Source organism: Aegilops tauschii, chromosome 5, assembly GCF_002575655.3.
Source record: "Aegilops tauschii subsp. strangulata cultivar AL8/78 chromosome 5, Aet v6.0, whole genome shotgun sequence".
Taxonomy (NCBI): Eukaryota; Viridiplantae; Streptophyta; class Magnoliopsida; order Poales; family Poaceae; genus Aegilops; species Aegilops tauschii.
Window position 1 is genome coordinate 507,026,888 of NC_053039.3, and position 72,089 is coordinate 507,098,976.

Sequence of the window (72,089 nt, forward strand, 5' to 3'; positions counted from 1 at the left end):
CATGCTATCATGGAGCGGCATCAACATGCCGTGGTAAAAAATTTGTCCCATTTGGGGCAGGTTTGGGTATATGCTTCTCACAAACCAGAGCTTCTCACAACAAGCATGATGGTTTCGTTAGGGAACGTCCCACCTTTGGGGACGAAACGATATCCATTGCCTCTTATTGCTTTTAAAAAATTTGTCGTGTCAACATAGAACAACAAGAGTGTTGTCTCAATTTTTGTGATTTTTCGGGGTTCATTTGGACATTTTTATGCATTAACTGAGTTTTCAATGCATTTATGTGCATAATTCAAATTTGAACTACATGCACATGCTCCAGTGCATATAAATTGGTTGAAAAATTAAATCTGTGTCCTTGGGTGCATGCTTAGGTCCCATTCAAGAAATGGGAATTAATTTCAAACACCAGGGCACCGTTGATTGCCGGAAAAACATTGAGATACTTAGTTTTTAAATTCTAGTAAATCCAAAACTCTTCTGAAATTCATGAAACTTGGCATGCTATCATGGAGCGGCATCAACATGTTGTGGTAAAATTTTGTCCCATTTGGGGCAGGTTTGGGTATATGCTTCTGACAAACCAGAGCTTCTCACAACAAGCATGATGGTTTCGGTAGGGAACGTCCCACCTTTGGGGACAAAACGATATCCATTGCCTCTTATTGCTTTCAAAAAAATCCCGTGTCAATATAGAACAACAGGAGTGTTGTGTCAATTTTTGTGATTTTTCGGGGTTCATTTGGACATTTTATGCATTAACTGAGTTTTCAATGCATTTATGTGCATAATTCAAATTTGAACTACATGCACATGCTCCAGTGCATATAAATTGGTTCAAAAATCAAATCTGTGTCCTTGGGTGCATGCTTAGGTCCCATGCAAGAAATGGGAATGAATTTCAAACACCAGAGCACCGTTGATTGCCGGCAAAATGTTGAGATACTTTATTTTTAAATTCTAGTAAATCCAACTCGTCTGAAATTCATGAAACTTGGCATGCTATCATGGAAGGGCACCCGACATGCTGTGGTATTTTTCGTGTCCATTTTGAGAGAAGGCGCACTCGAACAATGACAGCCAACAAAGGCATTTTGAAAAAATAGCTGCCACTTTAATATCTCAAAAGTTTGTATAATTCAAACCATGTGTGTTCTGTTAACCATTCACGTGACGCCACGTGTCTTGGTTTTAATGGCTGTAGGAGGTGCCGTGCGGACAGCTGCTTGACCTTGACTGAACGAGAGGCGTGCGAGCACAGTCCGGTGCGCAGGCTGACCGAGAGGTGTGCAAGTTGTCCTCGAATGCGTAGGCTCACCGGGAAGCGTGCGAGCTGTACACTGCGCAGGCTCACTGGGAAGCGACCTTTGGCTTCCATGGCCGCCCACCTTCCTCTCCGTGCCCCCCCAGCGGCATGGGACGCCGCCGTTGAACGCTACCTCTCAGCGCCGCCAGCTGCCATCCTCCCGCGCCCTGCCCGTCAATCCCGAGACGACATGATGTTGATTTACAAGTGAAGAACATTTTGTGCTGCATTGAAGACTTCAACAATGGCGTCCCGGAGGACGACAACGACGACGCGGCACGCCGCCTCCGCCGCCGCTGGAAATAGTTTTTTTTTCTTTAGTTTAATACTGTATCTCGATCATATGAATATAAATTCGCAGTATGACCGAATGAAAGATATTTTTTGAGCAAACTTGCAGTTTTCTCTCTTAATGTACAGACTTATCAAACGATTTTCTTTTGAAAAAAATGTCAATGGTTTTTAAATATAAAACAATCATCGCAACGTTTTAGTTAGAACACCCGTATGCAAACCGGGAGCTTCCCCGGGAAGCCAAGGGAAAATGTGCCGAGCAGGATTTTGCGGCTCTTGATCGCAAACGCTTTAGATAGAACACCGTATGCAAAATGAGAGCATGATTTGTGCATCTCTTCAACGCGAACGGTTCTTTTGGATGACCCGTGTGCAACCACTTACAAACAATTTGGTAAGATTTGCATCTGTCATATTGGGTATGTTGCCATTTTTCAAACTCGAAAGATTGACATTTGTTGATCTAGTAACATTGCCATTTGTCAACCTTGTAACACTGCGATTTGTCAAAATATGAAGCAAAAAATCACTAGCAGTATCTAATTTTTTGCAACTAAAATTTAGTAACTAAGCATAGATTTCATTCATAGATTAAGCAGTCGTTCTTAATTTATACAAACAGTTCAACTCGACAGCTGAACCGACCAAAATCTTCCCCAATTATTGCCAACCATGTACTGAAATAGCTAGTTCAACTATATATATATACTAGCTAATTTTAAGTATGTTGTACAGTTCCACCACATCTATAGTCCCTAAATACTACTACTACTGCGGAGGGGCTTTGTACTACTTCCGGCTGCCTCTCCTCTGTCGAGCGCGTTCAGTAAGAGGCGGGGAGGAGGAGCCTACAGACGAGCTGGGCAACCGCAATACGGTGCCTGCCGCTGTTGCAACTTCAACGACGCTCACCTCGAATGCCCTCTGCCGCTCCAGACGACCCCTCTCGCAGCGGTGGTTCTCCTCGTAGATCTCCTGATTCCTCGCCTCTAAGGCGGCGTGTGCCGCGGCCACGGCGGCGGTAAGGCTCTTTGCCTGCTCGACGAGGCGCTCCTCCTCCTCCCACAGGAACTCGGTGTAGCACGCAAGGTCGCTGACGCACGTGCGGGCATCCACCTCCGCCTTCCACCTTCAGGCGGCGGTGGCGGAGCGGGTGATGACCCCGGTGGTCGACGGTGGGCTGGCGGCCACGACCACCACCTCCCACCTTAGGGCCGCGGTGGCGGAGCGGGTGATGGCCACGGTGGCCGGCAGTGGGGTGACGGCCACGACGGCCTCCTCCCGCCTTCGGGCTACAGCGGCGGAGTGGGCGATGGCCCTGGCTTTCGATAGTGGTGTGGAGGCAACGGCGGCCAGCAACAGCTGCCGACGGGCAGCGGCGGCGGAGCGTGTGGTGGGTGTTCCGCGCACACCCAACAGGGACGCCACCCGCAATACACTACGCCGGGGACTCCGCCGCTGCCGTAGTGTAGCCTCTCAGCGGGAGCTGTCCTCTGATGATGGCGGAGTGGCTGAGCGACGACAATGGACCGGTGCCATTGGCGATTGTGGGAGAAGCAGACGAGATAAGCTACAGGGAGGGAGGGGAAAATGCGACGCGGGACTCGCCGGCCGTGAGGGTTTTTATAGCAGGCCGGTAAGCATTGGGATTTTGGGGGATTTCACCGAGTCGGGCGGGAAGCTTGCGCGGGAACCTGCGAGTTTGCGCGGGAACGGGCTCACCGACGATTCATTGGCGCCACTGTTTGGCCAAAAGAATGCCCCCGCGCGCTGCCCAAGCTTGCGTTGTAAGCCGTATGCGGCAGCGGGGTGACAAGACGTGCGAGAGGAGGAAGAAAGGCCACGTACACATACGGTTAATAAAAAAACGTTTGGGATTTAATTACCTACTATACCCCCATCCTGGTTTATAACTATGATTTAACTAATAAAATACGAATGCATGTCGCCAAAGATTATATAGTTGGATTCGTATTTGAACATAGTTTCCAGTTATATAATTTTTATAACATGCATTAAGATTTTGTTGGTTAAATTTGAGGGAAAAGTATGGCACAGAATATAAAGGGGACTATAGACTAGACAGAGGTGGTAACACATGGCCGCTCTCTACGCAACAACGCAACTGTCGGCCGGCTTGTAGGCGACCATTTCCTGCGTGTTCAACTGCTCTATGCGTGTGGTTGCTTGCGGTTCAGGCGACCACGGTGCGCTCTGCTCTCGCGTCCCTCCGGGTGCTCTGCCCTCGTCCCTTCACGCATGCTGCCAGCATTTGGGGCTGATGCACGATCACACACATTCGTGTGCATGTGGTTGCGCCTGGCGCGGCGCGACGATGCAGTTACCCGCTGCAAAAACTGCCATGCGGACGCGCAGAGAATCCAGGCCGCCCGGCCCCATTTATTGCTGCGGACATTTACCTTATATCTCTCGCGTCACATGACACAATAAGCACACCCACGACGACACATACAGAGAGGACATCCAGCGGTTCCAATGGCGCTCCCAGCGGCCGACGACGACAACAGCGGGCAGTTCACCACGCATCACGTAGGGGACACCCACGTGAGGGGGAAGGCCCTCTCGGTGGTGTACACGAACGATCCGGTCTCGGTGGAGAGCTCCATCCAAACTATGGAGCAGTTCCTTGCCGAGGACAAGTACCGAGTGGTCGGCTTCGACCTCGAGTACACCATCGGTCGTGTCGGGCACGATCAGAAGGTTGGCGTCACCCAGTTGTGCGTGCGACATGACGTCCTCGTCTACCACTACCACCTTGCCACAAAGCCTTGCGAGCATTTCTCCAGGTTTATCAATAGCTCCGACTACAGTTTCGCTACGGTGGACACCACCAACGATTTAAAAGCGCTCAAGGTTTCGGACTTGAAATGCTCGAATCTTGTCAACATCCAGCACCACTACAAGGTCTGGGGCAGCGAAAAAAACAAACTGAACTCCCTGGTTGATGTCGCCTCGGCCATCATCGACCTCTACTACATGAAGATGAAGAATGGGAGCAATAAGGACAAGAACGCCTGGCACAGTGTGTGGCATGAGAGACTGGATGAACAACATGTCAAGTACGTGGCCATGGACGCGTACACAAGCTACGAGATGTACAGGCAGATCGTTGACATGAGGAAGTGTCTTCTTCCTGCCCTAGACGAGGGATCAAGCCACAGAGCAGTGGCGGGAGCGTCACAAGAAGTAGATGACTAGACGATCATTTCTCCTACTTTAGAATGCATGCAATTGTTTATTGAGGTGTGTGCGAATGATCTGTATAGTCACTTATGTAATTGGATGTTTATTTCAGTTATATATATATATACACATGTTATTCTACTGTAGACAGAGCAAATAACACGGCTTATTAGCAGCAATCGTCTCTGTTATTATTGGTCTTCACACAAATTTCTGATTACGGACCTGTTTGTTGTGTATCACACACATCTTGTTCAGTTGAACCATTTCCATTCTGTTGCCTAATCACACACAGTTCATCCTAGTGAACCGTATGTTGTATATCGCACATGCCTTCATCTGGATGCCCGTTTCTTTTGTTCCTCCTCATCCCAAACAGTTAATTGAACTGAACCGTATGCCCTGCATCACACACGCAACTAAAATCTGAACCGTGTTTGATGCATTCGTCATCGCAAACGTTTTGCACCTTTTTTGATGGTTTTTTTACACCACCATTTGCGATTATGGCATCGCACATAGTTTCGTCGAAGGGTCTCTGATCATAGTGTCGCGTTTGGACCATCCTGCAGTAGTGCATCCTCAGTCTAGTGCTCAAGTTGAACTCAGCAATAGAGAAATAAAATTAATTTTTCCAAAGACTGTCAATAGGTCCCGGAAGAATTGGTCTAAGAATTAGATGATGCACTTTGGGCTTATAGAACAGCATATAAAAATCCTATGGGTATGTCTCCTTATAAAATGGTTTATGGAAAAGCTTGTCATTTGCCTCTTGAGTTAGAACATAAAGCTTATTGGGCAATTAAAGAACTCAACTATGATTTCAAACTTGCTGGTGAGAAGAGGTTATTTGATATTAGCTCATTATATGAATGGAGAACCCAAGCTTATGAAAATGCCAAGTTATTTAAAGAAAAGGTTAAAAGATGGCATGATAAAAGAATCCAAAAGCGTGAGTTCAAGGCTGGAGAATATTTTCTTTTGTACAACTCTCATTTCAGATTCTTTGCAGGAAAACTCCTCTCCAAATGGGAAGGACCCTATGTTATCGAGGAGGTTTATCGATCTGGAGCTATCAAAATAAATAATTCCGAAGGTACTAACCCGAAGGTTGTTAATGGGCAACAAAAAAAACATTATATCTTAGGTACGCCCATTAATGTTGAAAGCAATATTATCCAAACTAAGACACCGGAAGAACACATAAAATAAACCTTCTGGAACACTCCAGAATCGTGAAAAAGAGGAGGTACGTGATAGGTTAAGTAAACGGACTCTGAAAAATCTGCAAAAATATTTTTTGCCCGTTTTGGAATATAACAAAAATTAGGAAAATAAGAAACTACCAGGAAGGTGACCCTAGTGGGCACAAGACACCAGGCGCGCCCAGGTGGGTTGTGCCCACCTCGGGTACCTTCCGTACTCCATTTTTCTTCCGTTTGCTTGTTTCACAAGGTAAAAAAATCTTTATATACCCCCCCCCCCCCGAACCTATCGACCACCATATCGAGTTGTAATTTTAGAGTTGTAAGTAAATAAAAGTGTGATGATCTTCATTATTAGAGCATTGTCCCATGTGAGGGAATAAAAAAGAGAAGGCCCAAAAAATGAGAAGAAAAAAGAAAGCAAAAAATGAGAGAAAAAGAGAGAAGGAGCAATGTTACTATCCTTTTACCACACTCTTCAAAGTAGCACCATGATCTTCATGATAGAGAGTCTCATATATTGTAACTTTCATATACTAGTGGGAAATTTTCATTATAGAACTTGGCTTGTATATTCCAATGATGGGCTTCCTCAAATTGCCCTATGTCTTCATGAGCAAGCAAGTTGGATGCGCACCCACTTAGTTTTCTTTTGAGCATTCATAAACTTATAGCTCTAGTGCATTCCTTGCATGGCAATCCCTACTCACTCACATTGCTATCTATTGATGGGCATCTCTATAGCCCGTTGATACGCCTAGTTGATGTGAGACTATCTCATTCTTTTTGTCTTCTCCACAACCACCTTCTATCCCACCTATAGTGCTATGTCCATGGCTCACGCTCATGTGTTGCGTGAAAGTTGAAAAGGTTTGAGAACATCAAAAGTATGACACAATTGCTTGGCTTGTCATCGGGGTTGTGCATGATTTGAATTTTGTGTGATGAAGATGGAGCATAGCCAGACTATATGATTCTGTAGGGATAAGCTTTCTTTGGCCATGTTATTTTGAGAAGACATAATTGCCTTGTTAGTATGCTTGAAGTATTATTGTTTTTATGTCAATATTAAACTTTTGTTTTGAATCTTACGGATCTGAACATTCATACCACAATAAAGAAATTACATGGATATATATGTTAGGTAGCATTCCACATCAAAAATTATGTTTTTATCATTTACCTACTCGAGGACGAGCGGGAATTAAGCTTGGGGATGCTTGATAAGTCTCCAACGTATCTATAACTTTTTGATTGTTCCATGCTATTATATTATCTGTTTTGGATGTTTTATATGCACTAATATGCTATTTTATATTATTTTTGGGACTAACCTATTAACCTATAGCCCAGTGCAAGTTCCTGTTTTTTCCCCTTTTTTGAGTTTCGTAGAAAAGGAATACCAAACGGAGTCCAAACGGAATAAAACCTTCGCGATGATTTTTCTTGGACCAGAAGACAACCAGGAGACTTGGAGATGAAGTCGGAGGAGCCACGAGGCGGCCACAAGGACGGAGGGCGCGCCCCTCACCCTTGTGGGCCCCCCGTGCACCTCCTGGCCTAATTCTTTCGCCTATATATTCCCATATGTCCCCAAACCACCAGAGGCATCCAAGAAAACACTTTTCCACCGCTGCAACCTTCTGTACCCATGAGATCCCATCTAGGGACCTTTTCCGGCACCCTGCCGGAGGGGGATTCGATCACGGAGGGCTTCTACATCAACTCTATTGCCCTTCCGATGAAGCGTGAGTAGTTTACAACAGACCTGCGGGTCCATAGCTAGTAGCTAGATGGATTCTTCTCTCTCTCTTTGATTCTCAATAGCATGTTCTCCTCGATGTTCTTGGAGATCTATTCGATGTAATACTTTTTGGCGGTGTGTTTGCCGAGATCCGATGAATTGTGGATTTATGATCAGCTTATCTATGAATATTATTTGAATCTTCTCTGAATTCTTTTATGCATGATTTGATATCTTTGTAATTCTCTTCGAACTATCGGGGTTCAATCTTGCGGTGTCCTTTCCCAGTGACACTAGGGGCAGCAAGGCACGTATTGTATTGTTTCCATCGAGGATAAAAAGATGGGGTTTTCATCATATTGCTTGAGTTAATTCCTCTACATCATGTCATCTTACTTAATGCATTACTCCATTCTTTATGAACTTAATACTATAGATGCATGCTGGATAGCGGTCAATGTGTGGAGTAATAGTAGTAGATGCGGAATCATTTCGGTCTACTTGACACGGACGTGATGCCTATATTCAAGATCATTGCCTTAGATATCGTCATAACTTTGCGCTTTTCTATCAATTGCTCGGCAGTAATTTGTTCACCCACCATATTATTTGCTATCTTGAGAGAAGCCTCTAGTGAAACATATGGCCCCCGGGTCTATTTTCCATCATATAAGTTTCCGACCTACAATATTAGTTTCCGATCTACTCTTTTTGCAATCTTTTACTTTCTGATCTATAAACCAAAAATACCAAAAATATTTACCTTATCATTTATCTATCTCTATTAGATCTCACTTTTGCAAGTAACCGTCAAGGGATTGACAACCCCTTTATCGCGTTGGGTGCAAGTTGTTTGATTGTTTGTGCAGGTATTCGGTGATTTGTGCGTTGTCTCCTACTGGATTGATACCTTGGTTCTAAAACTGAGGGAAATACTTATCTCTACTTTGCTGCATCACCCTTTCCTCTTCAAGGGAAAAACCAACGCAAGCTCAAGAAGTAGCATGCAATATCATTCATAATTTCTTGGAATAAAGTAAAAGGAATTGCACTCACACTAGCACCCACATCACATAAGCCATGATAACAATGATCTCCTATTTTAACGGAAACAACAGGCATGCCGACAATAGGTCTATGTTTAACTTTAGTATCGGGTCTAGAAATTCTAGCAGCTTCATCACAGAAATAAATAACATGCCCATCAATATTATCAACCAAGAGATCTTTAACCATAGCAATACTACGTTCAACTTTAATTTGTTCAGGGGGTGTAGGTGTTCTAGTATAACTCTTACGAAGCACAGCTGAAGCTTTAACATGATCCTTTATCCTAACAGGAAAAGGTGGTTTCTCAATATAAGCAACAAGAACAATAGGATCAACATTATAAGTAACAGTTTCTTCTTCAAATCTATTAGGTTCTACTACTTTTAATTCAATGGGAGGATGATATTTAAACCACTTCTCCTTCGGGAGATCAACATGAGTAGCAAATGATTCACAGAAAGAAGCTACTATCTCAGAGTCAAGTCCATATTTAGTGCTAAATTCACGAAAAGCATCGGTATCCATGAAAGATTTAACACAATCAAACTTAAGGTTTATACTTGACTCATTACCTTCGCCGAGTTCCCAATCTTCAGAGTTTCGTTTAATTCTTTCCAATAAATCCCATTTGAATTCAATAGTCTTCTTCATAAAAGAACCAGTACAAGAAGTATCGAGCATGGATTGATCATTACGAGAAAGCCGAGCATAAAAAATCTGAATAATAATTTCTCTTGAGAGCTCATGATTGGGGCATGAATATAGCATTGACTTAAGCCTCCCCCAAGCTTGAGCGATACTTTCTCCTTCACAAAGCCAAAAATTATATATATAATTCCGATCACGATGAACCAGATGCATAGGATAAAACTTCTGATGAAATTCCAATTTCAGTCGGTTGTAGTTCCAAGATCCAATATCATCACATAGCCTATACCATGTCAATGCCTTTCCCTTAAAAGATAAAGGGAAGACCTTCTTATTTACATCATCCTCGGGTGAACCTGCAATATTAAATAATCCACAAACTTCATCTACATAGATTAGATGCATATCAGGATGTAATGTTCCATCTCCTACATAAGGATTTGCCAGCGGTTTCTCTATCATACCCGAAGGAATTTCATAATAAAATAGGTAGGTTCAGTAGGTTAAGGATCATCCCTTTGTTCTACCGGTCGAGGTGAAGATACTCCGAACAAGCCCCTCAAAGGATTATTTTCCATAGTGACAAGTGACAGTAAATTTCAGCACGTAATATAAATGTTTCCTTACCAAATTCCACTCACCAAAGGCACTTCACTCCCCGGCAACGGCGCCAGAAAAGAGTCTTGATGACCCACAAGTATAGGGGATCTATCGTAGTCCTTTAGATAAGCAAGAGTGTCGAACCCAACGAGGAGCAGAAGGAAATGACAAGCGGTTTTCAGCAAGGTATTCTCTGCAAGCACTGAAATTATCGGTAACGGATAGTTTTGTGATAAGATAATTCATAACGGGTAACAAGTAACAAGTGTAACAAAGGTGCAGAAAGGTGGCCCAATCCTTTTTGTAGCAAAGGACAAGCCTGGACGAACTCTTATATAATGCAAAGTGCTCCCGAGGACACATGGGAATTATTGTCAAGTTAGTTTTCATCATGCTTATATGATTCACGTTCGTTACTTTGATAATTTGATACGTTGGTGGACTGGTGCTTGGGTGCTGTCCTTACTTGGACAAGCCACCCACTTATGATTAACCCCTCTCGCAAGCATCCGCAACTACGAAAGAAGAATTAAGATAAATCTAACCATAGCATGAAACATATGGATCCAGATCAGCCCCTTACGAAGCAACGCATAAACAAGGGGTTAAGCTTCTGTCACTCTAGCAACCCATCATCTACTTATTACTTCCCAATGCCTTCCCCTGGGCCCAAATCATGGTGAAGTGTCATGTAGTTAACGTTCACATAACACCACTAGAGGAGAGACAACATACATCTCATCAAAATATCAAACGAATACCAAATTCACATGATTACTTATAACAAGACATCTCCCATGTCCTCAGAAACAAACGTAACTACTCACAAAGCATATTCATGTTCATAATCAGAGGGGTATTGAATAGCATTAAGGATCTGAACATATGATCTTCCACCGAATAAACCAACTAGCATCACCTACAAGGAGTAATCAACACTACTAGCAACCCACATGTACCAATCTGAGGTTTCGAGACAAAGATCGGATACAAGAGATGAACTAGGGTTTGGAGGAGATGGTGCTGGTGAAGATGTTGATGGAGATTGACCCCCTCTCGATGAGAGGATCGTTGGTGATGACGATGGCTTAGATTTCCCCCTCCGGGAGGGAAGTTTCCCCGGCAGAACAGCTCCGCCGGAGCCCTAGATTGCTTCTGCCCAGGTTCCGCCTCGAGACGGCATCGCATCGTCCCGAAAGCTTCCTCTTGATTTTTTCTAGGTCAAAAGACATCATATAGCAGAAGATGGGCACTAGAGGCCTGCCATGTGGCCTGATATGTCTCCAACGTATCTATAATTTTTTATTGTTCCATGTTGTTATATTATCATTCTTGGATATTTTATAATCATTTAATAGCAACTTTATATCATTTTTTGGGACTAACCTATTGACATAGTGCCTAGTGCCAGTTGCTGTTTTTTTTGCTTGTTTTTTACTTCGAAGAAAATTAATACCAAACGGAGTCCAAATGCAGCGAAATTTTTGGAGAATTTTTTTGAGCTAGAAGACACCTGGGCACGCCTGGAGGCCTAGATGCGCCCTGGTGGGTTGTGCCCACCTCGTTGGCCTCCCGCACCGCCTCTTTGCTCTACAAATACCCCAATATTCCAGAAACCCTACGGGAGTCGACAAAAAATAATTCCGGCCGCCGCAAGTTCCAGAAACCATAGATCCAATCTAGACACCATCACGGAGGGGTTCATCATCCTCATTGGTGCCTCTCCGATGATGCGTGAGTAGTTCATTGTAGACCTACGGGTCCGTAGTTAGTAGCTAGATGGCTTCCTCTCTCTCTTTTGATTCTCAATACAATGGTCTCTTGGAGATCTATTTGATGTAACTCTTTTTGCGGTGTGTTTGTTGGGATCCGATGAACTTTGAGTTTATGATCAGATCTATGTTTTTATCCATGAAATTTATTTGAGTTCTTGGATCTCTTATATGCATGATTGCTTATAGCGTCGTATTTCTTCTTCAAATCTTTGGTTTAGTTAGGCCGACTAGATCGATTTTTCTTTCCATGGGAAGAGGTGCTTTGTGATGGGTTCGATCTTACGGTGCTCAATCCCAGTGACAGAAGGGGAAATGACACGTATGTATCGTTGCTATTAAGGATAACATGATGGGGTCTATTCCTACATGAGTAGATCTTGTCTGCATCATGTCATCATTCCTATTGCATTACTCCGTTTCTCCATGAACTTAGTACACTAGATGCATGCTGGATAGTGGTCGATGTGTGGAGTAATAGTAGTAGATGCACGTAGGAGTCGGTCTACTAATCTTGGACGTGATGCCTATATAATGATCATTGCCTAGATATCGTCATGATTATTTGAAGTTCTATCAAATGCCCAACAGTAATTTGTTTACCCGTCGTATGCTATTTTTCTCGAGAGAAGCCACTAGTGCAATCTACGCCCCCCAGGTCTCCTCTTTATTATATTTTCCCTCGAGATCTATTTTTATTCGCTTTTATTTTTAGATCTATTAATCCAAAAACCCAAAAATACATTGCTGCAATTTTTCGTTATTTATTTTATCTTGCGTTCCTGCGAGATGTGTTTATCCAATCTACTACAATTTTACGTCGGGTTGCAAGTATTTGTTCTTTGTGTGCAGGTACCGTTTACATAGTGTTGTGTGGTTCTCCTACTGGTTCGATAAACTTGGTCTCATCACTGAGGGAAATACCTACCGTAGCTGTGTTGGATCATCCCTTCCTCTTTGGGGAAATATCGACGTAGTTCAAGCCGCATCAAAAGGAATTTCTGGCACCGTTGTCGGGGAGGATCAAGTCAAGATAGTCTCCCGACAACTTGCCAATTTCTGGCGCCGTTGCCGGGGAGACATCATCAACATCTACCAGGTTCCTAATCACAAATCTTATCTCCTTGCAAGTTACATTATTTGCCATTTGCCTCTCATTTTCATCTCCCCCACTTCACAAAAATTTGCCTTTTTATTCGCTCTCTTTTTAGTTTGCCTTTTTCTCGTTCGATCTTTTGTTTGCTTGTGTTGCCATATGTGTCCTCTATTTGCTTGCATCTTCGCTTGCTAAAGATCTATTGGTATGGATCCTCATCCACTTGCTAATCTTTTTAAAAGATCCAATTATGATGAACCAATTGCTAGTGATTTCAGTGCACTAGATTATCTTTATGAAGTTTTGCTTGAAATTCGTGAATCTAAAAATTGTGATGAAGTGTTAAAAGAAGAAATTTATAATGTGATTCATGATAGCTCCTTGAATGAAAAGCATGATTGCAATGTCAATTGTGTTAATAATATGCAAAACCCGAAGCTTGGGGATGCTAATTTTTCTATGTCCACTACTTATTGCAATGATCATCATTGGGGTGATAATGATTCTTATGATCTTGAAAATTTATTTAAGGCTCATAATTATAATGTTCGCAGTAATATTCAAACTAGGTTTGGAAGAGTGTCAACATTAGGTATTAATGATCCCACTACTTTGGAGAATTATCAATCTTGTGAATTTTTTGATAAAAGTGGGTTTGGAGAGGTCATGACTTTAGTTGATATTAATCCCACTATCTTGGAAGATTACAAAACTTTTATGCATGAGGATCATGAAGAGAAAATTTTATGTGATAGCTATATTGTTGAATTTGAATATGATCCTATATGTAATTATTATGAGAGAGGAAAATATGGTTGTAGAAATTTTCATGTTACTAAATTACCTCCCTTCATGTTGAGATTGCTATTGTTTCTTTCTCCTTCCTTACATATGCTAGGTTTTTCTTGTCTTGATAATTTGTTCTCCTATAAAATGCCTATGCATAGGAAGTATGTTAGACTTAAATGTGTTCTTCACATGCTACATGATGCTCTCTCCATGTTTCAATTACTATCTTTCATGTGAGCATCATTGAAATCTTATGCCTAGCTAAGGGCATAAAACGATAGCGCTTGTTGCGAGGCAACCCAATGAATAAAATTTATTTTTGCTTTTTTCTGTTCTTGAGTGTTTGCACAATTATGCTACTCTTATGATTGTTTTTTAATATTTTAATTAGTGTTTGTGCCAAGTAAAACCTTTGGGATCATGTTGGGTGATAGTTGATTTGATCTTGTTGAAAAACAGAAACTTTTGCGTCCAGAAACATAATTGTTTAGATTTATAGAAGCGCGATAAAATTTTGAATTTTTTACACAAGATTGATATACAAATTGCCCACGTTGTCCTAATTTTTCAAAAAAATTGGAGTTACAGAAGTATTCAAAGTTTTTAGATTGCTACAGACTATTCTGTTTTTTGACAAATTCTATTTTCTTTGCGTTGTGTGCTTATTTTGATGAATTTATGGTTTGTATCGGGGGGTATGAGCCATAGCAAAGTTGGACTACAGTAGATATAATGCAAAAGTAAAATATGAATGGGTTTGCAATAGTACTTATATAGTGATTTGCTTTGTTATACTAACAGATCTCACGATGGTTTTGTTGAGTTTTGTGTGATTGAAGTTTTCAAGTTTTGGGTGATAATGGATGAAGGAATAAGGAGTAAGAAGAGCCTAAGCTTTGGGATGCCCATGGCATCCCAAGCCATTATCTAAAAGAGAAGCAAGCAACTAAGCTTGGGGATGCCCGAGTGGCATCCCCTCTTCTTCTAACGACCATCGGTATTTTACTTGGAGCTATATTTTTATTCGTCACATATCATGAGTTTTGCTTGGAGCGTCTTGTATGATATGAGTCTTTTCTTGTTTTGCTTTTATTTTAAGTCAAGTATCCTTGCTGGACACACCTATTTGATAGAGCCAAAATTATGCTATGATTTGTTAGAATTGCTCTCTATGCTTCACTTAAATCTTTTTTAGCTATGGAATTGCTCTAGTGCTTCACTTATATCTTTTTGAGCACGGTGTGCTTTTTTTTGAAGAAATGCTCTCATGCTTCACTTAGATTATTTGAGAGTTAGTAAAAAATTTTAAGAAATTATCTCCGGCTTCACTTATATTATTTTGAGAAAAGAAAATTTTTATGCTCATGTTCTTCACTTAGATTTGTTTGAGCTATCAAAAGCAACATATGAAATTAGTCCCAAAGTGATAGATATTCAAGAGGGGTATAATAAAAACTTTCATGAAGATCATTGGACAAAATAAACTTGATTCCTTGTAATAGTTTTGCGATATGATGATATAATATGTGAGTCATGTTGATGAGTAATTATGCTTTAGTAAGAATATTGGTGTTAAGGTTTGTGATTCCCTATGCAAGCACGAAAGTTAATAGTTATGCAATGAAATTATATCCTACTTATGATGCATTACTTGGTGTTAGTTATGCTTAATGCTTTCTTATGAGATTTTTTGTTTCTTGGTTGGATGCTTCTCAATCTTTTGCTAGCCTTCATTTGCACTAAGTATCATCACTACTTGTGCATCCAAAATCCTTAAACCAGTTTTGCTATATGAGTCCACTATACCTACCTATATGCGGTATTCTTTTGCCGTTCTAAGCAAATTTGTATGTGCCATCTCTAATTTTCAAAATAAATTTCTCTTTTGTGTGCTCGTACCGTTCATGAAACGGTAGGGGTTGGCTGATATTTTTCCATGCTAGATGTGTTATTCTCAAGATGAGTGTTTATTCACTTGTCATTGCACGAGAGTACGGCAAAGGTATTAGGGATGCCAGTCCCGAAATGAAAAATTAATTTACTTTATGTTGTCAAATAATAAATTCCTTGGAAAGTGTTGGTATGGACGGCACCCGTGGATTCGGTTAGCCGTGGAATGTGAAAGTGTGGTGGAAAAAGGAATAAACTTTATTTTGTGTTTGGGAACCGCCTATGATATATCTAGCATGGAAAGTATTGGGAAATACTCGATCGTTTTCGTTGACAGGAAAAGCATGCCACCCAAAATGTTTTTATCTCTATCTTTTGTGCTTTGAGCTCTGGCACCACTACAAATCCCTACTTCCCTCTGCGAAGGGCCTTTCTATTTACTTTATGCAATTTTTATTTTTATTTGAGTCTCTATTTTCTCTTATAAAGCACCAACTAAGGGGCACTATGATCGTACTTGAGCATTGGGTGTAGCTAATATGTGAGTGTATTTCATGAATGGATCAATGATTGAGCATAATGGGCTAGGGATAACTTGCTTTAGTGTATTTTGAAAGACATGGTTGCTTGTTGATATGCTTGAGTATTGAAATCTTCATGTCAAAACTAGACTATTGCTCTGAACCATATAAAAGTCCAAATGTCCATGCTACAAAGAAAATAATATGTGATGAGCATGTTAGGCAGCATTCCACATCAAAAATTCTGTTTTTATCATTTACCTACTCGAGGACGGGCAGGAATTAAGATTGGGGATGCTGATACGTCTCCAACGTATCTATAATTTTTTATTGCTCCATGTTGTTATATTATCATTCTTGGATGTTTTACAATCATTTTATAGCAACTTTATATCATTTTTTGGGACTAACCTATTGACATAGTGCCCAGTGCTAGTTGTTGTTTTTTGCTTCTTTTTCAGAAAATCAATACTAAACGGAGTCCAAACGCAGCGAAACTTTTGGGAGAATTTCTTTGGGCCAGAAGACACAGGATGGGCCAAAGAAGTACCAGAGGGGTGCCCCGAGGGGGGCACAACCCACCTGGGCGCGCCTGGAGGCCCAGGCGCGCCCTGGTGGGTTGTGCCCACCTCGGTGGCCTCCCGCACCGCCTCTTTTCTTTATAAATACCCCAATATTCCAGAAACCCTAGGGGAGTCGATGAAAAACAATTCCAGCCACCGCAAGTTCCAGAAACCATAGATCCAATCTAGACACCATCGCGGAGGGGTTCATCATCCTCATTGGTGCCTCTCCGATGATGCGTGAGTAGTTCATTGTAGACCTACGGGTCCGTAGTTAGTAGCTAGAGGGCTTCCTCTCTCTCTCTCTCTTGATTCTCAATACAATGGTCTCTTGGAGATCTATTTGATGTAACTCTTTTTGCGGTGTGTTTGTTTGGATCCGATGAACTTTGAGTTTATGATCAGATCTATGTTTTTATCCATGAAAGTTATTTTAGTTCTTTGATCTCTTATATGCATGATTGCTTACAGCCTCGTATTTCTTCTTCAAATCTTTGGTTTAGTTAGGCCGACTAGATCAATTTTTCTTGCCATGGGAAGAGGTGCTTTGTGATGGATTCGATCTTACGGTGCTCAATCCCAGTGATAGAAGGGGAAATGACACGTATGTATCGTTGCTATTAAGGATAACAAGATGGGGTCTATTCCTACATGAATGGATCTTGTCAACATCATGTCATCGTTCTTATTGCATTACTCTGTTTCTCCATGAACTTATACACTAGATGCATGCTGGATAGCGGTCGATGTGTGGAGTAATAGTAGTAAATGCAGGAAGGAGTCAGTCCACTAATCTTGGGCGTGATGCCTATATAATGATCATTGCCTAGATATCATCATGATTATTTGAAGTTCTATCAATTGCCCAACAGTAATTTGTTTACCCGCCGTATGCTATTTTTCTCGAGAGAAGCCACTAGTGAAATCTACGACCCCCAGGTCTCTTCTTTATTATATTTGCCTTCGAGATCTATTTTTATTCGCTTTTATTTTCAAACCTATTAATCCAAAAATCCAAAAATACCTTGCTGCAAGTTTTCGTTATTTATTTTATCTCGCGTTCCGCGAGATCTATTTATCCAATCTACTATATTTTTACCCGGGAGGGATTGACAACCCCTCTTTACGTTGGGTTGCAAGTATTTGTTCTTTGTGTGCAGGTACCGTTTACGTAGTGTTGCGTGGTTCTCCTACTGGTTCGATAACCTTGGTCTCATCACTGAGGGAAATACCTACCGTAGCTGTGCTGCATCATCCCTTCCTCTTTGGGAAAATATCGACGTAGTTCAAGCCGCATCATGGCCCACAAGCCAGGGGGCGCGCCCCCACCCTTCTGGCTAGCTTGTGGGTCCCCTCTGGTACTTTCTTTGCCCAATATTTTTTATATGTTCCAGAATAATTCTCCATAAATTTTCGGGACTTTTGGAGTTGTGCAGAATAGGTCTCTCAGATTTGCTCCTTTCCGGTCCAGAATTCCAGCTGCCGGCATTCTCCCTCTTTGTGTAAACCTTGTAAAATAAGAGAGAAAAGGCATAAATAATCTTCCATAATGTGTAATAACAGCCCATAATGCAATAAATATTAATATAAAAGCATGATGCAAAATGGACGTATTAGGAAGCACTCTATCGGCCGCCGGTGCGGCACCCATCAAGCCTGGGTGAAAGGGTGGTGGCCCTTTGCAGAGGCAGAGACAAATCATTGTTGCCCATGTTTGGTCCTTCGGTGACTGACAGCGAACACAATACTCGCACGGTGGTGCCCTCCTCCTGTGGTATAGTGCCGGTCGTTGGCAACAGCGTGGTTTGTTCTTGCCCGCTTTGAAGTTGCCTTGAGTTGTTCTACTTAGCACCTTGTACCCCTTCTTTTCAATGTTCCCCTTTGTGTATGTTGCTGCCGTGTAATCCTGCCCGGCTGATGGCTTTGTTAATTCAAAGTCGGGCTAGGTTCGAGCTCTTCTTGGGCTCGGCCGACGCCTTTTTTATAAAATAAGAACAGACGTTGAGTGATCTTGCGACGAAGATATTGGAGAACATGGAGGAGGTGACTATAGTGAACTGAAGTGGGAGCAGAGACAAACTGGCTCAAAATATGGACATGATAGGAGATATCCGTACGAGTGACGGCTCGATGGACAAGACTCCCAACAAGATGATGGTAACATGTCGACTCAAACAAGGGGTCACCATCAGTAACACAAAGGTGAACATTGAGCTCCATGGTAGTCTCAACAGTGCGCTGATCAGTAAGAGCAACACGAGCAAGAAGATCATGGATGTTATTTTTTAGAAAATAGAAAAGCCATTATAGATAGAAGAAACATCAATCTCAAGAAAATAACGAATGGCCAAGATCATATATAAGAAACTTCTCACTAAAATGTGCCTTCACAAAGGCAATATACTCAGGGTCGTCGCCAGTCGAAGAAGAAGAGCCTGACCACGAGCAGAAAGGTGGACCAATAACACATGATTATGGCCACTCACTGAAAAACCAGCGGCAGTCACCACAGAGGCAAAATGATCGCCCCAGGCATGATGGGCTTGCTTAAGGCCATAGAGAGAGCGACGAAGATGACATACCGTGCCATCAGGAACAGGATACCCAGGTGGTGGCTACATGTAGGCCTCCTCATGCAACTAACCATGCTAACGACATTCTTAACATCAAGATGAGACATAGACCAGTGGCGAACAAAGGTCACGCACCACAGGAGCAAATCATAATCAAGACCATGCTCCCGTTGAAAAACACGAGTCACAAGACGAGCTTTCTCATGCTCAAGAGAACCATCAGAGTGAGTCTTAACCTTGTAGACCCACTTACAAGTGATGGAATGAACACGGGGAGGAAGAGAAACAAGAACCCATGCACCGGTGGACTTAAGAGCCGCAATCTCATCTGACATTGCAAGCTGTCATTCGGGATGAACAATAGAATCACGATAAGGAGTCGGCTCAAGAACAGTTGCACTAGCTCTTGGAAAACCAGGGCGGTCAACAATCAAAAGCGAACAAGGAATCGAGGAGGCAAGCCATAAGTAGGCAGAGACGAGGAAGATGGCACATCAGTAGATGCATCCACACCATGAGAAAGATGAATATAAAAGTGTGTAAAAGATGGAAGAATACGAGGAGGTATCACCGGGATAAACTCAGTTGATGGAGATGGAAGCCACCAGGGATGAAGGTGTAGAATCCTGTAATAAGCGAGGCGAGGGAACCATGGGAGACGGCGGCGTCAACTCTGTAAGAGTTGAAGAAGCAGGAGCAATAGTACAGATGGACAAGGGCTCAACAAGAGTGATAGGAGCATCGGTAAAAGTGAGGAAAGTGATATCATGCACTGGAAATTTGAGGAAAGTGGACGTGGGTAGAAGGGACGAGACTCATAAAAATTCACATCCCAATAAATAAGCATCTGACGACCAACATAATAAAAAATGATACCCCTTTTGCTTATCACTATATCCTAAGAAGGCACACTCAACAGACTGAAAGATCAGTTTGGTGCATTCACGGGGGACAAGAAGGATACAGCAAACACAAAAAACAAATGAAGCGCCTAATAATCAGGAGAACGATGAAATGAATGCTCGAAAGGAACACCACCCTGCAGAGCAGTGGATGGCTGAAGGTTGATGACATAGGTGGTAGTCGAGACAACCTCTGCCCAAAAGTGAGGCGGAAGGGAGGCGGCGATCATCAAGTCATGAGCCATCTCAAGAAGGTGACGATGCTTGAGCTCAGCCATACCATTCTGAGCATGAGCACCCGGACAAGAGAACTGAGAAAGAGTAACCTGCTCAACAAAGACTCCAGGCAACATCTTGGATACTCTTTAGGAGAGTCAAGCGCTTCCTCCTGATCGTCCATCACGAGTTTTACACTTTCCCAGTCAGATCCGTTCCCTCCATCATCTTCTCCATCCCTTCTCTCTCCTTACCAGTGTTCGTTGACGAACTAGCCATGGCCGCAGATCCCCCTTGACTTCTCCCTCAACCGTCCCGTGTGTACCAAGGGTGGGCGGGGTCGCCAGGACCCCCGTGATCACCCCGAACACACTAACCAAGAGCGGCGAAGAGGGCTAGAGCCTAGGACAAGAGACGCGGCCGGAATCTCACGATCGCGCCTTGGGTGATAGTCGCCGAGCGCCACCGGTCCACTCGAAACCCTAGAAAACGTTTCGGGGATTAGATTTGCTTTTATTTATAACAGGAATTGAAGATATTCATTTATGTAGTAAAAATATACTCCCTCCGTTCCTAAATATAAATCTTTGTAAAGATTCTACTAGATGGACTATATACGGAGCAAAATGGATAAATCTACACTTAAAATGCATCTATATACATCTGTATATGGTTCATAGTAAAATCTCTACAAAGACTTATATTTAGAAACGGAGGGAGTACATTATAAGCAGAATCGCAGCACGTGCATGCCTGCCGTTAGATGAAAACCCAACGCTTATGATAGATCCACGTCGATAGCTGTTTTATCTCCTCTCTTCTATACACAGCAGCACACAGGCAAACCGGACATTGTTCAGCGTCCCGCACCTTCATCGTGTCATTACAGCAGTACATATGCCCACGTTTCGACACAACTTACATGCAAATACGATCACGCCTTCACTGCGGCGCTGGCGGCGGCGGAAGTGAGGCTCTGAAGGTGCCTCTCGACGACGTCGAGGCCGCACAGCTCCTTGACGTCGGCCATGGTTGCCGGCACGTCCATCTGGAACGTCAGCGGCGAGTTGGCCTTGAATTCCTTCCTGGCCGCCCTGATGGCCTCCCGCATGGCGCAGTGCACCGACGCCGCCAGCAGCAGCGGCGGCTCGCCGGACGCCTTGGAGGAGAGCACGCGCTTCTGGTCGCGCGCGCTGTTGATGAACTCCACGTTGAACTGCTTAGGGATGGTGTCAACCGTAGGGATCTTGTACGTCCATGTCCCGTCGTTCACCACCAGCCCGTCGGCGTTCGTCGCGTAGTCCTCGTTCGTGAAGAACCCAACCCCTTGCACGAACGCGCCCTCCACCTGATCCATCCAGCAAAAATAAATTCAGATTACAACGATCTTCAGCAATAGCAAGTGGATGTGCTGATCGGCTGCGACCTCACCTGGCCAAGGTCCACCGCCGGGTTCAGGCTCTGCCCACAGTCGTACACAAGGTCGCTCCTCAGGATCGTCGTGCCCCCAGTCAGCACGTCGATTTCCACCTCGCTGACGGCGGCTCCATAGTTGATGTATTTTACAAAGGCTGGGTCTGGCGTCCAGAAGGCGTGCGCCGACAGGTTCACGCTCGCCATATTCGCTTGGGCGATCAGGGTGCTCCATGGCACCGGCGCACCGGATTTCGCCTCGAGGCCCTCTTTGATGGGCTTGAGGCGCTTGACGAGCACGGTGCACGCCTGCCTGACCGCCTCGCAGCTGCTCTCCGAGGTGGTGCTCCCGCCGGTGAAGCCGCCCTGGATGATGCTCAGCGAGTCGGCCTGGATGACACGCACTTTGTCAAGGAGTTTGTCGGCGTCGGGGCAGAGCTCCCCTAGCCCGAATGCCGTCATCTGCTTCACCTTGGTATACAGCCCTTGCCCGATCTCCACGCCGCCGACCTCCACGGCGATCGAGCCGTCGTTCAGGATGGACACCTTCCCCGGCGTTGGCCGGAGGGTCACCTCGTAGGTGATCGGCACACACGAGATGCCACGCTTCTTCCACCTGCTCCCGCCATTGAACCGCTCAACAGCCTCTGCCCTGCTCTGGTACTCCGGCGACGAGGCCAGCTTGTCAAAGATGTCCACGAGGCTGTATGTCGGGGCATCTCCCGCGGAGTCGCTGTAGAACTTCGTGAGGCTCTCGATGCTGTGGAGGTTCTTTCTCCGGACGACATTGGTGTCGGACCCGAGCACGGACGCGACGTGCTCGATGATGGCCTCGGCGATGAAGGAACCCTGCACGTCGCCGGGCGCCCGCACCACCGACTTGGAAGACATGTTCGTCTTGCACAACTTGATGTCGAAGGCCAGGGCGCCCCAGTTGTACTTCTTCAGAGAAGCGATGGTGTAAGCCGGGATCAACGGGCTTAAGTCCGGTGCTATCCCCGCATTGATGCCGAGATCGACATGCAGCGCCGTGAGCGTGCCGTCCGACTTGAACCCGACGGAGTACTTCGCCTTCATCGGGTGACGCCCTCCCGCCATGATCATATCCGTCTTCCGGTCGAGGTACATCCGGACAGGGCGCCTAAGCTTGAATGCAGCAAGCGCACACGCACATGCAGCCTGAAGAACACAACAATTTCTCCATGATCAGTTTCATAAATATGTGAATCTCCTGGGTTACACAGTGGGGCACTTACATGGGTTCCTTTCATTCCCTTTCCACCAAAGCCACCTCCAACTCTCCTGCTGATGATGCGAACATTGTGGTAGGGAATGCCAAGGAGGTCCGCGACGACATTCTGCGTGATCTCGGGTAGCTGCGTCGAGACGTAGACGGTGATGCAGTTGTCTTCGTCAGGGATGGCCAATGCGGTCTGCGTCTCCATGTAGAAGTAGTACTGCGATTCAAGCTTCACCTGTCGGAAATTAACAAAAGATACTAGGTGTCAATATTTGGGCCTTGTCTGAAACTAAGAATGCAGCCTCCTAAATATCAAGTGTGTACCTCTCCTGATAGGATCTTGTGATCTGCTTCAGACATCCCTTGGTCGAAGTCCCCAATTGGCTGAGGAGCAAAAACTGGGAGAACAGGGATGTAGCTGTCATGTTGGATGGCGTCCTCTATTGTCAGAATTGGCGGCTCAAGATTCTCGGTGCTATACTCAATGATAGCTTGCTTCGCTGCCATATAGGCATACTTCTGTGTTTCAGCGATCTGAGTGATGGCAAAGGAACATGATGATGCGATAAGTTCAAATGACCTCTTAAAATTCAGGGTAAAAATATACTACTGGTTATGCATTTTCCTGAAATTGAGTTCAAGCGGTTCAGAAGTAGGTACCACGATGCCAATATTTTGACCAGCAAATTCTGAAACCGGATCGCCGAAAAGAGCTTCGTGTCCTAGCATCGCCCAGCCGGAACCAACATTTTTTCCACCAGCAGGAATGTCCTTTGCGGAGATAACTGTGATGACCCTTTCTGAAGCCAAAGATGATCTGAAGTTGACACTTTTTATATGGGCGTGAGGGTGTGTGCTGTAGATAAATGCTCCATAGAGGCAATCCTTGGGAGCAGGGATGTCATCAACATACACAGCCTCCCCTGAAAATCAAGCAGGAATATTGTCAAGCCCATGTTTTAGGACAGAAGTTAGATGTGCCAACAATATTTATTTATTTTTGAAGAAATGCATTCAGGGATGAAGCATTTCAAATGGTTCAGCATGATTGAAGCAGTGTACCAAAGATGAATAAAAAGAAATCCCAAACAATTTTGTTCAAGCTACAGAAATCTAAGAAGTTAAGTGCCAGGACATAAATTATAACTACCACTTGTAATTCAAGAGTACAAACTAATATAACTAAACACTTGTAAGCTAAATAAAAAATGGAATCAGAGTGTAGGAGTATACCAGAAGCTTGCAGCTCGGCCCCCGATTTCGTGATCGGCTTGCCGACAGGTTTGTATTCGTCATTGAAAACCAGTTCTTGCCTTGAGCGAATCGGCAAGTCATCGTTGGCAACCTTAATATGCTTCTCGGGGCCATTAGCACATGATCCATTGGGAGAATTCAGGTTGTTACCAAGTGCAGAAAGGAAACTGAATAAGAAACTGACAGCCAAGCTGACTCTGTATTCAGGGTGTGTGGTGCCTTCTGACGGCGAGACAACATCTTTCAGCAACTGAACTGCTTCAAGTATAACCGGTGCACTCACTGATTTCCCCTTCAGGAATTCCTCAACCTTCCGAGCCCGGGTGGCGTGATCGACGCCGTAAGCGCCAAATGCGAGGCATATATCTTCAATTATGAGCCCCTCTGAGGCTGCAACCCCTGAAGTCCTTGCCAGGAATGCAGAATTCACATAGGAGACAGCATTGCCGAATGGTCTGGGAGCTGCACGAGAGGTCTCGAAGATGATATTGTCTGAACCCCAATCAGGGACAAATATGGTGAGCAGTATGGTCTTGGCATCGCAGGGAGGCTGCTCCAAGAACTCCTCCAGTGTTAGGCACAGCATCTTGGAAGCAGTCTGGATTGTGACCGTCGAACCCGCGGCGAGAAGAACAGTGACGATGTCTGAAGCGAATGGCAGCCGCTGCGCCATGATTACGTTCCCGCCGATGGTCCCCATGTTGCGGATGAACGGCGAGGCCACCTTGCTCAGATGACTGGCGATCTTTCTGAACACCGGTGTGCCATCGGAGAAGATCTCGATGGCTTTGGAGATGGACACGGCTGCCCCGATCTCCACCCCCTTGTTGCTCCTGTCGATGACCGAAAGTTCTGGTATCCCTTTGATGTTGATGTATTTTTTATATAGGTCGGGATCCTTGTACACACCGGCACCAGTGTTTGATGCCACGATCTTGACAGAGTTTTCATCGAACCAGTCGGAGTCAAAGAGGGTATGGAGCTCCTCAATGCTCTTGGGATGGTACCAGCCATCTTCGCCGGCGTTCACCACTGGAGCATCTTTCATTTGACCCTTGATCTCGGACTTGAGAAACTCAGGGAAGGTGCAGACGGCGCCGCTGGAGTATTCTGGCAGCTTGTCGATGTCGGCAGGGTCGGTGCCTTTCTTCCAGAATGAGTTGAGGCCGAGATCCTCGAGGTCGACGTCGGCGGCAAAGCTCTTGCACGTGTCGAGGATGGGCCGGTAGCCGGTGCAGCGGCACAGGTTGCCGGAGATGGCATGCTCGGCCTCGGAGCAGGTGAGCTTGGAGAATCCCGGTGTTGGGGCGGGGTCGCCGGTCTTGTCGGCCTTGACGAGGGCAGAGAAGATGGACATGCACATGCCAGGAGTGCAGTAACCGCACTGGGAGGCATGGAAGCCGGCGAGGCGCTGCTGGACGGGGTGGTAGCCATCGCGGGTGTTGCCGATGCCCTCGCTGGTGGTGACCGAGCAGTGGTTGAGGCTGCCGAGGAGCGTCAGGCAGGAGCTCGCCGAGAACTCAGTCACCACGTCGGTGGCCGGATCATACTTGGAAATGAGGACCACGCATGCGCCGCATCCACCTGCACGCAGCAACATGACATCGTAAATCAGAAACGCTGCCGGCTACAGAAATGGTTGGGCAGGCCAAGCTACAGAAGAGCACAATTTTCCTTTCTTCAAGTTCCGACCGCACTATTTCAATAGGCATTAACACAGTTATTTCGAGAACCATCTTCAATTCCAAACAATATGAATGCCTTTTGAAAACCAGATCTACTTCAATTGCAATTTATAAACTTTGTAACAAAACAATTGACTGACAATTCATGCTACCAAATCGCTAACATTTTTTTTGTACACTTACCAAATCGCTAACTACGAATTTCAGATTTCTATAGCCTATAGGGAAACTGGTGTTGAGAATCTGAGATGATGCCGTGAAGTGCGATTAGGGCAAAGAGAGGAATTACTAGTGCGCGGTGCCTGTGCGACCGGTTGTGCTCGTTGGCTGGGTCGCCCGTCGCCGGCTCGCCGCAGCTAGGTCCCTGGAGTATGGCCGCGCCGCCGCAGAATGGGGGATGGGTCGCCCTCGGCGCTGCAACCGGCTGTCTGGCTGCTGGACCTCAACGCCGCCTCCCCGTCTCCGCCGTGCGACCTCCGTACCCTAGCGTGGCTGAATCGGGTGCGCAATGGGAATTGGATTTTTTTTTTTTTTTTTGTCGAGGGGAAGAATCGGGAACGAAGGTCTGGTCTACTCGTCGACTGGGCTGCAGTGGGCTGGGCACTCGTGCATGTTAACGATAGGCCAAAAGTATCTCGTGCCTTAAGTCAGGCCCCTCAATGACTGGTGTTTTTTTTTCCTAAATCATCAATCCACCCAGATGTTAGGCCATGTATTATTGTTGGTTATATTTTTTTTCGATCTGTGTTTCGATTTTCAGTTGATGGAAATTCCAAATATTATTATTTCAATAAATTTTTACACAATAAAAAAACACAAACTTCAAAAATCAAATAATTTTCACAATAGTCTAAAAAAGTTCAAAAGGAGTCCCATATATTTTCTTGCTATTTTCAATTATTCAGTAAGTTCAATGCAATTTTTTAAAAATACTTATTTTAATTTCAATTATTCAAAAAGAATTTAAATATATAATTTATAGATATTCACATTTAAAAAATCACTTATATTTTAATCAACTTTGGAAACATTTTGCACAATTTTTTATCATTCCTGTCATATTTCCGAAAATATTTCACACAGGTACCAAAATTTTCATTATCTCAGAGTTTAGAAATCAAAACATGAGTTGTGTGAAAATGTAATCAATTGTTCATGTGTACTCATGATGACGCAAACCTTTTTACTAAAGTTGGCAACTTGCACATTTAGTTAGCGAAGCATATTCTGTTTTTGTGGTACAATGATTTCATAATACTATTTTCTTTTCTTTCCTTTTTCTTGTCAGCTATGTGAAAAAACAAGTGGAAGACTATATAATGTCTGAACTAAAAAAAGGCAATCGTGAAGCACATGGTCCCATTAAATTGCCTCGTTTATTGGCTTTTTTTTCTGTAAAGTGATGCGAATCTATATAAACATCAATGTAACTACAAAAGCATCTGTCAAATTGATAAACTTTGCTACTGATTAGAAATCTCGCTATGTAGCAAACGTGCCAAAAGTTGAAATATCGTCGGTTGCACATGGGACCTGACCACCAAACGGAAAAATTAACAATCACAAATCAGGGGGAGGGAGCCAAGGTCCAATGATTTGGGATCGTTGTATGATTGCAGTGCATGCCTGCTCCACTACGAGAAAAGAAAAGTACAACGGCCGGGTATGATTTTGTTTTGTCTCCATCATGCCTGGGTGACCGTAAAGAACCAATTGTCCAGCTTACCGATTTTTTTAATCAATACTATAAGTTATCCCAGATAAAATTTAAAAAGCTATTATATCTCCAGACGATCGCTGGGCCTGAGTGTAGTGAAAGTAACGTGCAGCGTCATTGCTGAGCAAGGTTTTTTTTTTTTTGCCCCGTTTCTACTCCCTCCGATTCATATTATTTCTCTCTCAAACAAATGTATCTAGTTGTCGATGATGGATTGGTAAGTAAAGCCCAATTGGCATTTACCATTTGGCACGAGGGGTAAGCCATATCAAGAAAAAAAAAACCATACTGAACGTTCGGAAGAATACTACCATGTGATTCGCAAAAAAGAAGAAGGATCCTGTATCTTCTACACAAAAATTGAGTTATATACTTGAGAGCAGGTTGAATTATTTACTTATGGATCACTTATGAAACTAAAGCAGCAGCGACTAGTGCGATTGTCTGTGCTGTCGAAGTGTTAATAGTAGGTTGGAAAGTCAGTGCCTATAGATCCTCTCCGTCCAGCAAGCAATATAAGTATAGTACGTGCCTTTCTATATCCGTATGTGCTTTTCTATGTCTCCGTTTGTGTACACATGCTTCGTTCTTGTCGGAAAAAAATATATGCAAGAGATGGTTAGATTTTTTGTGGTGCAACCAGTCTAATAGGATTCAAGTTCTTGACTTGGTATCGATGCTTACTTTTTTTTTCACTTCAGTCTTTTCGGCGATATGCGTTCAGTGAGAAGACGTTCCCGTCAGCTAGGTGTCTTCAACAATATCAAAATGATATGACAGCCCAATCTCTCAAAGGTGCTCGCAGGATAGGGTGTGTGCATGTATTCATAGTGATGGGTATATATGTGTACGTACGAGCGTCTGCGTCTATGCCGTGTTAAAGAATTTTTGCAAGAACGTCATGTATAGTATGTGCCTTTCTAGTTCCCCGTTTGTGTTTCTTGCGATCTCCATGATCAGATAGATCGTCGCATGCCACGCTACGCACACCGACGCCGGAGAAGGCAAGATGGTTCCCAGAAGAAGAAACATAAATGAAGCTATATCTGTGATGGTTGATGAATGAAAGATGGCGCCAAAAGAAGAGAAGAAGCAGAGAAACAAAAGCAGATACGAAGTACTCCTTCCGTAAACTAATATAAGAGCATTTAGATTACTAGTGATCTAAACACTTTTATATTAGTTTACAGAGCAAGTAGTACATACCTTCCACACGTATGATCGATCCTACCTACCTACCTGGGCGATGTGTACGTGACGAGATGATGAACGATAGCGTAGCGCTGGCTAACCTAGGCGAAGACGAGACGAGAGGGACCTGGAATCGGTGCGCATGTGGCGTGAGGTCAGGTCCTACGTGCACGTATGCAGGGTTCAATCGATCTGGCTCGATCCGATCCGCTTATTCAGCCAAAGATTCTCTCTCTCACACACACACCCCGTAACGAACTAGTAGTACTGAACGAGCTAGCCGCCGGAGATGAATGGATCGAGTCGTCGGGGGCGGTGCTCACCTTCGCCGCAGCCGAGCTTGGGCCCCCTGACGGGCGTGCGCGTGCGGAGGAACTCCAGCAGCGTCATCGACGGGTCGACGCCGGCCGCCTCGTGCCGCGCGCCGTTCACCGCCAGCACCACCCGATCCCCCGCCGCCGCCTCCTTCCCCAACGACCCCATCTCTCTCTCTCCACAGTCCACACCCGATCGACCTTCCTCCTCGAGCACCACTCGGTCACCTAGTGCGCGCACGGACACTGAGCCCCGGCTATTACTCTATCCTTTATACGGGCGGCAGCCGGCCGGCGAGGCGCCTCGCTAGCTATGAAGTGGCGTTGGACAGGGGGAAGCGACGGGAAATGGCTGGCGTGCGTGTGTGCTCAGCTCGCACGCACGTTCACGTGGAAGTCGAGGGCGCGACGTTGGTGATCGCGCGGTCCGGTGCAATGGGTCGAGGTAGTAGTACTATTCCTCGTCAACTATCTCTCCTGTCAAATCCTCCCGCATCCGTCCGCGGGGCCAATCCATGGACAGGGATATAGAAAGACGTCATCCAACCATAGTCACATATATTCAGCTCACGATCAAGTAGCCGCACGCAAAGGACACAGAAGTTCAAATAGCCACGTACAAAGGGCACAGAAGTTCAAATAGCCGCATGCAACACTAGTTCAAATTTAAAAAAGTTCAAATATTTACATCCCAACATTGTTGTTCGCTTTCATCGCCCACTGATACTCAATCAGATATTCCGTGAGCTGCTCGTGAGTTGATCGATGCTGAATTTGTTAATGCATTTGAATAAACTCCACAAATGTGACTGGATTCTGATCCGGAAGTTGGATAGGATCACCATGTTCTCAAATTTTAGAGCTGAGACAGCATTGTCACCCTCATCCTCGACGATCATGTGGTACATGATCACACAACATGTCATCATCTTTACAAGGTCTCCGAATCCCATTGTTTTGCAGGTCCACGAACAACTGCAAAACGGGCCTAAAGAACTCCAAATGTCCTCTCGACATCCTTTCTACTCCCTCCGTTCCTAAATATTTGTCTTTCTAAAGATTTCAACATGTGACTACATACGGAGCAAAATGAGTGAATCTACACTTTAAAATATGTCTATATGTATCCGTATGTGGTAGTGCATTCGAAATCTCTAAAAAGACAAATATTTAGGAACGCAGGAAGTAGCTGCTTATTGTCTTTGGGCAAAGAGCCTTTTTTTGGCCAAATGGGTTTGAGATGGTGCTAAAAAAGGTAGCCCATGGAGGATAGCTACCGTCAACCAGATAGTAGCCCAAGTTGTACTCATGTCTATTGACAGTATAGTGGCAAGGAGGAGCTTTTCCTTCAGTCAGCCTCGCAAACAACGCGATCGAGCAGCACATTGATGTCATTGTGAGACCCGGGCACCAAAGAAAGCATGCCAAATCCAAAGATCCTCTGATGCAACTGCTTCAAGAATGATGGGCTTCTTACTGGTATTGCCCTTGTAAAGCCTTTGGGCAATTCTTTCATTTTCATTGCATGCAGACAAGAGATCCAAGCAAACCTGGCCACCCTCTTGCTTCTGAGATTGCCAGGAGCCGACTCGGTGTCCGCCATAGTTGGTTCTCTCAAGTATTGAAGTCTGAACACTCGACCACGGCAGTTGCAAATCTGACCATGGCATCTTCGCATATGCTCTCAGACATCCGTAGGTACTCGTCCCACAGATCAGCGGTTGTGCCATATGAAAGCATCCAAAGTGTGGTCGAAAACTTCTGGTAACCAGAGAAGCCAATCGTTCCCACGACGTCCTTCTTCAGGATGGAGTAGTCATCGTAGGACCGGACATCATGGTAAAAACGATCGAAGACAGTCTTGCGCATTCGAAAACGCCAGCGAAAATGGTCAGTGAATAGTGCATCGGGGCAAAGTAGTCGGCCATCAGTGTCAAATGCCCGCGCGCCCTGTTGCGGTTGAGCACTCGATGACCCTTGATCGAGCCCTTGAAATTGAGAACATGTTGCTCCACACGCTCCACGTCTTCAAGGACCGCCTGCATCATCGTCGTCTCATCGAAGTACTCCTTCTCGTCTAACGAGCCGTTGGAGGACTCAACGTACTGCTCGTATATGTACTCCAAATCAGAATCAATTGCTACAAACAAGAAGGGACAACTGTTTTCAGCTCCGGCGATTCATCGAAAAGTTATCGGGCATAGTAGAGGATGGTACCTGGCGTGACGGTCAGAGGATAGGGGGTTTGAACGGAGAAGGTGGAGAAGCAACGGAGAGCCCTGCTGAATCACCGGAGGTGACAGAGACACAGATTTCCGGCAGGGGTGTGGCGTGGTGGCCGGGGTAGTGGAGTGGCGGCGACAGCAAGAGAGAAAGAAGGAAGAAGAGAAAATGAAAAGGATGGAGTCGCAGGGTCCGATAAGGGTTTTGGGTGGGCCTGGGTCTTGGATTCGTACGTTTTGCGTGTCCGGACAGCCCCACGGACCGATAAAAGACAGTGTTGAATGGCTTCCGCGGTCCGGACGGTTACGGGAGGTTTACTAGTTTCCCTTTGAGATGCCCTTATACGATCAATATATCAGTAAGTCGGTACTAGTGATCAAAAGAAGCGAAAAAAAAGTAATTAGAGATGGTGCTATTAGGCTGGCCATAGTAGGGGTAGCATAGTCGGTATCATGCATTTGGGACTCGTAAAAATGCTGATGTGGCAAATAATTAAAAAAAAGAGAGGGCTACAGATAATAAATAGATACCGTATCATAATAATTATTATGCTACTATATGTCATGCAGGTTATAAATGAGACCATCTATGATACTAATATATGATACATGGACGTAGTATCATGCATTATAGGTTATTACCGTGTGAGTGGCAGGCAGGCTTTGTTTGCTTTTGCACTTTTCTATTGGTCCTCGCGATTCACGAGGCCCGGCTGCATCAGCACTAGCAGTGAGGTGACGTGTCGCGGGCTTATTTTAGGAGGGGGAGTAGGACAGAGCGATGGGTCTGGCTGTGGGACATGCATGGTCGTGATCGAATATGCTCTCTACTCTAGGAAAGCCATTTGCCTGTTTCGGACTAGGGCAGCACTCTGCGCTCGGTGCACCGGCCCAGATTTGGGCCGGTCCGCTGTAGGGCGTTGGATTTGCACGCGTGAGTGGATGAGATTGTTCCGATCAAGTTATCTTCTTCTTCCCGCATGCGCGCGTAAACACAGGAAAAAAAACGGATCTCCGCGGGTCAGCCTCCTCGTGCTCGCCCTTGGACGCCGCGTCGCAGCTCACCGAGGCCGCTCGCCGTCGCAGCTCGCCGTCGCAACTCGCCGGGGCTGCTCGCCGTCGCAGCTCACCTGGGGCATTCGCCGTATGCAGCTCCGCCGGGCCGGGCGTGTCTCCCTCCCTCTGGTTGCAGCATCGCCGGGTGAGGGTTCCAGCATTGTCGCAGTCCGCCATCATAGCTCGCCGCGTGCCCGTCGCAGCACCGCGCGCCATGCAGCTCCGTCGCCACCGCTCACCATTGTTAGCTAGCCGTTCTCGGTTTGAAGCTTTTTTAAAAGCGCGTTGTAGCTTTCCTCCAAGGCGGTTGCAGCTTTTTGTCGCTGCGAGATGCCGACCCCAGCTACCTCGTATCCAGTTGAAGCTTTTTTCAAGCTGGTTGTAGCTTTCATTGCTGCCGGATGTAGCATTTTTCAGCACTGGTTGCAGCTCTCACGTACATCCGTTGAAGCCCCTGCTTCCTTTGATTCCAACAAAAAATGTTGTTGGTTCCAGCTCTGGATTTGCAGGTTGTAGCAAAAATAAAAGCTGGTTCCAGCTCTGGGTTTGCCGGGACAAAAATCATTTGCTGGAAAAGCATTGCTGGTCGCTGCTTCCGCCGGTTGCCGTGGTAGCAAAAACTCTTGCGGGAAGAAGCTTTTGCCTCGTCGTTTGCAACAAAATGAGGCGGCCGCCGACGGCGACATGGAAAACACTCCAGGCAATGTACCAAAACTACATGCTGGTTCCAGCTCTGGATTTGTCGGTTGCAGCAAAATCAGACACTGGTTCCAGCATCCCCTGTGTCGTGGGGTGTGCCTCGCCGTCGAAGCTATGCAGCTCGTCTCTCGGAGCTGGGGGATTGCTGGTGCTGGAAACGGCACGCTGGGAGAATAGCCGGAGCTGCGGATGAGAGGTGGTCGTGTGTGGGGGGAAATCGCCGGCCGTGGTGTGGAGGACGACCTCACCAGCGAGATTTGGCTACGGCGGGGGGTAGGGGACGATGCGGGGGAGGGGGCGGGGGGGGGGGGGGGGGGGGTGTGGTAGACGACAGCCTCGCCGGGGCCGCTCACCGTCGCCGCTCGCTCGCCGGGGCTGCTCGCTCGCCGGGGCCGCTCGTCGTCGCAACTCGCCGTAGCAGCGGGTGGGACGGGAGAAGAAGCAGGAGCGCGTGGGAGCGGGCGACCGGCCGAAGCGCACCGTCCCTAAACGTTTCCCTTCGGACTACTATACGTAGAGCGATGTCCCACGCTGAAATTTCCATGGAAGGATCTCGCACAAAAAAAGGAAAAAGAAAAAAAGAAACTTCCAGGAAAGGAGTACTAGTAAAACTAGCCCCCGGCCGATCGGAACGACAGGGACGACCAAATCAGGCAAACCCCATGTATAGATCGTTCCATGCGACAAAACACAGCGCCGCGCGCTACGTGCGGACGTGCCCCCACACGGGCCATAGCGTCCACCTCATGCACGCGCGCACGACGCCGGAGGAGGGCCACACCCACACTGTGTCAACCATGCTCGCCGGTCACCGCACCATCATGCATGATGACGGTCTATCGATCCACACGCCGCCGCTTGGCCTCTTTCGACCGTGATCTATTCATCTGTGCTATCGCCTGACACGACTCGACGAAAGGCGGGTGTAGCTCTGGGCTTTTACACGGTGTGGTTGGTGGTGGGGGTGTCGGCCGGCCGGCCGCTGCCTATGAAGCAGATGTTTATGTTTTTTATACTGCCCAAGCGTATCTCGTTTACGCCAGCAAGATAAAGTTGACATGTACCGGTGATGTCGCGTACTCAACTGGTAACTTATTCAACTTTTCAACCACACAATGGCCTAGATGCGATGCGGGTATCTTATTCTCAAGCATACCACGGTTGGAAAAACTAATCAACCACGTTTTTCACGAAATTAAATAAATAAATGCAGAGCGGTGAAAACGACTTAAACCTCCTCCTTCTTCTTCTACGTCGATATAATAACAACCTCCAACCGTTGGGGCCCGGGCGCCTAGCTCCGGTGCAAACGTGTACCCCGTATATACTCCAATGTGTCACCGAGCCAGTTCAACATTGCCACGTCAATGCCCGGACTCAGACTCACTCGCCCAACATGTCCTCATAGTCTCCAGCAGGAAACCTCCGTTATGCAGTGCTAAAGATTTAGGGTATTTAGCCGCCGCGGTAGCAAATAGCCAAAACCTCTTCCACGGCCGCAGCAGGGAGAAATCCCCAGAACCTTTGTCATGGCAGCCTTTTCAACTACTCCCTCCATGTCATAGTATAAGAACGTCTAAAAGTATTTTTTATATTATGTGACGGAGGGGGTGGTTTTCAGAAAACCTTTCAGAAACTATTCAAATCAGCTTCAAAATAGATAATTATCATAGCAACTGGAGCTAACTTTTGACAACGAATGGAATAGGTCCGATTTGGCCCAGTCGATAGCTGTATTATCTCCTCTCTTCTTTACACATACACAGCAGCACACAAGCAGACCCATCATTATTCAGCATCCAAACCTTGCTTGTATCACGTTACTACACAACTTACATGCAAGAATCATCAGGCCCTGGCGGTGGCAGAGGAGAGGCGCTGGAGATGCCTCTCGACGACGTCGAGGCCACAGAGCTCCTTGACGTCGGCCATGGTCGCCGGCACATCCATCTGAAATGTCAGTGGCGAGTTGACCGAGAATTCCCTCCTGGCCGCTCTGATGGCCTCCCGCATGGCGCAGTGCACCGATGCCGCCAGCAGCAGCGGTGGCTCGCCGGACGCCTTGGAGGAGAGTACCCGCTTCTTGTCGCGCGCGCTGCTGATGAGCTCCACGTTGAACTGCTTCGGGATGGTGTCCACCGTGGGGATCTTGTACGTCCACGTGCCGTCGTTCACCACCAGCCCGTCGGCGTTCGTCGTGTACTCCTCGTTTGTGAAGAACCCAACCCCTTGCACGAATGCGCCCTCCACCTGATCCATCAACCAAAAATAATTTCAGATTACAGCAATCTTCCAGCAATCAGCTGACTGCGTCGATTGGCGGCGAGCTCACCTGGCCGAGGTCCACCGCCGGGTTCAGGCTCTGCCCGCAGTCGTACACGAGGTCGCTCCTCAGGATCGTCGTCGCTCCAGTCAGAACGTCGATTTCCACCTCGCTGACGGCGGCTCCGTAGTTGAGGTATTTTACAAAGGCTGGGTCGGGCGTCCAGAAGGCATGTGCCGACAGGTTCACGCTCGCCATTTTCGCCTGGGCGATCAAGGAGCTCCATGGCACCGCTGCACTGGACTTGGCCTCGAGACCCTCTTTGATGGGCTTGAGGCGCTCGACGAGCGCAGCGCACGACTGCCGGACCGCCTCACAGCTGGTCTCGGAGGTGGTGCTCCCGCCGGTGAACCCGCTCTGGATCATGCTCAGTGAGTCAACCTGGATCACGCGCACCTTACCGAGCAGCCCATCGGCGTCAGGGCAGAGCTCCCCCAGCCCGAACGCCGTCATCTGCTTCACCTTGGTATACAACCCCTGCCCGAGCTCCACGCCGCCGACCTCCACAGCGATCGAGCCGTCGTTCAGGATGGACACCTTCCCCGGCGTCGGCCGAAGGGACACCTCGTAGGTGATGGGCACACACGAGATGCCGCGCTTCTTCCACCTGCTCCCGCCATTGAACCATTCAACTGCCTCCGCCCTGCTCCGGTACTCCGACGACGAGGCCAGCTTGTCGAAGATGTCAACAAGGCTGTACGTGGGGGCGTCCCCCGCGGCATCACCATAGAATTTCGTGAGGCTCTCAACGCTGTGGAGGTTCTTCCTACGGATGGCGTTGGGGTTGGCCGCAAGCACGGATGCGACGTGCTCGATGATGACCTCCGCGATGAAGGAGCCTTGCACGTCGCCAGGCGCCCGCATTGCGGACTTTGACGAGACGTTGGTCTTGCACAACTTGATGTCGAAGGCAAGGGCACCCCAGTTGTACTTCTTCAAAGCACCGATGGTGCTACCCGGCATCAACGGGCTCAAGTCTGGTGATATCCCGGCGTTCATCCTGAGGTCGATGTATAGTGCCGTGAGTTTGCCGTCCGACTTGAACCCAACCGAGTACTTCACCTTCATCGGGTGCCGCCCACCTGCCATGATCATGTCGGTCTTGCGGTCGAGGTACATCCTGACAGGGCGCCGCAGCTTGAACGCTGCAAGTGCACACGCACATGCGACCTGAAGAACACAACAATTTCATTACATTCATAAATTTATGCGCATGTTGTTATATAATGGGGCACTTACATAGGACCCTTTCATTGCCTTTCCACCAAAGCCGCCTCCAACTCTTCTGGTGATTATGCGAACATTGTGGTACGGAATGCCGAGACAGTCCGCGACGACATTCTGCGTGATCTCGGGTAGCTGCGCCGAGGAGTAGACAGTGATGCAGTTATCTTCGTCAGGGATGGCCAATGCGGTCTGCGTCTCCATGTAGAAGTAGTACTGTGATTCAAGTTTTATCTGTCGGAAATTAACAAAAGATACTAGGTGTCAGTATTTCGGCCTTGCCTGAAACTAAGAATGCAGCCTCCTAAATATCAAGTGTGTACCTCTCCTGATAGTATCTTGTGATCCGCTTCAGACATCCCTTGGTCAAAGTCCCCAACTGGCTTTGGAGCCAAAAATGGGAGAACAGGGAAGTAGCTATTATGTTGGATGGCGTCTTCTATTGTCAGAATTGGCGGCTCAAGATTCTCGGTGCTATACTCAATGATGGCTTGCTTCGCCGCCATATAGGCGTACTTCTGTGTTTCAGCGATCTGAGTGATGGCAAAGAAACATCATGATGCGATAAGTTCAAATGACCTCTCAGAATTCGGGGTACAAATATACTACTGCTGGTTATGCATTTTGCTGAAATTGAGCTCAAGTGTTTCAGAAGTAGGTACCACAATGCCAATATTCTGACCAGCAAATTCAGACACCGGATCACCGAAAAGCGCTTCGTCTCCTAGCATCGGGAAGGCGGATCCAACATTTCTTCCACCAGCTGGAATGTCCTTTGCAGAGATAACCGTGATGACCTTTTGGGAAGCCAACGATGATTTGAAGTTGACACCTTTTATATGGGCATGAGGGTGTGTGCTGTAGATAAATGCTCCGTAGAGACAATCCTTGGGAGCTGGGATGTCATCAACATACACAGCCTCCCCTGAACAAGACCAAGAATATTGTCAAGTGCATATTTCAGAATAGAAATGCAGGGATGAAGCATATCAGATGGTCCTTTACTGATGGACCAATGTACACAAGTAACTACCAAATGATCTGAGTCTTCAACACTTGCACTAAATACTGAAATAAGAGTTTAGGAGTATACCAGAAGCTTGCAGCTCCGCCCCAGCTTTCGTGATTGGCTTGCCGACAGGTTCGTATTCATCATTAAAAACCAGTTCTTGCCTTGAGCGAATTGGCAAACCATCGCTGGCAACCTCATCATGCTTCTCAGGCGATGACTTGGCACATGAGCCATTTGGAGCAATAGACTTTGCAGGTTCATTCAGGTTGCTACTAAGTGAAGAAAGGAAACTGAACAAGAAACTGACCGCCAAGCTGACTCTGTACTCAGGGTGTGTGGTGCCTTCTGACGGCGAGATAACATCTTTCAGCAACTGAACCGCTTCAAGTATCACAGGTGCACTCGCTGGTTTCCCCTTCAGGAATTCTTCAACCTTCCGAGCCCGGGTGGCGTGATCAACGCCATAAGCTCCGAATGCGAGGCAGATATCCTCAATGAGGAGCTCCCCTGATGCTGCATCCCCTGAAGTCCTTGCCAGGAATGCAGAATTCACATAGGACACAGCATTGCCGAACGGTCTCGGAGCTGCACGAGAGGTCTCGAAGATGACACTGTCTGAACCCCAATCTGGGACAAATATGGTGAGCAATATGGTCTTGGCGTCACAGGGAGGTTGCTCCAAGAACTCCTCCAGTGTCAGGCACAGCATCTTGGAAGCCGTCTGGATTGTCACTGTCGAACCCACGGCGAGAAGGACAGTGACGATGTCTGAAGCGAAAGGCAGCCTCTGCGACATGATCACGTTCCCTCCGATCGTCGCCGTGTTCCGGATGAACGGCGAGGCCACCTTGCTCAGGTGACCGGCGATCTTTCTGAATACGGGAGTGCCATCGGAGAAGACCTCAATGGCTTTGGAGATGGACACGGCTGCCCCGATCTCCACCCCCTTGTTGCTCCTGTTGATGACCGAAAGCTCCGGTATCCCTTTGATGTCGATGTACTTTTCATAAAGGTCTTGATCCTTGTACACTCCGGCGCCGGTGTTTGATGCCACGATCTTAACTGAATTTTCGTCGAACCAGTTGGAGTCAAAGAGATTGCGGAGCTCCTGGATGCTCTTGGGACGGCACCAGCCATCGTACGTAGCGGCTGAAACACCGTTTGTTTGACCCTCGATCTCGGCCTTGAGGAACTCTGGGAAGGTACAGACGGCGCCACTGGAGTACCCCGGTAGCTTGCCTACGTCGGCATGGTCGATACCTTTCTTCCAGAAGGAATTGAGGCCAAGGTCCTCAAGGTCGACGTCAGTAGCGAAGCTCTTGCAGGCATCGATGATGGGCCGGTAGCCGGTGCAACGACACAGGTTGCCGGAGACGGCGTGCTCAGCCTCGGAGCAGGTGAGCTTGGAGAATCCCAGCGGTGGGGCGGGGTCCCCGGTCTTGTCGGCCTTGACAAGGGCGGAGAAGATGGACATGCACATGCCGGGAGTGCAGAAGCCGCACTGCGAGGCGTGGAAGCCGGAGAGGCGCTGCTGTACTGGGTGGAAGCCATCGCGGGTGTTGCCGATGCCCTCGCTGGTGATCACCGAGCAGTGGTTGAGGCTGCCGACGAGAGTCAGGCAGGAGCTCGCTGAGAACTCAGTCACCTTGTCAGTGGCCAGGTCATACTTGGAGATAAGTACCACACATGCACCGCATCCACCTGCATGCAGGAATGTGACATTGTAAATAAGAAACACTGACGGCTTGATCTAACACGTGCACTGGCTATGAATCAGCCGAGACTGAAGATAAATCTGTAGATCTCAGAAAATCACGTTAAGCGCACTGTTTTGTGTAAATATATAAACTAAGATACGAACATTCGTGAGTGAAGTGATTCTAAGATCTATCAAATCACCGGTTGTGTGAAAATGTAATCAATTGTGCAAGTCTACTCAAAATGAACGTTGTTTTTACTAAAATTAACAAATTGCACATTTAGTTAGCAAAGCATATTTTAATATGGACTGAAGTTTGCTAGTGATTGCAAATTGAAACATGCGGCAAAGTTTCCAATATTGTTAGTTGCATATGGGACCTGACCACCAAACAGAAAAAATAGCAATTACAAACCAGAGAGTGAAAAGTCCAATAATTTGGGATGCATGTAGAGACCATGTTCAGCAGTAGCCCCTAAATCTTAAATGGGATCTCCCCCTATTTCCTGATCCCCAAACTAATGGCTACAACTCGAGCAACAACCCCTATTTCTCAGCCCAATTTGCCTTTGTCCTATTTGCACAAATATTTCATGTTTTACTTTATGTTTGACATCACAAAAATTCAAATATAACTATTTCTAATGCATAGAATTCAAGCATATTCAAATTCACAATTTCAAGCACAGCAATTAAAGTTAAAGTGCATAGGTAAATTTTATCATGAAGAATATCCATCATTGTATCGGTGTATGGCTTCACTTTTTTTTTTCTAATTTCAACCACTCGAAAACACAGAACGTAAAGAAACGCACTGAAGCACTTCACATCCATGTATGGAATCTGATGAATTAACTCACAGCTGAAGCACTCAGTCATTCATAAACATTGATTTCAGAAGCATTTAGTAGCAGCATTACACTATCTATCCAATATACTGAAATTCCAATCAACCAAGCATCACATCCAATTTGCATCAAGGGTATATCCACAGCGGGGCTAATTCATAAGCAATCCCCATGTTGATCTTAGGCTAAACATGCATCACGAAGCAAAGTTGTACAGCGGATAAGATGTTCATAGATGCTAGCACGTGATCAGTGACTGATAGAATTGATCATGCACTCAATCACCCTACCGTTTTACTTTTACCACACACACTAATTAGAAGTCATCAGCCAACCACAACTGCAGGCGCCTACAGTACACCGGCGCCCTCCAGCTCGACCTCAGGCCGCAGTCCCAGATGGGCGTACGCACGGTACAGAACTACAGACAGCCGAGCGGGGGCAAAACGTCGAACGGGTTACGTGCAGCAGCATCAAGCTGTGCCCGTGGAGTATGACATCGCGTACCTCGTCCCGGCGTACCTCCTCGCCGGCGAGGCGAGCGGCGGTTTCCTGGCACTTGATGTCCGCCAGCGCGCCGCGCGTGAGCTCCACTCGGCGCTCGGCGGCCGAGATGAGTACCGCCCGCGGGCACGTGGTGGGGGCGGCGAGGAGCACTGGACCTCGGGAAACTCGTCGGTGCAGCCGGATTTGGTCTGGAATTCGGGGGCCGCTAGTGCGGCGTCGGGGAGATCCACGCCGAGCTGCTAGAGTTCACGGGACGGCGACGGGGGGGCGGCGCGAGGCATGGTGGAACCGTGAGGGTGAGCAGGACGTCCCCGTAGCCGGGAAGGATGGAACATTTTTTTTTCATAAATGTTTTCTTTTTAGGGTGTAAAATAAATATTATTTTGTTATACTATACATGAACCTTTTTTAACACATGGGGATATTTTGAATAGACGTTGAACATTTTTTACATAGGTAAATGCATCCTTGGAGCTTGAACTTGTCGCGGATTACCATTTTGAGTTGTGGCATACGGAAAAGTGATGTATTTGTCTTCCATGATTATTAACTGTGCTGGTGTGGCACCATGTTTTTATATTAGAGTAGTCTACTCTACCCGTAAGAACAAGGAGTAATCTACTCTGCCGACGTGGCGGACGAGTCTCACCCGTGAATAATCAAAATAAATAGTAGTTGCCTGTGTGGATCCCATCTATCTATCAGTGACCTATAAATAGTATGTCTGGCTTGGAGTTCGAAATAGCGATCTGCAGCTAACAACGTCGTGCAGCAAACATCTGCAGCGCGGCTCGAACGTCTAAAATCCACAAGCCAAAAGCAAAGTTGGGAGAGGTTTGTCGCCGGAGAGGTTTGTCACCGTCCCGGATGTGTGCCACGTAGGTCTCCGACACACCTGGTCTACACAAAACCCTCTACCTCATTCCGCTCAAACTGCCACTCCGCTGCCTACGCCGCATTCATGTCAATCCAGAGTGAACACGGTTGGTCACTGGCGCATGCCGGTTGAATGACATGGCATTCATACCGGTGCGTCGGTTGAGACGCCTACTCTGGCCTGCCGCTCGCGCCCCGTTAATGCCGGTTCAAAGAGGATGTGACCGGACTGGGCAACAGGATGACTTCCTACCACAATCAAGCGAGCTGACCATCCGCCCGCCTACCCGACATTCATGTTGGCACGGCGAACGAGAAGCCAACTCCAGGCTCATTCAAACCGTCGCTCTGCCTTCTCAAGTGCCCGCTATTTAAAGAACGTTGGCCACGACACAAACCCGTACCACCTCTGAGCCTCGTCGATCACGCCCGCTAGGATTTTGTGCATAGTGCCCGCACCATCCGCCGTGAGCGGTGGCAGCTCCACATCAACGAGGTGGATGGTGACCTCATGTTCGACGCTGACAGGTGGGAACGCGGCTAATATCGACAGCTCCGCATCGCTCGTGCCGGGCTGCAATGAATACGAGTCCGGACGGTCTGGTTTGATTGTCGATGTCCATTTGATGGTTTTTTTGTTGCATACCATGTTGAAGTTGCCCTTAACGGACACATTTTCTTTGTATCCTTTCAGATGAACAACATAAATTAAGAATCTTAACCCGGGTTTGAACGGCGACATCAGGCTATCATGTGGCCATGTCTGCCACTCCAACGAATGACATTTCCTATCTGTGAAGGATGAGAAGGATAATCATTATTTATGTCACTAACATAATGCGTTGGCTCATTTTCACATGTTAGATTTTTCTTTTTTAATTTTTTTTGTAAATATGTAAATTATAATCATGTGTTATAAATAAAATGAATTACATTAATAAAATGTTCATATAATTTCATAAAATATTCACTTATTAATTAAAAGTATCCATACGAATAAATTATGAATTATAAATATTTTTTATTATTTATAAATGTGTTCGCATATTTAATAAAACTACAAAAGTAATTTTAGAAAGTTCTTATGAACTTACATAATAGCATGTATATGTTTTAAAAAGTTCAGAATTTTAATAAAATGTTCATGTGGTATATAAAAGTGTTCATGATTTAATAAAAAATTATGTTACTCTAAAAAGTGTTCACATGTTTGAATAAAGTTTGTGTGTTTTCTAAAAGATATATTTATATATATCTAGAAAATTAAATAGAAAAATACGTATGGAAAATAAATACAAGACTAGTGTGTCCCTAGACCGCAGATCCTCATATGAATAACATTTAGTCATACAAAAATATTTATATTTATTATATATTTTAAAATTATATGAATATATTTCTAATAATAAACGATTTTAAAAATAATATGATTTTAAAAAATATATTCGTATGCATATTATTTATAACACACAAAATTTATAAATTTATTGTTATTATTGTGATTATAATTAAAAAAATTCTAAAAAAACTAACATGTGAAAAAGGGCCTCATTGACGGCAGTGCCGTTGAGTGTGTTTTGTTATAGCCATAAACAGTATTATCCTTTACAAACAACAAACATCTTCAATTGGATTAGCTAGCAGGGAGGGCAGGATAGCATGAAGTCACTGTTTTGAACCCCTGAGACAGAATCATTTTTCATATTCGGATTAAAGTTCTTAATTTATGTTGTTTACCCGAAAGGATATAAAGCATATGTATCCATTTAGGACAAGAAATCTCAACGGTTGGTGTTGCTAGTGACGTACGTCGGGTTAGCGGTAGGTCGGTGGCTCGAATCCCTGAGCGGACCATCTTTCATTTCAATACAACTTTTACTATTTCACTGACATGTGGGACCCATTTGTAAACTGCTATTCATTTTGACTGTTGGCTGGCAGGTGGGACCCACCTGATGCCATGTCGGCAGAATAGAAGGATCCAAACAAAAATATGATGCCACGTCAGCGCATTTAACGTCTACAGACGGCAAATGCATGATATTGCACCCGAAAGCCAAATTCGTGCACCACTTTCCTGTATTCCACAACCGTAGGGCCCAAAGTGATCATATGTGGTAAGTTCAAGCACCAATGGTGCATTTACCTCTTTTTAAATACATGTTCCACATTTTTCAAAGATATTAATATTTTAAATACTCATTGAACATTTTCCTAAATGTGCAGTTAACATCTTTTGAATAAGTAAACATTAAAAAAGGGAACACTTTTTAAAAGTTCTAATGTAAACATTTGTATACACAAATTAAAAAACAAAAAAAACAGAAAATAAAAGTAGGCCCTACAAGCCATAACGATCGCTTGATCGGCGATCGAAAATAATAAAATTGGAGTTAGCTGGTTCGGCCCATCTGGCAGGCGCGTGTGCGATCCAGCAACATCAACAACCGTCGATACGCTATATCAACATTTTCCCCTTGATGTGTTGACTTCAGCCGCAGGAGAAGGGGCTGGAGGGTTATTCTTGGGTGCCCCCCATCTCAAGGCTATGCAGATCTTTTTCACTTTAATTAAAAACTGTTCAAAGGTTGTGTTTACGAAAATGGTAAACTTACTCATCAGTTTTTCTACTCCAGTGGCATAGCTTCAGCGTTATATGACTTTACTAATTGCTAGTGTAATTGTGTGTGTGGTGTTGGATATGTGTATCCTAACTATGTAGAAGCTTGGTGTGTGCTTATTGTGTTTGCATTCCTTAATGCTCCATTTTAAGATAATAAAATCAACACTTCCTCGAGAAAGAGACCACGCTAAGAGACACTAGAAAGCCAATACCGATATCCTGTGTGGCGAGACAGGTTGTGCTGTGTGCATGAGATCGAGTCGCCGTCGGCTGGCAAAGCAGCATAACTTGATTAACTACCGTGAACAGGAGGTCCCGTGCATGGTGCGGCCGTTAATTGTTGCGCCACGTTTTGTGCTGAAAATGGTCAAAACTAATGTACCAATCTTGTAGAATGTAATATTTTTTTACGTGGTTTATATAATGTAATATTAAACCACCCACTCATGTTTTTATATGATTAAAATATTCTATCAATTTTATTTAAAATTTGAATTAAAAAACATGGTAAAACTTTATGAAACTTAGTGATACACGATGCAACACAAAATAAACCTAATATAACTTGATAATATTGTTCCATAGCGTTTAGTTTTCTATTTTCTATTTTGCCTTGTACAATAGTGTATCATGTCGTTAAATTGTGTGTTAAAACGATGAATAGAAAACTCGGTGTATCATAATGTTCTTCACTATAGAACTTGAGAAACTTGGTGAAAACTCCACGCACGTGTCATGCAAAATGTTTCATAGAGTTTCATCATGCTTCAGATTTCAACTTTTTTTTTAACTTGTTAAAATGTATTCAAGAGTGATCTTGTTTCAAAGTATTCATCGCAAGGAACACAAAGATACAAACGATCATAAATTAGACTTTCAATTCAATTGATAAATTAGCCTTAAACTTTGAAATCAAATGAAAAGGCATAGGTGGGTGAAATGTTATATGTGTAGTGTAAGAGGGAAAGGAGGAGGCCTCGCAAAAAAAAAAGTGGGAAAGGAGGAGAGCGATTGACCCATGCACCGGATCGGACCTCGGGAGAATTTCTTTTCTCATGGTAGCATGCAAGAACATAACAGGTAGCATGTGCCTTTCGATCTCCGCATCTGCGTTGCTTGCCATTTCTGTTATCAGATCGTTGCATACTCACACAGAGGCTAGAAAAGGCCTGAAAACCGTCTTATATTTTTGGTACGAAGGTAGTAGTACATATTTGTGATGTTTGATGAGTGAACGATATGATAGCGCTACTCTAGTTCGATCGTGCCTGGCCGCCTCCTTGACCCGGCTTATGCAGCTAAAGCTTCTCTCTGACCGGAACGAACTACTCAAAGTGAAGGAATTGAACAAGCTAGCTAGCCACCGGAGCTGTATCGATCGAGTCGTCGGAGGCGGTGCTCACCTTCGCCGCAGCCGAGCTTGGGGCCCCGGACGGGCGTCCGCGTGCGCAGGAACTCGAGCAGCGTCATGGACGGGTCGACGCCGGCCGCCTCGTGCCGCGCGCCGTTCACCGCCAGCACCACCCGATTCCCTGCCGCCTCCTTCCCCAACGACCCCATCTCTCCACAACGATCGACGGGCCTCCTCTATGCAAGTGTGCGGGGCACAGAGCGAGGTCGCCCTTCTATATAGTACACGGCCGGCAGGGCTCTCGCTGTAGCGGCAGCGCTATGCAGTGACGTTGGACGGGAAACGGGCCATCCCGAGGCATTAGCCGGCGCCGTCGCGCTCTGCATCAGCAGTGAAGGCAACGTGCGAGAGCACGGTTGGTGTGGCGGTGACACGGTCGATCAGGTAGTCAAACTCGTGACGCCGATACTATTTTCCGCCCCTACATCGCTCTTACCTCTCTTAATCAACGAGGAATCCGGGATCTTTCCAGTGCCGGCCGGGGAGAGTGGAGACGTAGAATGTTCTTCCACTCTCGGTGATGGACGTACTGGCTGACGCCATTCCACTACAGAGGGAGGCGGCTAAGCGATGTTTATGTTTTATTCAACCGGAGCGTTATTGGCCTTCGGCTCAATCACATCTTGCCACGCGAGCAAGATTAAGTGACTTGTTCCCTAAAAAAAAGATTAAGTGACTTGTACCGGTAATCTGATGTCGCGTAGTCAACTTCTGGGGCCGTCCGTTTGGTAGATTGATACCTGAGGGTATTTTATTTCGAGTAGACGACTGGAACCACCAATCACGTACTTCTTGACGAAAATGATGCAGCGCAGTGAAAACAGCGTAAACCGTAGCCGGGCGGTAGCCTTTTTTCTAGGAAAAAAACGCAAACCAAACCATACATATATAGGAGGCATAGAAACGGCCAAGTGTCGAAGGCCGCCGGCAAAATGAACAAAAATAACCCAGAGGCAAAACAAATTCAAAAAGTAAACTCTCCGCGAAACTATTTCACCCAGCTAACCCTGCCCGTCTAACAGGCGCTACATGGCTTGCCAATGTGGCACTCCGCCCACCCTTGGTTAAGTAGCGCCCCTCACTTAGGCATTATCGTACACAACATAGCGCTGTTGGCTTAGGCGCTATACTCTGCCTTAGTACGTGGCGCGAGGCGGCCCTTCCCTAGCCAACCCGCACCCCCCAAGAAAAGATGAACGGAGAGTGGAGCGGCCGCGGTTTCCTCTCCCCCCCTCTCAAATCCCTCCTCAAATCCTGCAGAACTGAAGATTTTCTCCGTTGATTTCGACCCTAGTCCCTCCATCAAGGTAATCTCCTCCGATCCCCTCCTTTTCATCCCAAAAAAATCCTCACATTTGCTCAAGTCTTGCAAGTTTAGACAAACCCTAGTTCTTCATGGATTTTGAAATGTGTATGGAAATATGAGATGATTGTTGGCCGTTTAGCATTTGCATTGACATTTTGTTAGGGTTAGGGTTCTTAGTATGTTAGGGTTATGGTCCTTGTTATGTTGGGTTTAGGGTTATTGTTCGATTTCTACGTTAGGGCTAGGGTTTGGTTATGTGACTAGGATTTTGTGTTAATATTCGCATGAGTACTTATGGAATATATTTTCCGTTGTGTTGTTTTAATTATTTTAGGGATGGGGAGAACATGTGTTTATGTTCATCATGTGCACAAGGGCGCCTTTTTGAAAGGCAATATCAAGACGGACCTGGATGAGCTTGACATGGTGTTCGAGAGTAGTCCTAACTATGCCGAGGTCTTGGAACAAGTGAGAAAAGATTTGAATTGGATGGACCCAAGTGACATTATTGAGTTGGAGGGAAGGCATAATGTGGGGTTTGAAATGCACATCCGTTGGAAGACGGTGCGTAAACTCCGAGCAATGTTGGGTTGCATAGAAGGAGACGGTGGCCGAATCTCTAGACAAGACTCTTGAGTTATTTGCCACAAAAAGGTTGATGCTAGTTTGCACTTGGACTTGAACCGGCTTGCCTCCCCGTTTGTTGCTAGGAGTCCTCCACCCATGAACCAAGATGAAATGAATGTGTAAGTTGGAAGCGTTCCTACTCCCTCGTGAGGGAGCCGCGTGGGTTTTATTGATCGAGGACAGGAAGCCCCTGTCACGACGTACAAGTTCCCATCTATCGCTAGGATGCGATGGCTTACATGAGAGAAGAGATTGAACCAGACACGGGAGAGAGAAGGAGTAGAAGTTGAGATTACATGAAGTTGAGCTGCCTTTGTCTCTAAGTCTAACACCCTCCCTTAATCTCAACTATCCTACATTAAGATTTCTCTTGAACTCTTCAAATGGTTTGCTTGGTAGAGCTTTAGTGAACCCATCTGCTACCTGATCTTTGGAGGGAATCAAATGTATGTCCAACTTCTTCTCTGTAACCCTTTCTCGCACAAAATGAAAATGAATTTCAATATGTTTGGTTCTGCCATGGAAAACTGGGTTTTGCAGAGGGATAGGTGGCTCCCAAGTTATCACACCATAGACATGACACATGATGTCGCTTGATTCCCAGTTCACTAAGCAATGATTCCAACCAAATGATTTCAGAAGTGGCATTGGCTAGTGACTTGTATTCAGCCTCAGTACTCGACCTTGACACCACTATAGCTTGTTTTCTGGCACTCCAAGAAATAAGATTAGAGCCAAAGAATACTGCAAATCCTCCAGTTGACTTTCTGTCATCACTACATCCAGCCTAGTCAGTATCAAAGAAAGCAGTAACAAGGGTGGAATTAGAACGTCTGAACTGAAGGCCTAAGCTCACAATGTGCTTTATATACCGTACAATTCTTTTAACAGTTGTCCAATGTACAGTAGTAGGTGCATGTAGATACTGACAAACCTTGTTAAAAGCAAAGGATATATCTGGTCTTGTCAATGTCAAATACTGTAAGGCCCCTGCAACACTTCTATACTTTGTGATTTCTTCTTCCTTAAGTGGTTCTCCCTCAAAGGCTGAAAGTTTTTCTGAAGAAGATAATTGTGTGGGTGAAGGCTTACACTCCTTCATTTAGGGATGAAAACGGAGCGGAAACGGACAGAACTGAGTGCTACACATTTGTTTTCATATATTTTGGCAGAAGTGGAAACGAATACAAAAACCCTAGAAATGAGTACGAGAACTGATACTACTGGAAACGGACACGGAGCGAATACAAAATGGACACGAAAACAGAAGTGGACATTGACCGGACTTTAAAAACCCCTTGAATCATAGAGAAATACACACATTTTTTTGAATTGTTAACATAATAACATGGCTACAAAATAATATCATTATGTTAGCAACTTAGCATAGTATTGTAGTAGTACTGGAAAATTGCGTATAGGGTTAAGTTGAGTGCATATGTGGCAGCAGAAGGTTGGACCTCAAAATGATCCATTCTAGTTATTGTGTCATGCGTGTTGTTTGGTGGTTGGGCTACAAAGCAGACATAGGCCTATCATGAAAACAGAAATTCCATATTCACGGAAACGGAAAGTTCCATTTCCATGCTTGTTCCACCGAAAAACACCGTTCCATTTTTATTTCGTTTCTGCATGAAAAAATTCATTTCCACTTCCCTTTTGCATATTTCCGTTTCTGTTTTCATATTTCCTTTTCATTTCCGTTTTCCCTCCGGAAAAACGGAAAGTTTCCACTCCATTTTCATCCCTACCTTCATTCCCATACGAACCAGAAGTTCAGTAGCATATTTCTCTTGATTAAGTGTTATGCCATCTTGAATCTTCTTGACTTCAATGCCTGGGAAGAAGTGTAGATCACCAAGATATTTCAAAGCAAACTCTGAACTTAGTGTTGGAAATATGCCCTAGAGGCAATAATAAATAGGTTATTATTATATTTCCTTGTTCATAATAATCGTTTATTATCCATGCTAGAATTGTATTGATAGGAAACTCAGATACATGTGTGGATACATAGACAACACCATGTCCCTAGTAAGCCTCTAGTTGACTAGCTCGTTGATCAATAGATGGTTACGGTTTCCTGACCATGGACATTGGATGTCGTTGATAACGGGATCACATCATTAGGAGAATGATGTGATGGACAAGACCCAATCCTAAGCCTAGCACAAGATCGTGTAGTTCGTTTGCTCAGAGCTTTTCTAATGTCAAGTATCAGTTCCTTAGACCATGAGATTGTGCAACTCCCGGATACCGTAGGAATGCTTTGGGTGTACCAAACGTCACAACGTAACTGGGTGGCTATAAAGGTGCACTACAGGTATCTCCAAAAGTGTCTGTTGGGTTGGCACGAATCGAGACTGGGATTTGTCACTCCGTATGACGGAGAGGTATCTCTGGGCCCACTCGGTAGGACATCATCATAATGTGCACAATGTGACCAAGGAGTTGATCACGTGATGATGTGAGTTACGGAACGAGTAAAGAGACTTGCCGGTAACGAGATTGAACAAGGTATAGGGATACCGACGATCGAATCTCGGGCAAGTAACATACCGATAGACAAAGGGAATTGTATACGGGATTGATTGAATCCTCGACATCGTGGTTCATCCGATGAGATCATCGTGGAACATGTGGGAGCCAATATGGGTATCCAGATCCCGCTATTGGTTATTGGCCGGAGAGGTGTCTCGGTCATGTCTGCATGGTTCCCGAACCCGTAGGGTCTACACGCTTAAGGTTCGGTGACACTAGGGTTATAGAGATATTAGTATGCGGTAACCCGAAAGTTGTTCGGAGTCCCGGATGAGATCCCGGACGTCACGAGGAGTTCCCGAATGGTCCGGAGGTAAAGATTTATATATGGGAAGTCTTATTTTGGTCGCCGGAAAAGTTTCGCACTTTATCGATATTGTACCGGGAGTGCCGAAAGGAGTCCGGGGGTCCACCAAGGGGGTCCACCAGCCCCGGGGGGGCCACATGGGCTGTAGGGGGTGCGCCTTGGCCTATATGGGCCAAGGGCACCAGCCCCAAGAGGCCCATGCGCCAAGAGATAAGAAAAACGGAGAGTCCTAAAGGGGGAAGGCACCTCCGAGGTGCCTTGGGGAGGAAGGACTCCTCCCTGGCCGCACCCTTCCTTGGAGGAAGGGCCAAGGCTGTGCCCCCCCTCTCCCTTGGCCCTATATATAGTGGGGGGGAGGGAGGGCATCAAGAACCTAGCCCCTGGCGCCTCCCTCTCCCTCCCGTGACACCTCTCCCTCCCGTTAGTGCTTGGCGAAGCCCTACCGGGATCCCCGCTACTTCCACCACCACGCCATCGTGCTGCTGGATCTCCATCAACCTCTCCTCCCCCCTTGCTGTATCAAGAAGGAGGATACGTCGCTACTCCGTACGTGTGTTGAACGCGGAGGTGCCGTCCGTTTGGCGCTAGGATCATCGGTGATTTGGATCACGACGAGTACGACTCCATCAATCCCGTTCTCTTGAACGCTTCCGCTAGCGATCTACAATGGTATGTAGATGCACCCCCCTTCCCCTCGTTGCTAGATTACTCCATAGATTGATCTTGGTGATGCGTAGAAAATTTTGAATTTCTGCTACGTTCCCCAACAGTGGCATCATGAGCTAGGTCTATGCGTAGTTTCTATGCACGAGTAGAACACAAAGTAGTTGTGGGCGTAGATGTTGCCAATTCTTCTTGCCGCTACTAGTCTTATCTTGTTTCGGCGGCATTGTGGGATGAAGCGGCCCGGACCGACCTTACACGTACGCTTACGTGAGACAGGTTCCACCGACTAACATGCACTAGTTGCATAAGGTGGCTAGCGGGTGTCTGTCTCTCCCACCTTAGTCGGAACGGATTCGATGAAAAGGGTCCTTATGAAGGGTAAATAGAAATTGGCATATCACGTTGTGGTTTTACGTAGGTAAGAAATGTTCTTGCTAGAAACCTATACAAGCCACGTAAAAACTTGCAACAACAATTAGAGGACGTCTAACTTGTTTTTGCAGCATGTGCCTTGTGATGTGATATGGCCAGAAGATGTGATGAATGATATATGTGATGTATGAGATTGATCATATTCTTGTAATAGGAATCACGACTTGCATGTCGATGAGTATGACAACCGGCAGGAGCCATAGGAGTTGTCTTAATTTATTGTATGACCTGCGTGTCAATGAAAACGCCATGTAATTACTTTACTTTATTGCTAACCGTTAGCCATAGTAGTAGAAGTAATAGTTGGCGAGACAACTTCAAGAAGACACGATGATGGAGATCATGGTGTCATGCCGGTGACAAAGGTGATCATGCCGCGCCTCGAAGATGGAGATCAAAAGGCGCAAGATGATATTGGCCATATCATGTCACTTTATGATTTGCATGTGATGTTTGTCATGTTTACATCTTATTTGCTTAGAACGACGGTAGCATAAATAAGATGATCCCTCACTAAAATTTCAAGAGACGTGTTCCCCCTAACTGTGCACCGTTGCGAAGGTTCATTGTTTCGAAGCACCACGTGATGATCGGGTGTGATGGATTCTAACGTTCGAATACAACGGGTGTTGACGAGCCTAGCATGTACAGACATGGCCTCGGAACACATGCGAAACACTTAGGTTGACTTGACGAGCCTAGCATGTACAGACATGGCCTCGGAACACAAGAGACCGAAAGGTCGAACATGAGTCGTATAGTAGATACGATCAACATGGAGATGTTCACCGATGATGACTAGTCCGTCTCACGTGATGATCGGACACGGCCTAGTTTGACTCGGATCATCTATCACTTAGATGACTAGAGGGATGTCTATCTGAGTGGGAGTTCATTAATCAGATGAACTCAATTATCATGAACATAGTCAAAAGGTCTTTGCAAATTATGTCATAGCTTGCAATTTAGTTCTACTGTTTAAGATATGTTCCTAGAGAAATTTAGTTGAAAGTTGGTAGTAGCAATTATGTGGACTGGGTCCGTAAACTGAGGATTGTCCTCATTGCTGCACAGAAGGCTTATGTCCTTAATGCACCGCTCGGTGTGCTGAACCTCAGCGTCGTCTGTAGATGTTACGAAACATCTGAAATACACGTTTTGATGACTACGTGATAGTTCAGTGCGTAATGCTAACGTTTTAGAATTGTGGCACAAGAGACGGTTTTTGAAACGTCGCAGAACATATGAGATGTTCCGAAGACTGAAATTGGGATTTCAGACTAGTGCCCACGTCAAGAGGTATGAGACCTCTGACAAATTTCTTAAGCCTGCAAACTAAGGGAGAAAAGCTCAATCGTTGAGCATGTGCTCAGATTGTCTGAGTACCACAATCGCTTGAATCGAGTGGGAGTTAATCTCCCAGATGAGATAGTGATAGTTCTCCATAGTCACTGCCACCAAGCTAGTAGAGCTTCGTGATGAACTATAAAGGATAGATGATGATCCTTGAGCAACTCGCGATGTTTGACACCGCGAAAGTAGATATCAAGAAGGAGCATCAATTGTTGATGGTTAGTAAAACCACTAGTTTCTAGAAGGGCAAGGGCAAAAGGGATACTTCATGAAACAACAAATCGTTTGCTGCTCTAGTGAAGAATCCCAAGGTTGAACCCAAACCCGAGACTAAGTGCTTCTGTAATAAGGGGAACGGTCACTGAAGCAAAACTGCCCTAGATACTTGGTAGATGAGAAGGCGGGCAAGGTCGACAGAAGTATATTGGATATACGTTATATGAATGTGTACTTTACTAGTACTCCTAGCAGCACCAGGGTATTAGATACCGGTTCGGTTGCTAAGTGTTAGTAACTCGAAATAAAATCTGCGGAATAAACGGAGACTAGCTAAAGGTGAGATGACGATATGTGTTGGAAGTGTTTCCAAGGTTGATGTGATCAAGCATCACATGCTCCCCCTACCATCGAGATTTGGTGTTTGCGTTGAGCATGATTGGATTATGTTTATCGCAATACGGTTATTCATTTAAGGAGAATAATGGTTACTCTGTTTATTTGAATAATACCTTCAATGGTCTTGCACCTAGAATGAATCTCGATCGTAGTGATACACATGTTCATGCCAAAAGATATAAGATAGTAATGATAGTACCACATACTTGTGGCACTGCCACTTGAGTCATATTGGTATAGAACGCATGAAGAAGCTCCATGTAGATGGATCTTTGGACTCAGTCGTTTTTGAAAAGATTGAGACATGCGAACCATGTCTATTGGTATATATATGCATGAAGAAACTCCATGCAGATGGATCGTTTGGACTCACTTGATTTTGAATCACTTGAGACATGCAAATCATACCACGTGGGCAAGATGACTGAAAGGCCTCGTTTTCAGTAAGATGGAACAAGAGAGCAACTTATTGGAAGTAATACATTTTGATGTATGCAGTCCAATGAGTGCTGAGGCATGCAGTGGATATCATTATGTTCTTACTTCACAGATGATTTGAGTAGATGCTGAGAATATTTACTTGATGAAACACAAGTCTGAATTATTGAAAGGTTCAAGTAATTTCAGAGTGAAGTTGAAGATCGTCGTGACAAGAGGATAAAATGTCTATGATATGATCATAGAGATATCTGAGTTACGAGTTTGGCACACAATTAAGACATTGTGGAAAGTGTTTCACAATTAATACCGCCTGGAACACCATAGTGTGATGGTGTGTCCGAACATCATAACTGCACCCTATTGGATATGGTGCATACCATGATGTTTCTTATCAAATTACCACTATCGTTTATGGGTTAGGCATTAGAGACAACCGCATTCACTTTAAAAGGGGCACCACGCAATTCCGTTGAGACGACACCGTTTAGAGAAACCTAAGTTGTCGTTTCTTAAAAGTTTGGGGCTGCGACGCTTATGTGAAAAATGTTTCAGGATGATAAGCTCGAACCCAAAGCGGATAAATGCATCTTCATAGAAAACCCAAAACAGTTGGGTATACCTCCTATTTCAGATCTGGAAGCAAAAGTAATTGCTTCTAGAAACAAGTCCTTTCTCGAGGAAAAAGTTTCTCTCGAAAGAATTGAGTGGGAGGATGGTGGAGACTTGATAAGGTTATTGAACCGTCACTTCAACTAGTGTGTAGCAGGGCACAGGAAGTTGTTCCTGTGGCACCTATACCAATTGAAGTGGAAGCTTATGATAGTGATCATGAAACTTCGGATCAAGTCACCACCAAACCTCGTAGGACGACGAGGATGCGTGCTACTTCAGAGTGGTACGTGATCCTGTCTGAGATATCATGTTGTTGGACAATACTGAACCTATGAGCTATGGAGAAGCGATGGTGGGCCCATATTCCGACAAATGGTTAGAAACCATGAAATCCGAGATAAATGGATCTTTAAGAAGAAGACGGACGTGGACGGTAATGTTACCGTCTATGAAGCTCGACTTGTGGCAAAGAGTATTTCCACAAGTTCAAGGAGTTGACTACGATGAGATTTTCTCATCCGTAGCGATGCTTAAGTCCGTCGGAATCATGTTAGCATTAGCTGCATTTATGAAATCTGGCAGATGGATGTCAAAACAAGTTTCCTTACCAGTTTTCGTAAGGAAAGGTTGTATGTGATACAATCAGAAAGGTTTTGTCGATCCTAAGGATGCTAAAAGGTATGCTAGCTCCAACGATCCTTCTAAGGACTAGAGTAAGCATCTCGGAGTTGGAATGTACGCTTTGATGAGATGATCAAAGATTTTGGGTTTATACAAAGTTTATGAGAAACTTGTATTTCCAATAAAGTGAGTGGGAGCGCTACAACATTTCTGATAAGTATATGTGAATGACATATTGTTGATCTGAAATGATGTAAAATTTCTGGAAAGCATAAAGGGTTGTTTGAAAGGAGTTTTTCAAAGGAAGACCTGGATAAAAGCTGCTTACATATTGGGCATCAAGATCTATAGAGATAGATCAAGACGCCCGATGATACTTTCAAAGAACGCACACCTTGACATGTTTTTGAAAGAGTTCAAAATAGATCAGCAAAGAAGGAGTTATTGGCTGTGTTACAAGGTGTGAGTATTGAGTAAGACTCAAGACCTGACCACAGCAGAAGAGAGAGAAAGGACGAAGGTCGTCCCCTATGCTTTAGACGTAGGCTCTATAGTATGCTATGGTGTGTACCGCACATGTAGTGTGCCTTGCCATGAGTTGGTCAAGGGGTACAATAGTGATCCGGGAATGGATCACATGACAGCGGTCGAACTTATCCTTAGTATCTAGTGGACTAAGGAATTTTCTCGATTATGGAGGTGAAAAGGAGTTCGTCGTAAAGGTTACGTCGATGCGAACTTTGACACTAATCCGGATGACTCTGAGTAGTAAACCGGATTCGTATAGTAGAGCAATTATTTGAAATGGCTCCAAATAGCGCGTGGTAGCAACCACAAGATGACATAGATATTCGTAAAGCACACACGGATCTGAAAGGTTCAGACCCGTTGACTAAATAACCTCTCTCACAAGCATAACATGATCAAACCAGAACTCATTGAGTGTTAATCACATAGAGATGTGAACTAGATTGTTGACTCTAGTAAACTCTTTGGATGTTGGTCACATGGTGATGTGACCTATGAGTGTTACTCACATGGTGATGTGGACTAGATTATTGACTCTAGTGCAAGTGGGAGACTGTTGGAAATATGCCCTAGAGGCAATAATAAATAGGTTATTATTATATTTCCTTGTTCATAATAATCGTTTATTATCCATGCTAGAATTGTATTGATAGGAAACTCAGATACATGTGTGGATACATAGACAACACCATGTCCCTAGTAAGCCTCTAGTTGACTAGCTCGTTGATCAATAGATGGTTACGGTTTCCTAACCATGGACATTGGATGTCGTTGATAACGGGATCACATCATTAGGAGAATGATGTGATGGACAAGACCCAATCCTAAGCCTAGCACAAGATCGTGTAGTTCGTTTGCTCAGAGCTTTTCTAATGTCAAGTATCAGTTCCTTAGACCATGAGATTGTGCAACTCCCGGATACCGTAGGAATGCTTTGGGTGTACCAAACGTCACAACGTAATTGGGTGGCTATAAAGGTGCACTACAGGTATCTCCAAAAGTGTCTGTTGGGTTGGCACGAATCGAGACTGGGATTTGTCACTCCGTATGACGAAGAGGTATCTCTGGGCCCACTCGGTAGGACATCATCATAATGTGCACAATGTGACCAAGGAGTTGATCACGGGATGATGTGAGTTACGGAACGAGTAAAGAGACTTGCCGGTAACGAGATTGAACAAGGTATAGGGATACCGACGATCGAATCTCGGGCAAGTAACATACCGATAGACAAAGGGAATTGTATACGGGATTGATTGAATCCTCGACATCGTGGTTCATCCGATGAGATCATCGTGGAACATGTGGGATCCAATATGGGTATCCAGATCCTGCTATTGGTTATTGGCCGGAGAGGTGTCTCGGTCATGTCTGCATGGTTCCCGAACCCGTAGGGTCTACACGCTTAAGGTTCGGTGACGCTAGGGTTATAGAGATATTAGTATGCGGTAACCCGAAAGTTGTTCGGAGTCTCGGATGAGATCCCGGACGTCACGAGGAGTTCCGGAATGGTCCGGAGGTAAAGATTTATATATGGGAAGTCTCATTTTGGTCGCCGGAAAAGTTTTGCACTTTATCGATATTGTACCGGGAGTGCCGAAAGGGGTCCGGGGGTCCACCAAGGGGGTCCACCAGCCCCGTGGGGGCCACATGGACTGTAGGGGGTGCGCCTTGGCCTATATGGGCCAAGGGCACCAGCCCCAAGAGGCCCATGCGCCAAGAGATAAGAAAAACGGAGAGTCCTAAAGGGGGAAGGCACCTCCGAGGTGCCTTGGGGAGGAAGGACTCCTCCCTGGCCGCACCCTTCCTTGGAGGAAGGGCCAAGGCTGCACCCCCCTCTCCCTTGGCCCTATATATAGTGGGGGGGAGGGAGGGCAGCAAGAACCTAGCCCCTGGCGCCTCCCTCTCCCTCCCGTTAGTGCTTGGCGAAGCCCTACCGGGATCCCCGCTACTTCCACCACCACGCCGTCGTGCTGCTGGATCTCCATCAACCTCTCCTCCCCCCTTGCTGGATCAAGAAGGAGGAGACGTCGCTGCTCCATATGTGTGTTGAACGCGGAGGTGCCGTCCGTTCGGCGCTAGGATCATCGGTGATTTGGATCACGACGAGTACGACTCCATCAACCCCGTTCTCTTGAACGCTTCCGCTAGCGATCTACAATGGTATGTAGATGCACTCCCCTTCCCCTCGTTGCTAGATTACTCCATAGATTGATCTTGGTGATGCGTAGAAAATTTTGAATTTCTGCTACGTTCCCCAACACTTAGATCATGCAAGAGAGCATTAGTAGCACTTTGTGAAGAGCTTGCAACTATAATATCATCAACATATATCAATACAATTATAACCATATTTGCCTTGTTATAAATAAAGAGTGATGTGTCAGCTTTAGATGCAGCAAAGCCAAGGCGCCTTAACTGAGAGCTTAACCTTGAGTACCATGCTCTTGGTGCTTGTTTCAATCCACAAAGTGCATTATCAAACTTGCACACTTAATGAGGTGCCTTCTTTCCTGCATACCCAGGTGGTTTTCTCATATAAACCTCATCTTCCAGAACACCGTGCAAAAATGCATTCTGAACATCTAGCTGTCTCAAGCTCCATCCCCTGGACACAACAATCGAGAATACAAGCATAATAGTTGCAGCTTTAACAACCGGACTGAAGGTATCTTCATAATCTAAGCCATAACGTTGTTTGAAACATTTTGCAACTAAACATGCCTTGTACCTGTCAATTGAGCCATCTGCCTTCTTTTTTATTCTATAAACCCACTTACAGTCAATAATATTTTTACCTCTAGGTTCAGGTACAAGATGCCATGTCTTGTTCCTCATAAGTGCCATGTATTATTCATCCATTGCATTTTTCCACTTTGGATCTTTCAGTGCATCCTCTAATTTTGTTGGTTCTCCTGCAACACACAACATGCCATATGGTATAGTGCCATCAGTTCTAACTTTTGGTTGTCTTTGTAGTCGAGTCATAACGCGTGAATCTGATTGTGGTTGAACACGCCATGTAGCTTGTTGTACAGGAGGTGGTGTAGGAGACTCAGCCATAGAAGATCCTGAAGGGAATCTGAACCCGCTTTGCACAGAAGATCCTGTAGCCTCGGGTGTGGCAGAAGAATCAGCGCCAGCGCCCGCAGAGGATCTTGTGAGGCCACCTTGCATGTGCATGTGGGACGCACTGGACGCGTTTTCTTCCGCTGGCGACACGCTTTCTGGCGCGGTTGTTGCTGTCGCGGACCCGCGTGTGGGACGCGGGGTGGCAGATGGTGACGTGGCGCCTGCAGGCTGGTGCAGCGTGCCTCTGCCTGGCGCGGGATCCTGGGCGTATCTCCATGCGTGATCCAAGGAGTTCTGACGCACAGGAGTTCTTGGTGACGCCAGATCTTCCTCGTGTTCCACGCCCGCTTCGTCCTCTTCTGGCACATGAAATACATCACCGTTTTCACCAAAATTTTGATCATTTTCTGCACCGTTTCCTGCTGCATTTTCTACATGACCCTGCACATGAGGAAGTACTAGTAGGATCATCAGTTGGGTTAGCACAATCGTCGCCCCTTGATCAAAGTTCTGGAGATTGGGTGGAAAGAGGAGAATTTCTTTCCTAAGTAGTGCTCCGGCGTTAGGATGAAGAGACTCAAAAGGATACACTGATTCATCAAACACAACATCCCGAGAAATATACACCCTGCCGGTGGAAACATCTAGGAATTTAACCCCTTTGTGAATAGGACTGTATCCAAGAAATACACACTTCTTGGAACGAAATGCAAGCTTCCGTGCATTGTAAGGACGAAGGTTGGGCCAGCAAGCACAACCAAACACACGGAGAGATTTATAGCCAGGAGTAATACCAAAAAGATGTGTGATGGGAGTTTCAAATTTGATGACTTTGCTAGGGAGCAAATTTATGAGATATGTGGCAGTCAAGAATGCTTCATCCCAGAATTTTAATGGCATGGATGCATTTGCCAGTAGAGCTAGCCCCACATCAACGTGGCGATGTTTCCTCTCGGCAGAACTGTTTTATTGATGTGCATGGGGACATGAAACATGATGCGCGATGCCAAGTTGCTAAAAAAAGAGATTGAGCTTCTTGTATTCACCTCCCCAATCCATTTGCATGGCAATGATCTTAGTGTTTAGTTTTCATTCAACAAGATTTTGGAAACTTTTTAACACTTGAAACACTTCAGATCATTTCTTAAGGAGGTAGATCCAAGTAAATTTGTTATAATCATCAATGAAACTTACATAATATGAGTGTGTACCAACAGATGTAGGAGCTGGCCCCCAAACATCTGAGAACACAAATTGTAAGGGTGCAGTAGAAATGCTGATAGAAACAGGATATGGCAACTGATGACTCTTAGCTTGCTGACATAGATCACAAATTGACTCAATGCTAGACTCATGCGAGTGGGGAAGCTTATTCTTACTAAGAACAAGCTTAACAATAACTGATGAAGGATGACCTAATCTACTATGCCACTTTGCTAAAGAAGGCTTGACAACAACAAAGACATGTTTATTTGACGCCGATGTTGAAGATATGATTGGGTAGAGACCTCCCACGCACTTGCCCCTAAGAAGTACTCTCCTCGTGTCCAAGTCCTTCACCAAAAACAAGTAAGGATAAAATTCAATGAGAACACGATTATCAAGGGTAAATCTATGAACAGAAAGAAGATTTTTTGATGCTTCGGGCACATATAGAATTCTGTTTAGATGAAAAAAATTCATGGGGGTTTTGACAATTGAACTACCAACGCGAGTAATGTCCATGCCAGCACCACTGCCGGTGTGTGCTTGGTCATGTCATGTTACTTGTCTCTGGTTGTCAGCATGTCGAGCTGCCCCGTGATGTGGTTGGTAGCACCGGTATCCGCGTACCAGTTTGTGTCGATGCCATAGGAGTCGGTGATAGCGTTTGCCTCCTTCTCCTCGTACTTGTCCTCCTCATAACGATCCCAACAGAGCGACTCCTCGATGATGCTTGAGACAGATCTAGCACTCAGGGTAATCTCGGTGCGGTGGATGTTGCTGCTACTGTTGTTGGGGACAGCCACCTCAAATGCCCCTGTTGCTGCTTGATACGTCCATTTTCCATCATGCTTTTGTATCGATATTTATTGCATTATGGACGGTTATTACACTTTATGTCACAATACTTATGCCTATTCTCTCTTATTTTACAAGGTTTACATGAAGAGGGAGAATGCCGGCAGCTGGAATTCTAGGCTGGAAAAGGAGCAAATATTACAGACCTATTTTTCACAGCTCCAAAAGTCCTGAAACTTCACGGAGGCAGTTTTTGGAATTAATAAAAAATACTGAGCGAAGAAAGTACCAGAGGGGGGCCACCCACCATCCACGAGGGTGGGGGGCGCGCCCCCTGCCTCGTGGGCCCCCTGGCAGGCCTCCGGCGCCCATCTTCTGCTATATGAAGTCTTTAACCCTGAAAAAAATCATAAGGAAGCTCACGGGACAAAACACCGCCGCCACGAGGCGGAACCTTGGCGGAACCAATCTAGGGCTCCGGCGGAGCTGTTCTGCCGGGGAAACATCCCTCCGGGAGGGGGAAATCATCACCATCGTCATCACCATCGATCCTCTCAGTTGGAGGGGGTCAATCTCCATCAACATCTTCACCAGCACCATCTCCTCTCAAACCCTAGTTCATCTCTTGTATCCAATCTTTGTCTCAAAACCTTAGATTGGTACCTGTGGGTTGCTAGTAGTGTTGATTACTCCTTGTAGTTGATGCTAGTTGGTTTATTTGGTGGAAGATCATATGTTCAGATCCTTTATGCATATTAATACTCCTCTGATTATGAACATGAATATGATTTGTGAGTAGTTACGTTTGTTCCTGAGGGCATGGGAGAAGTCTTGCTATAAGTAGTCATGTGAATTTGGTATTCGTTCAATATTTTGATGAGATGTATGTTGTCTTTACTCTAGTGTTGTTATGTGAACGTCGACTACATGACACTTCACCATTGTTTGGGCCTAGAGGAAGGCATTGGGAAGTAATAAGTATATGATGGGTTGCTAGAGTGATAGAAGCTTAAACCCTAGTTTATGCGATGCTTCGTAAGGGGCTAATTTGGATCCATTTGTTTCATGCTATGGTTAGGTTTACCTTAATACTTCTTTTATAGTTGCGGATGCTTGCAATAGGGGTTAATCATAAGTGGGATGCTTGTCCAAGAAAGGGCAGCACCCAAGCACCGTTCCACCCACATATCAAATTATCAAAGTAACGAACGCGAATCATATGAGCGTGATGAAAACTAGCTTGACGATAATTCCCATGTGTCCTCGGGAGCGTTTTCCTTCATATAAGAGTTTGTCCAGGCTTGTCCTTTGCTACAAAAAGGATTGGGCCATCTTGCTGCACCTTATTTACTTTCATTACTTGTTACCCGTTACAAATTACCTTATCACAAAACTATCTGTTACCGATAATTTCTGTGCTTGCAGAGAATACCTTACTGAAAACCGCTTGTCATTTCCTTCTGCTCCTCGTTGGGTTCGACAGTCTTACTTATCGAAAGGACTACGATAGATCCCCTACACTTGTGGGTCATCAAGAATCTTTTCTGGCGCCATTGCCGGGGAGTGAAACGCCTTTGGTAGGTGGAATTTGGTAAGGAAAAATTTATATAGTGTGCTGAAATTTACTGTCACTTGTTACTATGGAAAGTAATCCTTTGAGGGGCTTGTCCGGGGTATCTTCACCCCGACCAGTAGAGCAAAGAGTTGCTCCTCAACCTACTGAACCTACTGAAAATGTTTACTTTGAAATTTCTTCGGGTATGATAGAGAAACTGCTAGCTAATCCTTTTACAGGAGATGGAACATTGCATCCCGATTTGCACTTAATCTATGTGGATGAAGTTTGTGGATTATTTAAGCTTGCAGGTATGCCCGAGGATGTTATCAAGAAGAAGGTCTTCCCTTTATCTTTGAAGGGAAAGGCAATTACATGGTTTAGGCTATGTGATGATATGGGATCATGGAACTACAACCGATTGAAATTGGAATTTCATCAGAAGTTTTATCCTATGCATCTTGTTCATCGTGATCGTAATTATATATATAATTTTTGGCCTCGCGAAGGAGAAAGCATCGCTCAAGCTTGGGGGAGGCTTAAGTCAATGTTATATTCATGCCCCAATCATGAGCTCTCAAGAGAAATTATTATTCAAAATATTTATGCTCGGCTTTCTCTCAATAATCGCTCCATGCTCGATACTTCTTGTACTGGCTCTTTTATGTTGAAGACTATTGACTTCAAATGGGATTTATTGGAAAGAATTAAACGCAACTCTGAAGATTGGGACCTCGACGAAGGTAAGGAGTCAGGTATAACACCTAAGTTTGATTGTGTTAAATCTTTTATGGATACCGATGTTTTCCGTGAATTTAGCACTAAATATGGACTTGACTATGAGATAGTAGCTTCTTTCTGTGAATCATTTGCTACTCATGTTGATCTCCCTAAGGAGAAGTGGTTTAAATATAATCCTCCCAAGTAAGTAAAAGTAGTTGCACCTATTAAAGTTGAAGAAAAGACTATCACTTATAATGATCCTATTGTTCCTACTGCTTATATTGAGAAACCACCTTTCCCTGTTAGAATAAAGGATCATGCTAAAGCTTCAACTGTGGTCAACAAAAGTAATATTAGGACACCCAAACCCCCTAAGAAAATTAAATTTGAACCTAGTATTGCTATGGTTAAAGATCTCTTGGCTGATAATATTGATGGGCATGTTATTTACTTCTGTGATGAAGCTGCTAGAATTGCTAGACCCGATACTAAAAATAAACATAGACCTGTTGTAGGCATGCCTATTATTTCTGTTAAAATAGGAGATCATTGCTATCATGGCTTGTGTGATATGGGTGCTAGTGCAAGTGCAATACCTCATTCCTTATACAAAGAAATTATGCATGATATTGCACCTGCCGAGATAGAAGAAATTGATGTTACAATTAAGCTTGCCAATAGAGACACAATCTCACCAGTTGGGATTGTTAGAGATGTTGAAGTCTTGTGTGGGAAGGTTAAATATCCTGCTAATTTTCTTGTTCTTGGTTCCCCACAAGATAACTTTTGTCCCATTATATTTGCTAGACCCTTCTTGAATACCGTCAATGCTAGGATAGACTTCAAAAAGGATGTTGTTACTATTGGCTTGGGGGATATGTCTCATGAGTTTAATTTTGCTAAGTTTCCTAGACAACCCCATGAGGAAGAATTGCCTAGTAAAGATGAAATTGTTGGTCTTGCTTCTATTGCCGTGCCTCCTAATGATCCTTTAGAACAATATTTGCTAGACCATGAAAATGATATGTTTATGAATGAAAGAAGGGAAATAGATGAAGTATTCTTTAAACAAGGACCTATTTTGAAACACAACTTGCCTGTTGAAATCCTAGGGGATCCTCCTCCACCCAAGGGTGATCCCGTGTTTGAGCTTAAACCATTACCAGATGCTCTTAAATATGCTTATCTTGATGAAAAGAAGATATATCCTGTTATTATTAGTGCTAACCTTTCAGAGCATGAAGAAAAGAAATTATTGAAAACTCTAAAGAAGCACCGTGCTGCTATTGGATATACTCTTGATGATCTTAAGGGCATTAGTCCCACTCTATGCCAACACAAAATAAAATTGGAGAAAGACGCTAAACCGGTTGTTGATCACCAACGAAGGTTAAATCCTAAGATGAAAGAAGTGGTAAGAAAAGAAATACTAAAGCTTCTGGAGGTAGGTATAACCTATCCCGTTGCTGATAGTCAGTGGGTAAGTCCTGTCCATTGTGTCCCCAAGAAGGGAGGTATTACTGTTGTTCCTAATGATAAAGATGAATTGATCCCGCAAAGAATTGTTACAGGTTATAGGATGGTAATTGATTTCCACAAATTAAATAAAGCTACTAAAAAGGATCATTACCCTTTACCTTTTATTGATAAAATGCTAGAAAGATTATCCAAACATACACATTTCTGCTTTCTAGATGGTTATTCTGGTTTCTCTCAAATACCTGTCAAAAGAGGATCAAGAAAAGACTACTTTTACTTGCCCTTTCGGTACCTTTGCTTATAGACGTATGCCTTTTGGTCTATGCAATGCACCTGCTACCTTTCAAAGATGCATGATGGCTACATTCTCTGATTTTTGTGAAAAGATTGTTGAGGTTGTCATGGATGATTTCTCCGTATATGGAACTTCTTTTGATGATTGCTTGAGCAACCTTGATCGAGTTTTGCAGAGATGTGAAGAAACTAATCTTGTCTTGAATTGGGAGAAGTGCCACTTTATGGTTAATGAAGGCATTGTCTTGGGGCATAAAATTTCTGAAAGAGGTATTGAAGTTGATAAAGCTAAAGTTGATGCTATTAAAAAGATGCCGTGTCCCAAGGACATTAAAGGTATAAGAAGTTTCCCTGGTCATGCCGGTTTTTATAGGAGGTTCATTAAAGACTTCTCAAAAATATCCAGGCCTCTGACTAACCTCCTAAAAAAAGATGTTCCTTTTGTCTTTGATGATGATTGTGTAGAAGCATTTGAAATACTTAAGAAAGCCTTGATTTCTGCACCTATTGTTCAGCCACCTGATTGGAATTTACCCTTTGAAATTATGTGTGATGCTAGTGATTATGCTGTAGGTGCTGTTCTAGGACAAAGAGTTGATAAGAAATTAAATGTTATCCAATATGCTAGTAAAACTCTAGACAGTGCCCAGAGAAATTATGCTACTACTAAGAAATAATTTTTAGCAGTTGTATTTGCTTGTGATAAGTTCAGACCTTATATTGTTGATTCTAAAGTAACTGTTCACACTGATCATGCTACTATTAAATATCTTATGGAAAAGAAAGATGCTAAACCTAGACTTATTAGATGGGTTCTTTTGCTACAAGAATTTGATTTGCATATTATTGATAGAAAGGGAGCTGAGAACCCCGTTGCAGACAACTTATCTTGGTTAGAGAATGTTCTTGATGACCCACTACCTATTGATGACAGCTTTCCTGATGAACAATTAGCCGTCATAAATGCTTCTCGTACTGCTCCATGGTATGCTGATTATGCTAATTACATTGTTGCTAAATTTATACCACCTAGTTTCACATACCAGCAAAAGAAAAAGTTTTTCTATGATTTAAGACATTACTTCTGGGATGACCCACACCTTTAGACGTTGTGTACCTGAGCATGAACAGGAACAGATCCTATGCAAGTGTCACTCCGAGGCTTATGGAGGACACCACGCTGGAGATAGAACTGCACATAAGGTATTGCAATCCGGTTTTTATTGGCCTACTCTCTTTAAAGATGCCCGTAAGTTTGTCTTGTCTTGTGATGAATGTCAAAGAATTGGTAATATTAGTAGACGTCAAGAAATGCCTATGAAGTATTCACTTGTTATTGAACCATTTGATGTTTGGGGCTTTGATCATATGGGACCGTTTCCTTCCTCTAATGGGTATACACATATTTTAGTTGCTGTTGATTATGTCACTAAGTGGGTAGAAGCTATTCCAACTAGTAGTGCTGATCATAACACCTCTATTAAGATGCTTAAAGAAGTTATTTTTCCGAGGTTTGGAGTTCCTAGATATTTAATGACTGATGGTGGTTGACATTTTATTCATGGTGCTTTTCATAAAATGCTTGCTAAGTTTGATGTTAATCATAGAATTGCATCTCCATATCACCCGCAGTCTAGTGGTCAAGTAGAACTTAGTAATAGAGAGCTCAAATTAATTTTGCAAAAGACTGTTAATAGATCTAGGAAGAATTGGTCCAAGAAACTTGATGATGCATTATGGGCTTATAGAACTGCATATAAAAATCCTATGGGTATGTCTCCGTATAAAATGGTTTATGGAAAAGCATGTCACTTACCTCTCGAACTAGAACATAAGGCATATTGGGCCATTAAAGAGCTCAACTATGATTTCAAACTTGCCGGTGAGAAGAGGCTATTTGACATAAGCTCACTTGATGAATGGAGAACCCAGGCTTATGAGAATGCCAAACTGTTTAAAGAAAAAGTTAAAAGATGGCATGACAGAAGGATACAAAAGCGTGAGTTTAATGTAGGTGATTATGTGTTGCTATTCAACTCTCGCTTAAGATTTTTGCAGGAAAACTTCTCTCTAAATGGGAAGGTCCTTACGTTATCGAGGAAGTTTATCGTTCCGGTGCCATAAAAATTAACAACTTCGAAGGCTCAAATCCGAAGGTGGTGAACGGTCAAAGAATCAAACATTATATCTCAGGTAATCCCATAAATGTTGAAACTAATGTTATCAAAACCGTAACCCCGGAAGAATACATAAGGGACACTTTCCAAAATGTTTCAGACTCGGAAAAGGAATAGGTATGTGGTACGGTAAGTAAACTGACTCCAAAACAGTTCTAATAGTACTTTTTCTCCGTTTTGGAATATTTAAGAAAATAGGAAAATAAGAAGTAGTCCGAAGAGGACACGAGGCATCCACGAGGGTGGAGGGCGTGCCCTACCCCCTGGGCGTGCCCCCTGCCTCGTGGGCACCTCGTGTGCCCTTCGGACTCCATTTTCTTGCATGATACTTCTTTTGGTCAGTAAAAATTCATTGTATAATCTCCCGAAGGTTTTGACCACTGTACCACGCAAATATCCTCTGTTTTTTGTTTCGAGCTGTTTCTGCCGCAGATTAGAGCAAGATGTCTTCTCAAGAATCAGTCGGGGAGAGCCGGGTGTCTAATCCGACACCGGGGCCAAGAGCAAACAGTGATGCTGACCACTTTGGGCCATCAACGGAAGAAGAGATGGAGGCCGACTTGAAAAGGATAGATGCCATGGAGGAGGATCAATAAGTTACTTCCCGTTTCCGAGCCGGATTCACGATGGGGGAACTACAGAGCTCAGCTATTCCAAACTCGGTCATCCCCTCCAATGTTAAATTTCTCTCTTATGAAAATATGAAAAGAGTGTTACTTGTTCTCCCGCAGCTATGCAACATCCATGGGTGAAAGGAGCTCTAGCCGTCACGGGTAAGCTCCTTAAGGAAATAATGGACCTCAAGCAGCAAGTCAATAAGCTCGAGGAGGAGAATCGTATCCTGAGGGGCATCATCGCCAAGAATATCACCTCACCACCCCCGAAGAAAGAGACATAAACACATGGGTATGGGCACTCCCCTTGGCAACTGCCAAGCTTGGGGGAGGTGCCCCGGTATCGTATCACCATCACACTCCTATCTTTACCGTTTTTCTTAGTTCGATCCTTTTAGTAATATCTTGATCTAGCAGAATAAAGTTTTAGTATGATCTAGTTTTGAGTTTTGCTTTATGATCCCTCTATGTAATCGAGTCCGTGAGCTATATATAATAAAGATTAGTTTTGAGTCAAGGGCTTGATTATCTTGCTATGATCTTGAGGGAATAAAAGAAAAATAAAGAATAAAAAGAAATAAAGAGATCATATTGATCTTATGGAGAGTAATGACTTCACATATAAAGAGTATGATGAATAAAAGTTGTTGAGAGTTGACAAACATTGTTTTGGTCATCGTTGCAATTAATAGGAAGTAATAAAGAAAGAGATGTTCTCACATATAAATATACTATCTTGGACATCTTCTATGATTGTGAGCACTCATTAAAATATGACATGCTAAAGAGTTGATGTTGGACAAGGAAGACAACGTAATGGGTTATGTTTTCTTATATCTGAAATAAAGTATATTGTTATGGATCATCCAACATGTTGAGCTTGCCTTTCTCCCTCATGCTAGCCAAACTCTTTGCACCAAGTAGAGATACTACTTGTGCTTCCAAATATCCTTAAACCCAGTTTTGCCATGAGAGTCCACTATATCTACCTATGGATTGAGTAAGATCCTTCAAGTAAGTTGTCATTGTTGCATGCAATAAAAATTTGCTCTCTAAATATGTATGATTTATTAGTGTGGAGAAAATAAGCTTTATACGATCTTGTGATGTGGAAGAAATAAAAGCGACGGACTGCATAATAAAGGTCCATATCACAAGTGGCAATATAAAGTGACGTTCTTTTGCATTAAGATTTTATGCATCCAACCATAGAAGCACATGACAACCTCTGCTTCCCTCTGCGAAGGGCCTATCTTTTATTCTTGTCTTATACCTTATACAAGAGTCATGGTGATCTTCACTTTTCCTTTTTACATTTTATCCTTTGGCAAGCACCTTGTGTTGGAAAGATCCTGATATATATATATCCAATTGGATGTAAGTTAGCATGAACTATTATTGTTGACATTACCCTTGAGGTAAAAGGTTGGGAGGCAATGCTATAAGCCCCTATCTTTCTCTGTGTCCGATTAAAACTCCATAACCACAAGTATTGCGTGAGTGTTAGCAATTGTGAAAGACTAAATGATAGTTGAGTATGTGGACTTGCTGAAAAGCTCTTATATTGACTCTTTCCGATGTTATGATAAATTGCAATTGCTTCAATGACCGAGATTATAGTTTGTTAGTTTTCAATGAAGTTTCTGATTCATACTTGACATTGTGAATAGATTGTTACTTGAGCATAAGAAATCGTATGACAATATTTATATATGTTGCTGTTATAAGAATGATCATGATGCCCTCATGTCCGTATTTTATTTTATCGACACCTCTATCTCTAAACATGTGGACATATTTTTCGTTATCGGCTTCCGCTTGAAGACAAACGAGGTCTAAGCTTGGGGGAGTTGATACGTCCATTTTGCATCACACTTTTGTATTAATATTTATTGCATTATGGACGGTTATTACACTTTATGTCACAATACTTATGCCTATTCTCTCTTATTTTACAAGGTTTACATGAAGAGGGAGAATGCCGACAGCTGGAATTCTGGGCTGGAAAAGGAGCAAATATTAGAGACCTATTCTGCACAGCTCCAAAAGTCCTGAAACTTCACGGAGGTAGTTTTTGGAATTAATAAAAAATACTGAGCGAAGAAAGTACCAGAGGGGGGCCACCCACCATCCACGAGGGTGGGGGGCGCGCCCTACCCCCCTAGGCGCACCCCCTGCCTCGTGGGCCCCCTAGGAGGCCTCCGGTGCCCATCTTCTGCTATATGAAGTCTTTCACCCTGAAAAAATCATAAGGAAGCTCACGGGACGAAACACCGCCGCCACAAGGCGGAACCTTGGCGGAACCAATCTAGGGCTCCGGCGGAGCTGTTCTGCCGGGGAAACATCCCTCCGGGAGGGGGAAATTATCACCATCGTCATCACCATCGATCCTCTCTGCTGGAGGGGGTCAATCTCCATCAACATCTTCACCAGCACCATCTCCTCTCAAACCCTAGTTCATCTCTTGTATCCAATATTTGTCTCAAAACCTCAGATTGGTACTTGTGGGTTGCTAGTAGTGTTGATTACTCCTTGTAGTTGATGCTAGTTGGTTTATTTGGTGGAAGATCATATGTTCAGATCCTTTATGCATATTAATACTCCTCTGATTATGAACATGAATATGATTTTTGAGTAGTTACGTTTGTTCCTGAGGACATGGGAGAAGTCTTGCTATAAGTAGTCATGTGAATTTGGTATTCGTTCGATATTTTGATGAGATGTATGTTGTCTTTCCTCTAGTGGTGTTATGTGAACGTCGACTACATGACACTTCACCATTGTTTGGGCCTAGAGGAAGGCATTGGGAAGTAATAAGTAGATGATGGGTTGCTAGAGTGATAGAAGCTTAAACCCTAGTTTATGCGTTGCTTCGTAAGGGGCTAATTTGGATCCATTTGTTTCATGCTATGGTTCGGTTTACCTTAATACTTCTTTTGTAGTTGCGGATGCTTGCAATAGGGGTTAATCATAAGTGGGATGCTTGTCCAAGAAAGAGCAGCACCCAAGCACCGGTCCACCCACATATCAAATTATCAAAGTAACGAACGCGAATCATATGAGCGTGATGAAAACTAGCTTGACGATAATTCCCATGTGTCCTCGGGAGCGTTTTCCTTCATATAAGAGTTTGTCCAGGCTTTTCCTTTGCTACAAAAAGGATTGGGCCATCTTACTGCACCTTATTTACTTTCATTACTTGTTACCCATTACAAATTACCTTATCACAAAACTATCTGTTACCAATAATTTCAGTGCTTGCAGAGAATAGCTTACTGAAAACCGCTTGTCATTTCCTTCTGCTCCTCGTTGGGTCCGACACTCTTACTTATCGAAAGGACTACGATAGATCCCCTACACTTGTGGGTCGTCACTGCTGCTTGGAGCAGAGGGGGAACGCCTCCCTCATCCGCGCCCCTGGTCTCACGTGTGTAGGATCGAAAGTAGGTCTAGAGGGGGGGTGTGATTAGACTACTTGACCAAATAAAATCTAGCCTTTTCCCAATTTTAAGTGTTGGCAGATTTTAGCAACTAGTACAAGTCAAGCAATCAACGTACACATGCCATTCAAAGAGTATAGCAGCGGAAAGTAAATTGCATATGAAGGTAAAGGGAAGGGTTTGGAGAAGGCAAACGCAATGTAGACACGAAGAGTTTTGGCGTCGTTCCGATAGGTGGTGCTATCGTACATCCACGTTGATGGAGACTTCAACCCACGAAGGGTAACGGTTGCGTGAATCCATGGAGGGATCCACCCATGAAGGGTCCATGAAGAAGCAACCTTGTCTATCCCACCATGGTCATCGCCCACGAAGGACTTGCCTCACTTGGGTAGATCTTCATGAAGTAGGTGATCTCCTTGCCCTTACAAACTCCTTGGTTCAACTCCATAGTCTTGTTGGAGGCTCCCAAGTGACACCTAACCAATCTAGGAGACACCACTCTCCAAAAGGTAATAGATGGTGTGTTGATGATGAACTCCTTGCTCTTGTGCTTCAAATGATAGTCTCCCCAACACTCAACTCTCTCTCACAGATTTGGATATGGTGGAAAGAAGATTTGAGTGGAAAGCAACTTGGGGAAGGCTAGAGATCAAGATTCTAGTGGTATGATTGGAATGGCTTGGTCTCAACACATGAGTCTTGAGCTTTTGCCAATCTTTGTCCTTAGCATTTTGAGGGGTCCACATCTCTAGTCCATGCCATTCCAATCATTGAACTTTCTGAAATATTTAACTTGAATGGATATTAGTTCAATGAGCTATATGTTGTTATGAATTACCAAAACCACTCGGGGATTATTGCACTTTCAATCTCCCCCTTTTTGGTAATTGATGACAACATATAGATCAAAGCTTTGACAAATGATAATATGAATGAAATACATCGTCGCTTTGAGAAGTATGTGATAAGCAAGAGCTCCCCCTAAATTTGTG

The 72,089-nt window shown here is 44.7% G+C and overlaps 2 protein-coding genes across 2 annotated transcripts; both read right to left on the reverse strand.

The window, feature by feature from the left end:
* Nucleotides 1-21,046: 21,046 nt before the first annotated feature.
* LOC109747742 (indole-3-acetaldehyde oxidase) lies at nt 21,047-29,504 on the reverse strand. Its single transcript, XM_020306775.4, has 7 exons — nt 29,200-29,504; nt 24,263-25,867; nt 23,690-23,952; nt 23,354-23,563; nt 23,046-23,264; nt 21,808-22,968; nt 21,047-21,724 (listed from the first exon to the last, which is right to left on the reverse strand). The coding sequence occupies exons 1-7, from the start codon at nt 29,357-29,359 to the stop codon at nt 21,311-21,313; spliced, it is 4,032 nt and encodes a 1,343-aa protein (XP_020162364.1). The 5' UTR covers nt 29,360-29,504; the 3' UTR covers nt 21,047-21,310.
* A 5,350-nt stretch (nt 29,505-34,854) lies between these two features.
* Nucleotides 34,855-46,158, reverse strand: LOC109747741 (probable aldehyde oxidase 2). Its single transcript, XM_020306774.4, has 7 exons — nt 45,683-46,158; nt 37,808-39,427; nt 37,377-37,639; nt 37,038-37,247; nt 36,730-36,948; nt 35,500-36,660; nt 34,855-35,417 (listed from the first exon to the last, which is right to left on the reverse strand). The coding sequence occupies exons 1-7, from the start codon at nt 45,837-45,839 to the stop codon at nt 35,016-35,018; spliced, it is 4,032 nt and encodes a 1,343-aa protein (XP_020162363.1). The 5' UTR covers nt 45,840-46,158; the 3' UTR covers nt 34,855-35,015.
* Nucleotides 46,159-72,089: the final 25,931 nt, after the last annotated feature.

Coding starts and splice junctions, on each gene's coding strand:
- LOC109747742 (XM_020306775.4), bottom strand. CDS start 29,359: ATGGGGTCGTTGGGGAAGGAGGCGGCGGCGGGGGATCGGGTGGTGCTG. Junction 23,564..23,689: donor GTCAAAATATTGGCATCGTG/GTACCTACTTCT, acceptor GCCATCACTCAG/ATCGCTGAAACACAGAAGTA. Junction 21,725..21,807: donor CGGCGGTGGACCTTGGCCAG/GTGAGGTCGCAG, acceptor TGGATGGATCAG/GTGGAGGGCGCGTTCGTGCA.
- LOC109747741 (XM_020306774.4), bottom strand. CDS start 45,839: ATGGGGTCGTTGGGGAAGGAGGCGGCAGGGAATCGGGTGGTGCTGGCG. Junction 36,949..37,037: donor ACAAGATACTATCAGGAGAG/GTACACACTTGA, acceptor AATTTCCGACAG/ATAAAACTTGAATCACAGTA. Junction 36,661..36,729: donor AGGCAATGAAAGGGTCCTAT/GTAAGTGCCCCA, acceptor TGTGTTCTTCAG/GTCGCATGTGCGTGTGCACT.